The sequence below is a fragment of the Atractosteus spatula genome, chromosome 7 (assembly GCF_055471065.1).
Source record: "Atractosteus spatula isolate fAtrSpa1 chromosome 7, fAtrSpa1.hap1, whole genome shotgun sequence".
Taxonomy (NCBI): Eukaryota; Metazoa; Chordata; class Actinopteri; order Semionotiformes; family Lepisosteidae; genus Atractosteus; species Atractosteus spatula.
In genome coordinates, this window is record NC_142712.1 from 42,854,422 (window position 1) to 42,924,402 (window position 69,981).

The following is a 69,981-nucleotide window of genomic DNA, read 5'->3' on the forward strand; positions in this document are numbered from 1 at the left end:
TCTACCTGCAATAACAGAAACACACCTGTACCTGCCCCGCCCCACCTCTACCTGCAACAGCAGAAACACACCTGTACCGGCCCCGCCCCACCTCTACCTGCAACAACAGAAACACACCTGTACCTGCCCCGCCCCACCTCTACCTGCAACAACAGAAACACACCTGTACCGGCCCCGCCCCACCTCTACCTGCAACAACAGAAACACACCTGTACCGGCCCCGCCCCACCTCTACCTGCAACAACAGAAACACACCTGTACCTGCCCCGCCCCACCTCTACCTGCAACAGCAGAAACACACCTGTACCGGCCCCGCCCCACCTCTACCTGCAACAACAGAAACACACCTGTACCGGCCCCGCCCCACCTCTACCTGCAACAGCAGAAACGCACCTGTACCGGCCCCGCCCCACCTCTACCTGCAACAACAGAAACACACCTGTACCTGCCCCGCCCCACCTCTACCTGCAACAGCAGAAACACACCTGTACCTGCCCCGCCCCACCTCTACCTGCAACAACAGAAACACACCTGTACCTGCCCCGCCCCACCTCTACCTGCAACAGCAGAAACACACCTGTACCGGCCCCGCCCCACCTCTACCTGCAACAACAGAAACACACCTGTACCTGCCCCGCCCCACCTCTACCTGCAACAACAGAAACACACCTGTACCGGCCCCGCCCCACCTCTACCTGCAACAACAGAAACACACCTGTACCGGCCCCGCCCCACCTCTACCTGCAACAACAGAAACACACCTGTACCTGCCCCGCCCCACCTCTACCTTAAACAGCAGAAACACACCTGTACCTGCCCCGCCCAACCTCTACCTGCAACAACAGAAACACACCTGTACCGGCCCCGCCCCACCTCTACCTGCAACAACAGAAACACACCTGTACCGGCCCCGCCCCACCTCTACCTGCAACAACAGAAACACACCTGTACCGGCCCCGCCCCACCTCTACCTGCAACAACAGAAACACACCTGTACCTGCCCCGCCCCACCTCTACCTGCAACAGCAGAAACACACCTGTACCTGCCCCGCCCCACCTCTACCTGCAACAACAGAAACACACCTGTACCGGCCCCACCCCACCTCTACCTGCAACAACAGAAACGCACCTGTACCTGCCCCGCCCCACCTCTACCTGCAACAGCAGAAACACACCTGTACCGGCCCCGCCCCACCTCTACCTGCAACAACAGAAACACACCTGTACCTGCCCCGCCCCACCTCTACCTGCAACAACAGAAACACACCTGTACCGGCCCCACCCCACCTCTACCTGCAACAACAGAAAAGCACCTGTACCTGCCCCGCCCCACCTCTACCTGCAACAACAGAAACACACCTGTACCGGCCCCGCCCCACCTCTACCTGCAACAACAGAAACACACCTGTACCGGCCCCGCCCCACCTCTACCTGCAACAACAGAAACACACCTGTACCTGCCCCGCCCCACCTCTACCTGCAACAACAGAAACGCACCTGTACCTGCCCCGCCCCACCTCTACCTGCAGCAACAGAAACGCACCTGTACCTGCCCCGCCCCACCTCTACCTGCAGCAACAGAAACGCACCTGTACCTGCCCCGCCCAACCTCTACCTGCAACAACAGAAACGCACCTGTACCGGCCCCACCCCACCTCTACCTGCAACAACAGAAACGCACCTGTACCTGCCCCACCCCACCTCTACCTGCAACAACAGAAACGCACCTGTACCGGCCCCGCCCCACCTCTACCTGCAACAACAGAAACACACCTGTACCTGCCCCGCCCCACCTCTACCTGCAACAACAGAAACGCACCTGTACCGGCCCCGCCCCACCTCTACCTGCAACAACAGAAACGCACCTGTACCTGCCCCGCCCCACCTCTACCTGCAACAACAGAAACACACCTGTACCGGCCCCGCCCCACCTCTACCTGCAACAACAGAAACGCACCTGTACCTGCCCCGCCCAACCTCTACCTGCAACAACAGAAACACACCTGTACCGGCCCCGCCCCACCTCTACCTGCAACAGCAGAAACGCACCTGTACCGGCCCCGCCCCACCTCTACCTGCAACAACAGAAACGCACCTGTACCTGCCCCGCCCCACCTCTACCTGCAACAACAGAAACACACCTGTACCGGCCCCGCCCCACCTCTACCTGCAACAACAGAAACACACCTGTACCTGCCCCGCCCCACCTCTACCTGCAACAACAGAAACGCACCTGTACCGGCCCCGCCCCACCTCTACCTGCAACAGCAGAAACGCACCTGTACCGGCCCCGCCCCACCTCTACCTGCAACAACAGAAACACACCTGTACCTGCCCCGCCCCACCTCTACCTGCAACAACAGAAACACACCTGTACCGGCCCCGCCCCACCTCTACCTGCAACAGCAGAAACACACCTGTACCGGCCCCGCCCCACCTCTACCTGCAACAACAGAAACGCACCTGTACCTGCCCCGCCCAACCTCTACCTGCAACAACAGAAACGCACCTGTACCGGCCCCGCCCCACCTCTACCTGCAACAACAGAAACGCACCTGTACCTGCCCCGCCCCACCTCTACCTGCAACAGCAGAAACACACCTGTACCTGCCCCGCCCCACCTCTACCTGCAACAGCAGAAACACACCTGTACCTGCCCCGCCCCACCTCTACCTGCAACAACAGAAACGCACCTGTATCTGCCCCGCCCCACCTCTACCTGCAACAACAGAAACGCACAGCATTGATGCTTAAAATCGCAAGGTTGAGATATTTATTTAACATGAAGTTTGCAGAAAATATTAAATTGCACTGATCCAGGTGTAGGCAGCTGAGCGGTAGTTGTGAACATCAGACTGCACCATGCGCAGGGCAGAAGGAGATCACTCTCGACAGCCCCGTCACACAGTGGCACACAGCTGCCGCTTCCCATTCCAATCAAAAACAAGCCAGTCCATCAGTGCAGGTACACAAGGCAGGGGTGTAGGCACAGGGACTCAGAGTGGGGTAGACCCTAAAGACTCCAAACAACAGGCTTGATGCGATTGTATTTTCCTGGCTGCCCAGCTCTCTAAATGTTGCATGTCAAATCTGCAAGAATGGAACCACTTCACCTTTGCTGCACCTGGTGGAATGATCAGCTCTACTGATCTACTGTGTTGCCTTACTCTTCAGGTTGCATCAGGACTGCCAAGGGCCCTGACAACTTACATAGCCTTCTGCTGGACAGATACAGTAACTACTTTAGCTGCAATGCTTGCCTGCACAACTCCTAAATTTAATTGTGTAAAATAGAAATATACCCACACTGTTTCACACTTTCAAACAATTTAAAAAGTTGGTTTGTGTCATAACATTTATAAATAACCTTCCTACATAAGATTCATTTACTGAACTAGGCCTTAATCACTGAAAAGCTTTTTGAGCTCTGTTAATTTGACCCAGAGCTGTAGCACTTGATTGTTGGGATAATTCATTCTGGGACGGGGATAGGCAAAAGGGTAACGTAAAAACGGATGAATGTCTGTGCACCTTGTGTACTGATTAATCAGCACTTTTGGTCAGAGGAAAAGGTCACTGAGACACTGAGAAATAAGAAAGAGATACTTCGAGGTCACCCAGCTTATCAGGATTTACTTGCTGATCCTAATAAACCACAAAAACCTAATAACTAAGTACGCTTTATGGGGTTAAATAATCTGAATAAATTTATAGGTACAGTAAGAAGAAAACTCCAGGCCAATTTGGCAGACAGCTGATCACAATTAGCTCTTAAATTCAACCTTTTAGTGCTGTTGAAATCTGACAGTCTATGCTGCATTCCCTGCACTGCACCAGGCATTTCTGTGGCCACAGTGCTGAGTAGATCCTTGCCATATCAGTGACAGCACCTCAGTCCTCAGGCTGACCCTTTGCTCAGAGCTCTTATGGGGCTTGTGTTACTGCAGAGCAGGGCTTGCTACAGGCGTCCGTGCCTTCTCCTCCATTAAGTTTTACCTTATCTTGTGCATTAAAGAGTCATGCTCACAGATTGTCTCCCCTAACTATTCTGTGCTCCGAGAACTCTGCAGAGAACTCTTTACAGGATGCTGGGGTTGAGTTTGGTTATGCACAGGGTTGTAGGTTGTGTTTTAGAGGTTTAGGGCTGGTGGGGGGGGGCAGAGGAAAATTAACACAATTTCAGAAGCCTGTAGAGACAGACAGCAAATACTGAAAGATCCTTGTAAGTGTACTGCTTGGGTAAAGAAGGACAAATATGACATGCATGAATTACGTAGAAAAGGCGAACATGGATGGTTTTGGAGATGTGTATATACAAATATACACAGAGGTGCTTGTGGTCAGGAGGCCTGGTTACTGTCTTCTTATGTAAGAATCAAAATTCTTCCAGGTTACTGTAATAATAATAATAATTGCTTACACTTATATAGCGCTTTTTCTGGACACTCCACTCAAAGCGCTTTACAGGTAATGGGGACTCCCCTCCACCACCATCAATGTGCAGCATCCACCTGGATGATGCGACGGCAGCCATAGTGCGCCAGAACACTCACCACACACCAGCTATCAGTGGGGAGGAGAGCAGAGTAATGAAGCCAATTCATAGATGGGGATTATTAGGAGGCCATGACTGGTAAGGGCCAATGGGAAATTTGGCCAGGACGCCGGGGTTACACCCCTACTCTTTTCAAGAAACGCCCTAACGACCACAGAGAGTCAGGACCTCAGTTTTACGTCTCATCCGAAGGACAGCGCCTGTTTACAGTATAGTGTCCCCGTCACTATACTGGGGCATTAGGACCCACAAAGACCACAGGGTGAGCACCCCCTGCTGGCCCCACTAACACCTCTTCCAGCAGCAACCTTAGTTTTTCCCAGGAGTTCTCCCATCCAGGTACTGACCAGGCTCACACCTGCTTAACTTCAGTGGGTTGCCAGTTGTGAGTTGCAGGGTGATATGGCTACTGTACAGGAACAAGTTTCATTACTCTCAAACGTAATGCTTTTGGTAAAAGCATTTGCCTAAAGGGTGAATAATATTGAATATTAGAATTAAAGACACTGTGTCCAATAGCGCTGTGTGATGACACCCTCCCAGGCAGGCTACACAGTGACAGCAAGGCCAAACCCTGCTCAGCTCATCACCTTTACTTCTGATCGCAGGGCGTCGGGGGATGATCAGATTGTTTGTGCTTATCCTATTGAGGGCTCATCCTGCATCTGCGGATTATCACAGCCACACAGATGCCTCTGCTGAGGAATTTGCTTCATGAAGCTCTCAGAACAGAGTTTGTGAAGCACAGTGGATAGGTTCTTGCAGAGAGGAAAAACATTTCAGCACTCATGAACTGTGAATAGCAGTCCTACAGATTACAGAACCAGCTTTCAAATCAACAAATGGGCTCAGGTTCATGTGTACATTCCAGCCTGCCTTCTGCAAAGTTCACAGAACTTCCCTTTATGAATATAAATTGCTACAGGCTCTTAGCTCTTATCGTTGTATTCCTCTTGGAGAAGTCTGCACAGCCTTATAAGGAACAAGTAATAGGTTTATTCCATGCTGAAAAAAAGAAGAAAGAGAACACAACGTTTCGGCCGTGGAGCCTTCTTCATGTGTGAGAGAGACAGGGCAGTAGGCAAAGGTAAAGTAGAGGGAGAACAAAGGTTGGGAGGGAGGAGGAGTGAGAGGCGGGAGCAGGGGACACAAAGAGAGGCCAATCAAGAGGTGGGAAAACCAGTCCTCAGTCTTATAGTCAGGTTTAGATTCCTATTCTCTCACGGTTTCACCAAAATCTTTCATTAACTCCTTTTTCTTCAGGCACAGGAGTATGCTATCCAACTCTGCGTCACCCCATCAAACTTTTCTTCGTTAATCACTTTATCTCAATTAGTGCCGTCTTCCAAGAACAGGACATGCTCTTCACAAGCCAGTCTTCATTTCTAACTATACTAGCTGATTCAGTTCTTGGTCTTTATTAATCACAACCTGCAGCCTGACATAAGTTCTCACACTCCCTGCACAAAGCCACAGCGGTCTGCTGTCAGTATAGCTCAGGAGTGCTCTGAACTCTAGCTATGCCCTCTAGACTGCTCTCTCAGCTGTTACCTCGCCAGGAGCTGCCCTACTCTCACCTGCGGGCCTCTTGGGATAGCTGTCACTGCACCCCCCGCCTTTGTTAGGCTGTTTGGTTAACAACCCTCCATTCCCAAATAGTGGGCAGCCTGTCTGTCCAACATCTGTGATACCTCCCAGTACAGCCTAAACTACTTCCTTAAGCCTCTCTCTCACTGAATCCCACAGACCCGTGGGCCAGATCAGTGTCTGGCCACCGAGCCTTTCCTCTGGAAATCACACTCTCTTTCCTACCAGGCTGGAACTGCTACATAGACTGAACCCTTTTTCCTCCTGGCCATTTCTACACAGCTCTCTGTTAAGCCAGTGCTATGTCCAATTCCACACAGAGCCTATCCTATCTGCTCCTGTCCCTCATGTGGAATCTCACTCCCTCTGCACAGCAATTATTCAATCATTCAGGAGAAGGTGTGTTTTCTTATTATCTGGCTTTTGTCTCACTTGGTGTCATCTCTCTCTCCCTAACAGTGCTGTTGTAAATCACGGGGTAGGGAAGCTGAAACGAACTCCCACTACAGTTTAATTATACTGTAGGTCACACTAGCAGCATCGAGTGAGGGTAAACGCAGAAGTATTCAATATTTCAAAAACGCCTGAAATATCAAACATTTTGGGGAATCTTTTTTTTAATGTGTAGGTGGTAAAGCATCTTCAGTTTCAATTTGCAGAGCAGTTCTGAATCCAGATTAGCCTATTCCCTGCTTCGAGTGTAAAAAACACTTATTCAATCACTTTGCGGTGACTGTGGATGAAAGGGAAACTAGAGTGACGAAAAGTTAAAGAAATGTTTTTAATATGTTCCCAAATCGTAAAACATACTCCGCAAACAGCAGCGAATTTTCCGTATTATTAAAAATGAGGTAATATTGATATAAAAATATAACATTGAAAATATTTAATGTTATACTATTTTCCTGTCTTTGTCCAAAAAATAACTGCTGTGTAATTACATAATCATTTAATTGTATTCGTGTTAAATTAGCTTTTATAAAATTCAGTTTTAGTCATACTTGATTTTAAATTAGCGAGTAAAGGGATATACTTTTATAGTAATAAAAACCCAAATATCTGCTCTTAAAAAATCCGTATAAGATGAATACATCCCAAATTACATTCTTCAAAAACGTAAATTGTCTCTGGAGTACGTGGCGTGTCTCACTGAAAGCGTTCCGGCCTGAAACCCAAGGTAGGTCCATGAAGTTCCGAAAATGTCGGACATGTGGATGTAACGTAACTATATGCAGAATTATTTCAGTCTATCGTATGTGTACAACTCTATTGCTATTTTAGAAAAATGCGTCTAATTCACTAATATGTCTCGCCTAAAGCCTGTAACAATGAAAAGCCCAGAAGAACCAGAAGGTGCAGCTCTTGATGTCGGTAGCGTAAGTACTGTCTACTGTAAGTTTATATCCAATTATTGTTGTTTTTATTCAGTTATGCTTAAAGTATTTTTACGTTATACAGTATTATTCTCTGTTTCAGTTTGTAGATAAGTTTACGTTAATATTCATTTTCTTGTTTCTCATTGAGCGTAATGGATAATATGACAAGGAAAGAGAGACCAGGAAAAGCGAAAGAGAATTAAGTTAGGAGGAAATATGACTGTTTAAAATAAACTTAGAATATCCGACTGCGTCTGGTTCCCATCTTTGCGTGCAGAGTGTTCAACCACCATTCGGTTAAACCTATAGTTGCATCTACAAACTGCCACTGTTGTTTAAACCCCGTGCAATTTACCTGCATTTATTTTACTGGGGAATTATAGGTTTGCCGTTCGGGCTCTGTTTTATCTGAAACCCTGATGAACTATTGCAAATAGTTTTGAGTAAAGTTCAGTATTATAGACAGAGCCTTGCCGCTTTAAAAAACAGCCTAAAGGGGAGGCCACTAAACAGCAGAGAAAGTAGTGCTGTACTGAGTAACTTGCCTTGTTTATCATACAGGACCTGACACAGATGAATATGCACTATGGGTGATTCCTAAACCACAGGCTTCCCCACTGGCTCCAGGACAGAAGTGTTAGGGGGCAATGACTTTTGTCTTGAACTGCTTGAGGCTTTGTCCTGAAGCTTACCCTGTCTTTCTGAGAACCTCTGAGGCTAAAATGAGATATTTCTAAAATTAGAACATTCCCTGGTGGGTTGGGGGGGGTGTAGTAGTGTGAGATGTTCGTTTTAAGTTTTCAGGGTTCTATGCTCACACATTTGTCTGTCCTTACTATTGTGATCCTGGCACAGGGCCTGAAAAGAGGAACAGCCCCTGACAGACTGCTGCGTTCTCCACAGGGGGGCGCTCTGCGGTATGTCCGGGGCGACCTGTTCAGCTGCCCCGAGGAAGAGTCCCTGGCACACTGCATCAGCGAGGACTGCCGCATGGGCGCCGGCATCGCTGTGCTCTTCAAGAAGCGCTTCAGCGGCGTGGAGGAGCTGAAGGCCCAGCGTGAGTGTGGGGAGAGGGGGCCCCGGCTGGCGGCTCCTGGCCAGGGCAAAAATGCTGCAGTCCTTCAGCAGATGGTGTCGCTAAACGAAAATGTGGAATCTAAAAAGTGAACTGTTGCTCCAATAGCTGCTGTATCATGTACTACCAGCAGGATCTTGGCTTTTTATGTCTTTGTTTTTGCACAAAGAGTTGTGGGAGTCTGCAACAAGCTACTTAACCATATTTTTGAACCTGGTACCCTGATTCCTTTGAAGGAACATCTGGATGAGATTCTCAGACTGCATAACTACTAGCAACCATACAAACCAGATGGTTCTTATGTCTCCTCTGGAGAACAAAGCACAAGAAGGGTCAGTGATTTGGAGCATCAGTGGCAGAGCTGAGGTTTGAACCAGCTAGTGTGAAATTTCCTCTTGAGATTTTAGCTGAAGATATTTCTTGTTGTGGGACACAGATGCCCAGCAGTATTCCAGAATTTCACTGCAGAGCTACGGATTGCAATGTCTCAAAAATGAAACAAGCAAGAAAATTGAAGAATTGGGGTGTCTGGTGTGGGAGGAGGTGTCTGATGTGCTGGGGGAGCTCTGGGAGTGGAGGGGAGGGTCTGGTGTGCTGGGGGAGCTCTGGGAGTGGAGGGGAGGGTCTGGTGTGCTGGGGGGGCTCTGGGAGTGGAGGGGAGGGTCTGGTGTGCTGGGGGGGCTCTGGGAGTGGAGGGGAGGGTCTGGTGTGCTGGGGGAGCTCTGGGAGTGGAGGGGAGGGTCTGGTGTGCTGGGGGGGCTCTGGGAGTGGAGGGGAGGGTCTGGTGTGCTGGGGGGGCTCTGGGAGTGGAGGGGAGGGTCTGGTGTGCTGGGGGAGCTCTGGGAGTGGAGGGGAGGGTCTGGTGTGCTGGGGGAGCTCTGGGAGTGGAGGGGAGGGTCTGATGTGCTGGGGGGGCTCTGGGAGTGGAGGGGAGGGTCTAGTGTGCTGGTCGGGCTCATGTGAAGGGGTCTGTGTCCTGATGGCCTGATCTTTCCACACAGAGAAGAAGACAGGTGAGTGTGCAGTGCTGAAGAGAGGGCAGCGATTTATCTATTATCTGGTAAGCAGTATTTTCACTGATTAGGGCAGCCTAAACCATCTTTACTGTTGGTATAGCCATTTTTTATTCTGCCCCCCTCCTTCCTATGCTCACGTCTCCCTTGCCCTTCCTCTTCTTCTGTCCCAGGTAACAAAGAAGAAGGCCAGTCAGAAACCCACCTATGACAGCCTGCGGAAGAGCCTAGAGGCCATGAAGCAGCACTGCCTGGAGAACAGGGTCACACGGCTGTCCATCCCCCGGTACGCAGTGTCCTTGTGTGTAAGTGTTGTCTGTGTGTATGAGAGTCTTGCTTTGCACTGTGGACAGTCGAACTCTCTGAGACTGTGGCATTAGTGATTGTCCTGCCATATTATTCTGCTGTAACTGGAGTGTGTGAATTGATGCAGTGCTTACTCTCACCACCAATATCCTGAATCACTGGATAGCATCTCCCCAGCTGCAGTTCTTTCTGGGAGGCCCTCTGTCCTTGCAAACACGTGGCACCTACTGAGAAATGTTCCTTTTCTCCCTTTAGAATTGGCTGCGGTCTGGATTGCCTGAGCTGGAATAAAGTGTCTGTGATGATTGAAGAGGTTTTCCACAGCACTGATATTCGCATCACTGTCTATACCCTCTGAGCCCACTTGAGGGCAGTGCTGTACTGATCAAAGGGCAGTACAAGGCATAACCTGATGGCCCAGGGTTTTGCTCTCAGCTTTGACTTCAGCCAGTTTTGTGTCAGGACAACTGATTTAGTGCGTCTGCTGGTAAATGACAACAGTTGCTTGGGTTACAGAGAACAATTTTGCACGTTTCTAAAACATTTTTTGAACAGAGCAGAAATATTAGTCACCAAACAGGTGTGTTGTTTATTTTTACTTGTTTGGGAGTTAATGGCATGTTGATGGAGGGCTAATTTGCCTAACAGCCTGACACATCTGGATTACGTACAGCCAGAAACGTGGTTTCTTCTCTGGTTTGTGTTTTGAATCAGGAGCAGGGTGCTATGATCTTTGATGGGGTCGTGTTGCTTAACAAAACAATGCCCTGATACATTGGTACTGGAGGCTCTCACCTCAGGCCTGTCCTGCTCCCTGACCTTTTGAAATGGACTGTTTGAGTTTTTTGTCTGTGATGTTTCCTGAATGGCTTTACAACAGTGTATTGTGGTGTCCCCAGACAGCGTGATTCTGCAGGTTCACTGTCTAGTGTTACCATAGCCCCTCTGCCTGAGCCTGTCTGTGGGTGCACAAAGATGCTGTATTTCTATCTCATGCCTCATGTCTCAGTCATGGATTGCAGTGTCTGTACTTTTTTATTCAAAACAAAAAGGTGAAAGTGTCTTCAGTGTTAGCTGATCAATAACTCTCCCATTATTGGTGGTGTAGGGGAGGGGCCAAGCTGTGCTGAATAGATGATTCTTCTTTAAAAAAAACACAAAAATATTGTTTTTTTGGCAAGATGTTTGATGTTGGTTTGAAGGTTAGTTTTCAAAGTTGCTAAATACTGAAAAAAGTCTGAAACTGTGTAAATAAAGTCCCTTCAGTAAGAAGGTTCCTGTGTTTTTTTTAACTAATTTTCAGGAATAGCAGACAACTTGCCTGATGTCTTTTGCACACTAACACTGGTAGCTCTGTTGGTTAGGGCTCATCTTTCTGTCGAAAAGCAGAATCAGCAGCACCAGTCCGGCAGACTTCCGGTATGTTTTCTAGGTACACTTGGTCAATGAGCAGAGATGTGGGAGTCATATTACTCCTCCAGATTGGTCAGCTGAGGAATCCAATAGTCTAGTGATTCAAAGCTCATCTGTAGCACATGAACAACTAGATTCCTTGGCAGCCTAATAAAAAGACAGATGTGATCTCGTTCACAGTTGGCACTTGTGTTAAAATGTACAGAGACTCTGCCCCTGGCAGGAGCCAGGGACTGGAGTATAGCTGGGTTGAGTGGTAAAAGCACCCAAGGGAGCTGAAGTCCTATAGGACCTCAGTCACACAGGTAATGTAGTTGTGTATTAAAATACTGTCCACTTAAAACATGCAAGCAATGCTCCTGTTTATTAGTGTAGCACCACGTTCAGTCTGGCACCTGTGAGCTCAGCTGGAACAATTCCTTTGTGCCTTCAAAGACTACAGCTGACAACGCTCTTAGAGATACCTAGACTAAAATACCTGGACTGTCCAAATATAAAATCTAGCAGAGAAGAGCACAGCCTACAGTCAAGAACCAGGTTCAGTGCTGAGCCACACTGTTTGGGTTAAGGTCCAGAACTGTCAGTTCAGTTTTCAGCTGCAAAGATCCCGTTCTCCGTTACTGCACGTGGGTGTGAGTGTAATTTACAGCACTATGGATCCATTCAATAAAAAAAGCATTAGCTGTATGAAGAGAATTTGCAATAAAATTTTTAATATTTCAATAGGATTATTTCTAATGCACAGTGACTTCTAAAGTTTTAAGCTGAATTAGTACTGTATTAAGGTAAAAAAAAAAGGAAAAGCTGCAGTTTAGTACACAGCACAGAGCAAACAAAAAAACTGAGACATTACTGAACACCTGCACTGCAATATTCCTCAGTTAAACCTCCACCAGCAGATCCCACTAAGATACAGTAGTGCAACACAAGCCATTAAGAATGAAGAGAGTCTCAGTCTTCCTGTCATTTCAGACTCATTCACTTTCTCTCAGGGAGGAAGAATTCTAGTGAGCAGAGAAGAAGGATGTTTCACTCTCAGTAAGTCCAGTACAGTCCTCCTGGGCACGAAATTCCACTCACTGCCTGCAGAACAGGACTGTGAATTTCAACGGCATAAAGTGACCACACATTTCCTTCTATAAAGAAGGAAGGTTCTGTAGTCCTTCATATTTTTATAAAACCTATAAATTACTAATAAAAATACTTTGAAGGTTAAAAGAAGACTAAGCCTGTTAAAATATGTCTGTGTTTGAACATCTCTCTCTAATAAATTTGCACGCTTTCCAGGCTGAAGAGCCAGGGCGTTGCAGTGTGTAGAATGTTAGGACTTAAAATCTCTAGCTCCTGGGCTCCACCCCAGTGCAGTAACTGGGTGACAAAAAATAGGAGCAAGAAATGATTCCACGGGAATTCCAGGAGAGCGGAATGCTACTGTCTGTTCACTATGGGTCACACTCTGACAGTGTTGGGATGCACTGTGCTGTGACAGGTGCAGGTCAGAGATGCCTAATAAAGATCTATAGAGCTTCTCTGTCATCCACTGCTCTTAAAATGCCTCTGTAGAGTGCTGTTCTATAAGAGAAGCTCTGACACCTGGAGGAAGTCCAGCAAGGGTCAACAAAAAGCCATGTCTGTCGATCCTTAGTTCACCCACCTAGCATGCACTGCTTCAGCAGAGGGCAATAGCAATGTTAAGAAGGATAAGCAAGTAGCTGCTTTTTGAAACACAGCCAGTAGGTGTTGCTTTGGGAGGCAGACAATGTGTGCTCATCAAAGACCAATGTTAAAAAAATCAAAGAGGAGCCAACATTCTGCCTGACCCCGGATATCAGAAAAAAATGTGTTTTGGGGACGAGGGGGGTGTTTCGGTCAGTCCCACAAAAAAGCAAGTGCTCCTGTGACTGACGAGATCGGGGAGAGACGTGTATTTGCATCGCAGGCGGGACACTGTGGAATGAGAGCTGTCAGCGAGCTGTATTCTGGGCTCAGCTTGTGATGGCAGGTTGCATTCCTAAGCCCTGGAGGAGAGAGGGGGACAGAGAGATTCTAGTTATAGTATGGCATGACTTCTAACAAACTCTCTAGATGAAAAGCTGCACTTAAGCCAGTAACAAAAAATAAAAAGAGAACGCTTGCCCTGCAGGAAACCTGTCTTTTCCTGCAGGAACTCCACTGCCCACGCTGTGTGGTGCCTGCTCCTGTGTGCTAAACATAGACCGTGAGTGTATTTATAAGAAGAGTTTGAGCTGGGGTTTCACATCAGCGTAATTCAGCACCTCTCTGGGTTCCTGCAGGGGGGAGGGGTGGTCAGGAGGGCTGATTGGGTGCACGACTGTAAGTCTCACAGAGGGGGGTGGGGTCAAGCACAAAACACTAGAGGTGGATCAAAATTCACTGTCCCATACATCACAAAGCTCTCTCCCTGGGAGCAAGGGAGTTTTATTTTAATTACAAAGCACCATGATTCCAGTCCCCCAGCCTCTCGAATCCCTCTCCCTTCATGACAAAAAACCTGTTTAGAAAGAAACCGACTTCCTTTCTCCCTTAAGAGGCACTGGCCTGTAGGGGACCTCCGAACCCGGAGCACAGGAGCTGCCAAGAGTCCAAACCCCAGTGACCTGCCTGAACCTCAGGTGACCTCTGAACTTATGGAGTGATACCCTGGATTCGGATCAGCAACTGAGGCCCAGCACAGTCCTGATCCACAACAGCTCCCGACCTCTGGACAGGTACTGACCCACACCGGCACGCTTGAGAGTGGCCCCCAACGCGGGGCTTTTGAGAGGCCAGGGGCGGGGCAGCACTGGCAACGGCCCTACATGCACTCCGGCCTGTTCCCGAGTCAGACGGAACAGGCTGCTCACCTGCTGTCAGTCAGTGCAGGATCTCGGCCAGCCGCTCCTGGTAGTACTCGCAGTTCTCCTGCATGTCCTCCCAGGGCACGAAGGCCTGCTCCTCGGTGTCCACGAAGGTGTCCCAGACGTAGCTGAAGTCGGTCGGCTTCATGATGCGCACCTTGCAGCCGGCCGCCTGCAGCAGCCGCAGGCCCTCCTGCACCTCGGGCTCCTCCCACTGGAAGAGCCGGGCGGCCATCAGCGTGAGGCGCAGGGTCTTCCGCGCCCGCAGGATCTCCGCCAGCTTGGCGGCGCAGGCGGTGCAGGGGCTGGAGGAGACGTACCAGGTGACCTGGTAGCGCAGCTGGGGGTCGTACTCGGGCAGGATGGCCCGGAAGAAGGCCTCCTCGGCGTGGGCGGACACATGCTCGTCCTCCAGGTACCCCCGCAGGACCTCCCCCTCCCGGCCCTGCACGTCCACCAGGTAGCACAGGAAGGTCTTGTTGCGGCCGGAGGAGTACTCCACATTCTTGAACTGGAACTTGAAGAAGAAAGGGCTGATCCGCTCCCTACGGGCCGAGAGCGAGAGAGCCGGGGTCAGCCCACAGACAAGCCACCTGACGGCCACCTCAGTGTGCTCATTAGGTCACACCCCTCCCTTTTCAGGGCTATTCTGCACCTGAAGCTATTAATCTTTCTTAGCTTTGAAAAGGAGAGGCAAAGAAGCCCTAGACAGCCATTTCTTCTATATCTTTGAATCTTCATGAAACAACCAATTTTACTACAGTTAAAAAAAACATTTTGAAGCCTGACCTTTAAGAGCCTTGTTGTGGACAGGCAGGTCACTTATCCCAACAAAGCCAGGTGTTCTGGCGTCAGGTACAGTAGTTAACCGATTTGGCCCTTGGGATGTGGGGGCCTCGTGTCCCAGTGTGAGGTTGTCAGTGCTCTTTAAAGGACATGGCTATTCTCTCGTTCTATTTTACACCGTGATAAACAGCTGTAAAGGTTACTTCTCTGGGAGGTACAGGCCCAGTGTGTTTCTTGGGGCCGTTGGCATGGGAACGCTGGCAGAGTGGAGGGGCTCCTTCAGATAGGACCGCTGGAATGGAGAGGCCTGGCGACTCCAGGCTAAATCGGGCCGGGAATGCAACCTGTTTATATTTAGCCCACTGACCAAGTGTTCCCTCTCCATGGGAGCAATTGTTTCCTTTTGTTGTGACACCAAAGACATTCTGCACATTTCCTCGGGGCTGGCTACAGTAGAGGGGTCCCCCTCAGAACCCGTTCCCTCTGGGCATGTCTGACTCAGTTCTCCCAGGAAATTAGAGATCCCCTTGTGTTTTGGCAGCACAAAACATTAGAGGTGGCCCAAAATTCACTGTCCCACACATCACAAAGCTCTCCCTGGGAGCAAGAGAATTTTATTTAAATTGTAAAGCACTCTGCCACAGACTTGTCTGTGACTTCCACCATGATTCCAGTCCCCCAGCCTCCCAAATCTCTCTTCATGACAAAAACCTGTTTATAAAGAAAGAAACCGACCTCCGAACCCGGAACACAGGAGCTGCCAAGAGTTCAAACCCCAGTGACCTGCCTGTACCTCAGCTGTGGTAAAGGGGTTCAGCGACTCTGCTGGTTCGCTGTGGTGAAGGTGCTCAGTGACCCTATTGGCCTGCTGTGTTACACTTCATGTGTAACTTTCTGAAACTCTGAGCTGAAGTGCCAGTAGTACTGGAAGTGGGTTGAAGTGACCGTGGGCCAGCCTGCAGAGAGATTGCTGCCAGAGCTCAGAGCACCTCAGCTGGGGTGGATGAAGAGTTTACTGGGTTACAGAGGGGGAGGAGCTGGGGAGGCCTGTCATTAACACTGGGCCGGTGGGCAGATTGGATTCCCCCTTTGCCGACCTCAGGACAGGAGGGCGAGAGGAACTGTCCTTGGAATCTTTCTGCTGACTAACGCCCACAGAAACGGCAGCCATGTTTTCGTTGTGTCTAGCAACCAGACCTGGGCACACCAGTGTTTGCTAAACACATCCCCATCCAGCTCACCTACAGCTTCACCAGCAGCACAGAGAAAAACTCAAAGTGTTTGAAAAACAGAATTCTAACATCTGGCCAGGGCATCTTGTTCTGCAGAGTAAATGACAAGCACATGGCCTTTCACCTGTCTATGGAAAGAGTCAAAGTGAAAGACAGACCTTTATCAAAGGGTGGCAAAATAATCGGGAATAATCAAATCAACTTAAGCATCCTTTACAAACAGAGGGTGATTAAGAAAGCCAAAAGCATCAGGGAGCGTGTGTCTCACCCCCTCCATTGTGAATTCACACTTCTCCCATCTGGGAGACGCCTCTGTGCCCCCAGGTGTAAAACCAACAGACTCAGGAAATCTTTCGTCCCCACTGCAATCACACTCTTAATGTAAAGTAACTACCTTGTTTCTTGTTTCTTTCTCCTGTAACACTGCTGTATTCTCTTCCCTTTGATAATGTGTATTGCCATTGTGTTGGGTTTGTGCCGTAAAACAAATTTCCCCTAGGGGACAATAAAGCTTGAAATTGAAATTATCAGTGTGATGAGTGTTTTGCCTCAGGGCTTCCTGCACAGAATGTCCCTCAGGGCCTCAGGAGGGGACCCCCAAATGGCAAGATTATAATTAAAAGAAGGGGAGCCCTGATATGCAGTACAAGACCCTCTGAGCCTGCTGTAGCAATCAAACATTCGCTCACCCCAAATTTCCATACTGCTCTGAAACAGAGTGGTGTTGTATTGTAAATGAAGCATTACACCTGTGCTACACCTAGAGCTGTTGTTTATCCCACAGGACAGCAGTAACAGAATTTTGTTTTTACAAAATCTGTTTTAATTGTACTTGCTCATGCTTGTTATTTGTTTTGCTGCTGGTTGGTTTTCCTGCTATTCTAAATATAATAAAATGAATAAATCCTGTATCACACCTAGTTAGCAGTGACCCTCCTGAAACAATCCTCACGCTGGTCTGACCGATGGTAGAAACAGTGCTCACTGAGGTGAGGATTAATCCCCAGTATTCAACACAGCCAGGGAGCAATGCTTTTCTGATTCAGAGAAGTTTTGAAACACCATCCTGACTTGAAGTGCCCTGGTAAACAGTGTTATATAGACATGCTACTCATGAGTTGTTCATGCCCCTGAGGGTTTCTCAAACATCCCAACAGCAGCCCTGTTCCTCTCTACTGTTGAAACCACTTTATGCACTGCCAGTCTCGGGCCCTGACCAGCCTGATCACTCTCTTGGGTAGATAACTGTTTATATTGATACTTTATCACTGTTGCCAGCACTGCAATTGTCATGACTGCGGGTCATAGTCATTATCACCAACTTCTTTCAATGTTTGTAATGCTCGCAATGAACAGGTGTGTTTCAGCGCTGCTATATTAGACTGGTTACTCAGATCCTCCAGGGACTGTCTGGCTCCTCCTGCCAGCTCAGAGTTTCCACATTGCCAGACCAGGCTCATGTACTCTGTGCTACTCTGCCCAGAGGCTCTCTGGGAGTGTCCGCACACAACCCTAACCCAGCCCCAAGCACCCTCACCCTGCCTCCGGCCAGGCTTTTCAGTTACAGCATCCCAAAATAAGCAGACCCAGTAGCACTGACCTTCAACTAATCAAACTCACGTTAGAGGCACAGAACTTAGAGGTAACAGCCCAAGCCTGGACGGGTCAAGCACACATGTCAGAGGTAGGAGCCTGTCCTGGACCAGTCAGGCACACAGGTCAGAGGTAGGAGCCTGTCCTGGACCAGTCAGGCACACGGGTCAGAGGTAGGAGCCCATCTGGGTCAGGCATGCAAGTCAGAGGTAGAAGCCTGGCCCAGACGGGTCAGGAGCACAAATCAAGCCCAGCTCACCCTTCAATGATCTCGAATGGCGGCAGCTCCATGGGCTCAGGCTTCACCTCCCCGTTCTCCGCATTCGCCGCCTCTCCCTCTTTCCCCTCCTCCTTTTTGTCATTTTTCTTCTCCTCCTTCTTGTCATTTTTCTTCTCCTCCTTCTTGTCATTTTTCTTCTCCTCCTTCTTCTCCTCCTTTTTCTCCCTCTTCTCTTTCTCCTCCTTTTTCTCTTTCTTCTCTTTCTTCTCCTTCTTCTCCGGGGCTCTGGAGCTGACCTTGGTCTCCTTCCTGTCCGCCATGGTGAAGGAACGGGGGCAGCAGGGCGTCACGACCGGGGACGAGAAAGAGGAAAGTAGACACAGACGGGAGCAGAGGCAGAGAGGGGAGAGAGACAGAGAGCGAGGACAGGGGAATGGTGACTGCGATCGGCCTCTCTCACAGCTGCCTCTCCATATCTCTGCAGCGCTATAAAAAGCCAGCATGTAGACCACGGGGGGCAGGGGTGTGCAGGGTGGGGGCTGGGTCCCGGGACTTGTACTGGGCAGCTGAAACTGGGCCCCCAATCCGTTTGCTGGAAGGTGGTACCGAGAGAGCCGTCCTCCTGCTGGACACTCACAGCAACTCATCATCCAGTCTACCCCTCCGAGTCTGGGTTTCAAACCCAGCCAGAGCTGAACCATTGGTTAAAACACCAAAGCCTGTGTTATTTAGGCTTTGAGGTCAGGATGTGTATTTTTTAATGGCATCACAGAAATCATTCTGTTTTTTTGCACAAGCTGTAGCAGTGTGCAGCGAAAAGGAACAGGCTCGTCATCTACTGTCGGCTAGCCAGGTGGAACAGCAGCTGGATGTCACACCACAGCCTGTCACTGCGCTGTCTGTTATCCCGACTGTGTCCAGAGCACCCCGGGACACTGTGTCTCAATACCATCCCCCCACTCTGCCTTCTCCCTGGAGTCCCTCTTGGTGAAACCCAATACAATCTCTTGTTTTATTGCTGCTGTCCATTGGGCCTCTGGTACAGCTGGTACATCTAGGAGAAACGGAGACAAACAAGCTGCCAGGTCCCTAATCTGCAAGACGGTGCTGCTTCAGTGTCAGTGGGGGCGAACAGAAAATATTCTTATATGCATGATAAGAAATATCAAAGTTTGTGCTAAAGAAAAACGGCCAACTTGATTAAACATAGAAAGGAACACAAAAAAGAGGCCATTCATCTCTCCTCTCTTGTTGCGTTTGCTGTCTGCTACAACATCCAGGATGAAACATGCTTGAGAGCTGTTGGCCTTAACAGTACAGTAGTGTCTTACAAGCACCACAACCTCACAACTCTTTATGTAAAGATACTGTACGCTTCCTAGTCTCTATTCTGAAAACCCAAAACCCACTTTTTTTCTTTCAGTGGTAAAGTAAATCGAATTGAGTCATCTTTGTCAAAAACCCTTCTGGACATTGGTTCTTTGAATGCTTCTCACCATGATAATTTTATATAATGTATATAATATAAACACAATGAAAAAAAGATCAACACACAGGTATATATTAACTAGGGTAACAGCTTTATTCACTCATTTATCTCACGTGCTAGAACTACATGTACACAGCAGATTCTAGAACAAGCCATTACCCCAGGGCTCCTCTGGGAGGGCCGAGTGTCTTTTGCATTGTGTTCCAACCAATTAATCAAATTAAATTGATTATTTTCTTATACGAATAGATATGGGAATTTTTCAAATGTCTTTTACAGTGGAATGCTAAAAACATTCACTTTACTAAAGATACAGTTGCATGTGAAACACCTGGGTGCCAGGTGTACAATATTGCAGATGTGCAGTTCAATACCTGAAGCAGCTGTGGAACACTAACCAGAAGGCACCAAGCACTCCTGCAGGTGAGTCTCAGAGCTCTGCTCTACGCCTTCCGCAGGTTTGTCACTCATTTAAAAAATATTTCTAAAACAAATATACAGAAAGGGTGAGCTGGACTTGCTGTACAGCGCACCATACTTCAACAGTTTAATTAAATGCTCTCCAGCTCTCCATATTTGCAGCTACAGCTGTGGTCCAGAACTGGCTCCTCCACAACTTGCATGCAGTACAGACAAGCACACACACACACACATATCTGTAGAACATAGTATTAACTTTCTGTATTTTACATGGCTCAATCCACAAGAATATGTGATGAGGATTTGAAAACTGTATGTTAAATATAGTTTAACAATATACCTACTAAAAGGGTGAATAAGCAACTTTGAGTAGCAGGCATGTTGCATATTTTGTTGCATGTTGACAATTCCGTGTAGAAATGTACACGTTCACACAAGCGACCTGCCGGTTTCCCAGGACTATATGAACAACTGTGTTGCTCAATCAGTTCTTCTGTCATTTTGTTGCATAAGCTGGCTCAGAACCGTTTCACAATAGAGTGTTTCTGAAAGGACCGCACAGCAGTATCTCCCCTGGTCCTGAGACTATGAGTGTTATTGTGAAAAATTTTGCCAAGGTGGAGTCAGGGCTGTTGAATCTCTATTCCAGGCTCTGCTGGGGATACTGAACTTCACACAGCCCCTCTCACCCCTCCCTCTCCATCCAGTTCTCCCTCAGAAAAACTATAGAGATAGTATGTGGTAACTCAGTAAGTTGAATTGTAATGTAGTGAAATGGCACTCTCTGTCACACTGACACAGTGAGACAGTGGAGGTCACATCAGCCTCCATCCCCTCCTGGAAAACACCAGCTACAAAGCTGGATCACAAAAAACTTGAAAGGAAAAAAGAGAAACAAAAAGGACAATAAGGACAACAACAATAATAAAGTACAGAAGTGTACAAGGACATCAAAGCCATAGTACGTGACCAGTGTAAGAGAGACATTTTCTTCACAGTCATGAAATGCACCATGACAAACAAACATAACCAACAACACAACAAACAGATTAAAGAAGGGAGGCTGATGCAGGAGGTTCAGAGGTTTCCGGAGCACAGTGCTGGAAAAGTTTGAAGGAAGATGAGCTGACCCAGCACTGAGAAAGCCTCTGTCTTGGTGGAGTGGTCTGGCCCTGAGACCAGGTGACTGTACATGTGAGCTCTGGAAGGAACCATGTTGTCACAGCTGAGGGGGCCTGCCTTGCAAGGCATGGGACTGAGGATGGAGTGGAGCTACGTCTTGACGATCTGGTGGTTGCCTCCTGCTCCTGCTCCAGTGGGCGTGACAGATGAGGAGCCCTGCACGTCCACGAAGCCCATGCGCTGGCGCCGTTTCCTCTGCTCTGTCATCTAAGGCACAAGGAGAGGACACTCACAAGATCCCGGAAAGCATTAGGGCTGAGCAGGACACACAGTCTGAAATGAGCCTCTCCCCTAGCCCCTAAAAGATACCAGGGTCCCTGAGTGTCATTCCATCTCAGCTCTTAATGACTAACTGCATTTTTATCGACTTTATTGGGCTTAATTCAAGATTACCAGGTCTTTTTTCATTGAGGTGTTTAAATTAACTGGAGCTGGTGGGAAGATCACTCTTTGTCGATGCATCTGTGGTGAGACTTTTACGTGTTCTTTCACCTCAGACGATCTGTGGGCTCAGGTGCATTTATTACCTGTTTATTAATCATCTGTGTGGTGAGGTCAGAGTGCAGTTACCTGTACATACATCTTAAGGCAGCTGTGTATTCAGACGAGATTAGTCACCTGTTCTTTCAGTTCAGTCAGCTGTGTGGTCAGGTGAGTGACCAGCTTCATGGTGGAGTTCAGCTTGTCCTGCAAGTTCCTCATCTCGTTCTGCTCCCCATCTGTGTCGGTGACAACGAGTGACATGGCCTGCATCCGTGGGAACCAGTCCAGATTCTTGTTCTGCAGGTTGTGAAAAAAGAAGATCCCCATCACTCAGAGATACACGGCTGCATTCTGAGAACCCACCCATGCACACACAGAACCCACTCCTACTAAGGGAAAATCACAAGAATCTTATAGTTGCCAAAGAGTCAGGTGGCTCAATCAGTACATGAAGTGACACAATTTTGCTACATGAACATTCCATAGATATTGTGCTTTGATTTGCCTTTCTAACCAAAGCCAAAGGGCTTGATCAACCGCATTATTTAAATTATCTGAAAAAAACAAAACAAAAAAGGTAGATATTGGTCCAGGAAGACAATTTCCTGCCACTACAATAACAAGCGTAGTGAGGTAGTTCTGCTCGTACCTTGATCATCATGGCTACGTAGCTCTCAGGACCTGTGTAGTCTGTCTTGTTCTTCTCTCGCACCAGTACGATGAAGTAGAGGTAGTTCCATATGTTGTGTTCTATCTTGATATGCTCCTCGAACGAGACAGTCTTATTGTCAAACTTGTCCCTCTCTAGACCTGGAGAAACCAAACAGAGCCTGGAGTTACTGCTTGAAACTAGGGAGCCCTTGACACTGTCAAATCGCTCAGCCATGAGCACCTCCTCTTCAGGGTACCCCTTCTCTGAACAGGTAGAGTGTGGGCCTCCCTCTCACTCCCTGCACCCCTATCCCTCCCTCTCCCTTTAACACACCGCAAATGAAGCAGGTGGTCTTCAGAATCTCCTCTTTCTTCTGTTTCTCGCTGCGCAGATCGGCAAAGGTGTCGATGATAACCCCAAAGATGAGGTTGAGGACGATGATGATGACAATAAAGTAGAAGAGCAGATCATAGACCACACGTGCTGGAAATAGAGCCTCCTGTGAAGGAGACACACACACAGACGAGACTGTCAGATTGGGATGAGTTAGCAGCATTTCCACTGTGAGAGAATATTGACTCTTTCCCCAGTTCCATCACCATCTCCCCCTCCTCAAGACAGGCAAGTTCGCGGTGTTTACACAATGAAGGATTAGGGGTGTGCATGAGTCTTACCAAATAAGGAGCTTTAAACAGCTAATGAGTGCAGACCTGAAAAACGTGCGTGTTATTAAACTAATCTTAACATTTCACACCACGCATAGCACAGCAGGAGTAAACTGTCTTGGTAACCATTTTCTTGGCTTGGTAACCATCTTAATTGCGCAAATCCGCCCCCACTTGCAATGATTGATAACGGACAATCAAGCCGTTCCGCCGTTGTTTTTTATTACATGGAGTGTTAATATGTGTGAGATGTTCCTTTTGCGGAATAAAGTATATTTTGTAGAAAAAAAAATACTGTATGTACAGTATTGACTCTGTGTGTAATGATGCTGGGCTACAGCCCCCCAGTGGCAGGTGGTATATCTGTAAGTCCAGTATACATGTTAATGAAAAGCATGCCTTTGTGTGGCATGCCAAAAAGGGACAATCCACAAGGGCCTTGATAAGGGGAGGCATATCTGTAAGCACGAAAGTCTGCGATTGCTTTGTGAGAGGCAAGCACGTCGAGAGGGGAGGGGGCTGCTCTTACGTCCTTAGAAGGCTTGCGTAGCACATCTCCGACCCCCCCGCCGTTCCGCAGCCCATGGTTCAGCACCGTCACGATGCACATCAGCAGGGTGTCACAAGCGCGCTCCGTCCCATCGTCCTCCCCTGCACAGGGAAGAACACACCCCCCTCTTTCAGTTCCAGACTGTTTGCCTTGGCGTACAAATTATACACATAAAAAATTCTGCCTTCTTTTACCATTACAGCAATTTTGTTTTTCTTAGGTATAAGCAATTGATTCAGAACCATCATTATTTTCCTGATATTGCTTCCTATCAATGCAGTACAAGAGCTTTGAACACACGGTGATGACTGGTAGCGGCAGCGGTAGAAATGGTGCTGTTACAATTATCACTGCTCATTCTCTCACCCTCAGGGACCGCTGGCGTGTTGTCTTCGGTGGTGCAGCTCACGCCATCTCCACTGCAGGAGTTCAGGAAGTCCTTGGCAGCCTCTCCATAACCACTGGCTATGTCTGAGAGAGGGCAGTCAGAGGTCAGAGGTCTCCAGGGACATTCACCACTCCGAAAGACAGCTGTAATGTTTTCTGACTTTCTGATTGTGTGTTCCCTCTGCTCAGTTTTTCCACCATTTCCTTAATGTTGTGCGTCTCTATATTGTAACATATTATTACCACAAATTCATTTCATTGTGCTACTGGACTGTGCTGCTTTTAACATTATATAATAAACTAGGCTTCTGTAGTGGCGCTGAGCTTTCAGATTATCCTTCCCTGACCCTAGCTTTCTCCTTCATACCTGTGTCCTTGGCCTGGGACAGGTGGTCCACCTCCATGATGAAGTCATTCTTGAGGAAGAGGAAGCCCACAATGGAGAAGAGGTAGACGAGGATGAGGGCGAGCAGCGCAGTCAGCAGGATGGAGCGGCCGTTCCGTGTCACGCTCTTGATCACGTTGAACAGAGTCTCCTCCCGGTAGATCAGATCGAACAGCTGGAAGGATGCAAGGCTACGGGTAACATCTGGATCACATCTGGTACACCCTGACACTGGGGACAGTCTAAGGTTATAGTGCCCCCTTCCTCCAGTACTACAAAATGGAGCTGGCTGTTCATCGTGTAGGTTAGACTAAGAAATGAAGAGGGAGAAATCGGATTTGAGGAGGAGTGGGAGAGGGGTGTGACTTACCAGGATACTGTAGAAGAGCTCGTGGACACACAGCCCCAGGGTGCTGGTCAGCACATAGCCCACATGGTACAGGAACTCCATGTCCATGATCATGGCCTTATACCCACGGATAAAAGTCCCACGGTTGCCAACAAAGCTCACCACAAACACAATCTTATTGATGAGCTGCAGAGAGGAGAGAGGGAGGGAGAGCAGAAAAAAGGAGAGAGAGAAGGAGTGTGGAGAACAGGAGAGAGCAAGTTGGAGGAGAGAGAGACGCTGAACAAGAGTGGCCTCTGAACTTCAGCACAGAACTGTACACTCAGTCCTGAGCTGACAGTTATACACACAAACTGACACAACAGCTGCTGCTACACATTAGTTTGCTTCTCAACCATGAAATCCGGAACAGGGTTAGCTGTGTTTTGCCCTTTGATTTTACTATGTCAGTGACCTGTTCCAGTAAAAACAGTAAAATCTTTGCTGCTCTGACAAATCAGGTATTAGAAACATATGAGTTAGCTGACCTCCTCTGTGACTGTGTGAAAGTGTGACTGTCTGATGCCCTCTTGTGGACAAATCACAAATAAACTCTCCCCTTAAACACCGCATTTCCCAACTGAGCTGGTCTGCACTTTCCCACAGCAGCGCCGGCTTACGTTGAGCGTGCCCAGGAGGATCAGAGTGGGGCCGATGCCGAAGTAGTAGATGGAGCGCAGGATGAGGGCCACAGTGAGGGGCCGCAGCCCGTATCTCTGGGAGAACAACCCCATCACAGACAGCCCCGCCATCACCCAGAACAGCATGGGCACGATCGGGGACTCCACTGGCTCTGGACAGGGGGAGATGGGTGGATCAGAGGATGAAGCAGTAAGAAGGAGAAGGAGAGAGAGTTTAAAACTGAGAAAGAGGGGGCTGGGTGGCAGAACTAATTTGGCAAATAAACATCCCCTAGGCTGAGACCCCAAACCCAAAATACCCCATCCTCCCACTCTAGCTCACCTGTGCTGTAGGGGTAAAAGACAGCAATGAGGAGGTTGATGAAGACGGCCAGGTTGAAGGAAATGCTGCCCCACAACGTCATCCGGCGGGAGAACCAGTAGAGCACGGGCATGCCTGCACATGCCAAGGACACGAGATCAACACGCTACACACCTTGACATGAATGACGGGCTCAGAGCAGGGGACGGAAAAGGAGGAGAGAGGGGAGAGGGTTCCGAGGAAGACAGAAGTATGCTACATACTGCGCAGTTTCTTCTGCCACTCCATCTCGTTGTGCAGGAAGGAGGTCTGCTCGAAGAAGTCGCTGACTTTGCTGCCCTGCTCGTCCTGCTCAGTGGTGGTGAAGACACGGTGCTTGGACTCCTCCATCAGGAACTCGCAGATGCTGTGGACTGGGAACACGATCTGCTCCATGCTGCGGTCCTCTCGCACAATCTGCAGACACACAGAGGAGAAAAGGGTGAGAGAGATGAAGCGGAGACAGAGATACCCAACTGAGGTTGAGAGAGGGAGGCCTGATTACAGCAAAGCCATTAGTAACTCCTTTTTTCTCATCCAGGTGACCCCGTACCTCAATCTGCGCCGTGTGTTTTTCATAGTACTCTAGGGGGTCTTCCTTCTTTTCTCCTTCTGGAGCAGAGGACTTCAGCATTTTTGACAGTTGCCTGTTATTGAGGTTGAGCTGGAGACGGCAAGAGAGAGAATCCAGTAAACACTGCTGAATGAAGACACGCTCAGGCGATACAGATTTACTGTAATTAGAGGTGCAAGAGTCTTACCATGGATGAGATGCCCTCCTCATCTTCCTCCTGTGTGCGTTTCAGTGGCTTCAGCAGGTGTATCAGATTCTTGTTGTGTCTGGCTAGCTGCAAAGAGAGGTCAGGGCTCAGAGGTCATATGTATGAAATTTCAGGTTTACAGTTACTGTTCATATTCCAACCCTGCACAAGTGAGAGTGGAGTTTCACTGTCACAGTGACAGTGTGTGTATGTGGGTTCTGCAAAGCGATGATCACACTCTTCCAGCTAACAAGAGGCCTGCAGCATTGATAGGGATCTTTTAGCTACAGAGCTGATATAGGCCTGTAGGGGAAAATGGGTATTTTGACTAACTCAGCAAGTAGATATCCTTCCTTTTCAAGAGTGGCAATCAGATAAGAGTTTAGAGTCAGACTGATAGTCTTAATATATGTCTTATATTTCACAACTTCTACCTTATGTAAAATTCTGCTTCAGGATACATATTACCGCCCTTACTGAGGACAGTCCCAGGCATCTGCATGCGTAACACCTCCACCGTGACAAATCGAAGCAAGTGCTTGAGACTTGATTGCAAGCTTACAACCAAAAAAATGTTTAAAACAAATCCAACTACCACTAGCACCAAGCAAGCCCTTTAACAAAAATCCTCATTAAATCCATGTGAGAACAAGCACATGGATTTGTTAATCAATTATTAACAGGCTAATAATTATCAGATTATTACCCACTCTGTGCATTTACCACTATAATAGGCAATCTGGCAGCTTGTAGTGGCAGATCAGCTATAACAGCAGCCACATCTTAAGCCAACAGCCAGTGTCCTAGAGAAGGAACTGAGCTGTTAACTGTGGCTGCCCTGCTGCCTGGACTGAACATGCCACTTTTTCCAGCACTCGCAGAGGGGCGCCAGGTGCCAGGGGAGTGTGCGTGTGGGCGGTACCTGCAGTGCCAAGATGTAGATGTTGTGTCCAACTTCACGCGGCGACACCTCCCCCCCCTCGCACTCATCCTCCTGGTGGTAGGCCTTCTTTATCACCTCCACCTGTGCAGCACGGAGACACAGGCAGACATGGAGAGCTTGGTGTAGGAAAAGACAAACAGCACCTCCCACTGGCATTCTCTCCACTAGGTAACGCTTGGGTCACCAGCAGACAGGGTTTGTGAAACCCTGCACTCACCAATTTTAGTAAAATACTGAGATAAAGAATTATGTAACAGAGACAGATTATAGTTTTGAACTCTGTAGAACAACCCCAGAGGTCCCTCTCTTTAGCTGGCAAAATAATGACCTAATTGTCAGTTTGCACTGCCACCAAGTGTTGTAGGAGCTCAGCCCATAAAAATCTGTAGAAGCTTCCGATCTCATTCCAACTAAATTTTTTATTCAAGTTGCTGGGTACTTGAATAAACCTAATTTATTCAGGTTATCTGGGTTTAAGATTAAGTTTCAAGATTAAAAAGGTGCATTGAATGCAAGTTGCAGCTCTTACAGAAGTTTTCTAGGGTGTACTGTGGTTAAAATGCACTGAAATCATGACAGAAGCATGGTAAAATCTAGGAAGGCATGGACACAGCCAACAGAAACAGCAAAGGGAAATGTCTGACAAAGGCAAACTAAGAACACTCTGGGCAAACTGTCCATGTAAAACGTCCATAATTGAGGATGCATAGCAGAGCTTCACTGCGCTGGCCTGACTGTGAGCCTGGCAGTGCACAGAGACACAGAGGACTCTGTCCTACCAGCTCCTGGGGCCGCAGGTTGAATAGGATCCGTTCGGCATTCTCGCTGTCATGGCGACTCTCCATCAGGGCCAAGAGCAGCTTGGAGGCGTTGTCCTGTGTCCAGGCAAAATTAAAAACAAAACACACTGCATGAATTACCGACTTACGAAAAATGGTTGAAAAGCTTTGAAACTTTTGGTAACATTAAGGCATAGAGGAAAGAGGGAAAAACAGGAAAGAGGAGAGAGAGAGCAGGGGGTGTTTCCAACCTTCAGCTGAAGCACCATCTCCATGCGGTAGCGACACAGCGGGCTGATGTCATTGAGGATGAGCGCAGTGATGATGTCAATACCGTTGGACTCGTGGGTGACGATGCATGTCTGGAACACAGGAAGAGAAACGTGCTCTAAAGAAGCCTGGTCAGTGGAAGGTGACAGACAGCCTGGAGGACACTTCCTGCTGCAGCAGAAGCAAGCTGATGTCTTGAAAGTGATGGCAATCAACAAGTTGCTCACAACTCTAAAGAACTCATGGGGGGTTGGAGAATGGAAAGAAAAATAAGATGTACATCACTTCAACAGCTGGAGCAACATCAGCAGATGTGTAACTAGAACTCCTGCTTTTTAACTTTTTGTAGATGGGCGGTTTAATGCAGCCCTGCTGGTCTATGACCTGTTCTGACCTGGTTCTCCTGGCAGGGCCCCTGGCAGTACTCAGTCAGGGTCTCCAGTGTCTGAGTGATGAGCCCCACGTTATTCTCGTTGATGTAGAGACCCAGCAGGCCCAGCCCGCCTGTAGTGCTGCCACACATGATGTCCAGGAACTGCAGAGTCTCGCACACTAGGTTGTAGTTGGTCTTGTTGTTCTGATTGCGCAGGAAATTCTGAGAAAGATGGAGAGCAACAGTTACATTTAACTGGAATTAGAATAACAAGACGGGCAGCTGGACAGGTTTTCCTGTTGTGATAGCAGTTCCTGAGTCTATACCGAAAAAGCACATGGAGGGAAGAATCTGATCTTGAATTACATCTGGGAATGTTTAGTACTGAAGAGAGCTCTCAAGAACAGAAGCCAGTTCCACTGACTTATTTTGTACTCTTTATATGGAGAAAAATGAAGAGAAGGGTAGAAAAAAAATCAGAAGAGTAAATTTAGTTGTGTGTACAGGTGTAAATGAAAGTGTGTGATCTGTGTGCACAGGCATATAGACTGGTTTGCTCCTGACCTGCAGATCTTGGTTGTGATTCTCACACAGCAGCTGTAGGAAGCGCAGGATGGGCTTCATGATCATGACTGCAGGACCCATCTCTGCCTCAGGCTCCGGCTGCTCAGAGACAGCTGCACGGCCGGCATGAAGCTTCCCTGTGGAGTCCGCCATCGCGAAATGGGACGGCCCACCTAAAAATCATAGTTACAGCGTGTGTAAAACTAGGATCTGTTTGTAAAGTCCAGTGATCATGCAGGGGGCGGGACAGAGAGGAAAAGAGGGAGAGAGCCTAAGACTCACTGCTGTCCATCTCCTTGGAGTCTCTGGCCTTATTGCTCATCTCGCCCACATTGACTGACACGGTAGCCTTGATGTCTTGCTGCGCGCTCCTCATGCGGTCATGAAGAACCTTGAAGAACTTCTCTGACTTGTTGTCCCCCATCATCAACTTGTAGAATGAGTTCTTCGACAGGAGACAGGGTAATACTGTTAATACCGTCACTCTTCTGACAGAATAATCAGTAAGCAGTGCAGTGACAAAATGTTTTATGATGTGAGCTGACACTTATGTCTATATGTCTCTCCCACCTGGATCTCGGTGTTGCCCCCCTCCAGCAGTGAGATGGCCAGCTGGATGCTCTCAAAGAAGATCTTGTCGTTTTTGCTGCTCATGATGAGGTCAGTGACGAGCTTGGTCCCACCCTCCCTGTCCAGCCGACACTGCACTGCCGCTACTGTGGCCCAGTCCCTGTCCACCTCTAGACCTGAAGCACACAGACTAGGCTATGGTCTCATCTTCATCAAAAAGCATAACTTTTACTCTCTGCAATTACCATTTCCAAGGCTAAAAATAAGTTATGTTACAGTTTGGTGGCACGGTTGTTAGCATTGCTACCTCACAGTGGCGGGGCCATTACGTTTAATTCCTGGGGTGCTCTAAAAGGCTTATCGATAGTGCTGAACAAAATCAAGAAAGCTACCATCAAATAAAACCAACAAGTGACAGGGAAAATTCCTGAATAGCACAGGAGAACAGCTGTTGCTATAGGGAGGGATGCCAGAAATAACCAAAGCTGAAACTGCAGCACACCTTACAGAACAGCATCAATGTACTGTATTACTATGGACTAGCTTAGCAAATTCTAGGATATTTCACGAAAAGGGTTGGTTGAACAATATGGAAGTCTCCTCTGGGCTGCAAATTTTCTAAAGTTCAACATTCGTTGTAAAATAAGTAGAAAAACAATGTTTTAAACACTGCTGATACAGGCACCTGTCTCCTCTGGAACTGTTCTTACCCCCTAAGGTCAGCTCCGGCAGTTCTCCCCTTCCACCACTCTTCTTGTTGTAGAGGTAGTTCTGCAGCAGCACCTTCCTCAGAGAGATGCTCTAAAAGAGAGACCGAAGTGAGGCCATGCACACTGTCTCAGCATGGTTACACCAGCACCCTTCTTTTGGACAGGAACATAACAGCACTGTACCACATACTGTAAATATGCTCAATATCTGTTGGGAAATGGGGCTTATACATTCCTGCAAATATTCTGCAGCTGCTGTATTGTAGTGACAAACAGCAATGCGTCATGGCTCTTCAATGTAATGTAGAGAAAGGCTGTGTGTAATTCTACCTGCAGTCTTGTTAACCAACACTCCAATCCTCCAGAGTAAACAGCAATAACCACTTAACCTCCAGAACACCAGCGTTCTAGCCCAGATGCTCTCACCTTCTCGTCAAAATCATACTTTCTGATGAGCATTTCCTGCAGAGTGCGCAGCACCTTGATGCACAACTTCTCCTCCGAGGTCATCAGTGTTTTGGTGTGTTGGATCAGCCTATGGATGAGATGGCACAGAACACCACTTAATGCACAGAGCCCACAGCAAAGTGCACTGCTTCATGCAGAGCACCTCTTAATACAGAGCTGACAGCATGCAACACATTGCAGTGCTTCTTGCACAGAGCACTCCTTAATCCACAAAGACCACAGCGCACAACTTAACATACAGAGTCAAAGCAAACAACATAGTGTGTTGTCTAGTACTTGGAGCCCACATACAACTACTACAGTACAGTCCAATGCAGAAGCACCACACATAGAACAGCTTGTGCCAAACTAACTTGGAAATGAAGCCACCAGTCTCGCAGCGGGATCGGGCTTCAGTGCCCTCTATAAACAGCAGCTCTGGATGGTGTAGGACATCCACCAGCACAGAGAGCTCTGCCTCTACCAGGGGCTTCAGCCTCTCCTCCAGGGTGTTGATAATGTCCTGGGAGAGAGAGAATGGCTTACTGCACTGCATACTGTATAACTGTTCATCATGGCTGTCGATGGAAAGGGGTTAGTGTGTAAGATGGTGAGAGCTCTGACCTGCAGCTTCTCGATGATGTTCTTGTAGTCCCAGGGGTTGTTGGGGGCAGGAGGCCGGTTGGACCGGGTCAGGCTTTTGTAGTTGGGGTTGTTGCGAGAGAGAGAGCCCAGCACACTGCTGCTCAGCATGGTGCTGATCTGGGCATCTAGGTCCATTGGCAATACGATGGAGCGCCCCTTTGCTGCACAAGACAGACATGGGTAGACCTCTCATACTCCCGCTGTACATCACTGTGCCATTCTCAGACCCATAAACCCAAGATGTTTCCAGCACTCCATTCACGGCTCTGTCCCAAGTCATGCCCCTGGCTGACCCCCCTTAACACATCCACATGCTTCTTCTGTCACCCCCTACCCCCTCCTCACTGCCATGCAGCTGCCCAACTCCCTTCCCCAGTCTCACCGGTCATGGCGAGGGTGCGGATACAGGCCTCCACCAGTGCGCGGTGCTGCTGCTGCAGCCAGGGGCAATCCAGGAGCCGCACTGTGGACTGCAGGAGCTGGATCACAATGGTCTGATGGGTCTGCAGGGGGGACAGGAAACATGGGGCCCCATCACCATCACTGCACAGCACTGGTCCTGGGCAAAGGGCCATTGCAGCTGACGGCCCAATTGATCTCGTCTTTGCAAACAATCAAGACAAGATCCAGATATGTTCTGTGGGTGAAATGTCCTATACTTTTAGACTGAAAGAACAATGCCAGGTTGAAGATCTATGCCTTGGCGTCCTTCAACACTGGAAGAGATCCTTGGATAAGCAACTAACTTACAACTGTACCAGGTGGATCGAATGGCCTCCTATCATCTGTAACCTTTCTTACGTTCTTCTGACCCTGGCAGGATCACTGTGCACAGACAGTGACATCACACACTTCAGATGTCCTTTGTAGCAGGAGTACAGCAAGTGCCTCTGGTGCCGGAGACCAAAGGCATGAGTCCTCCATGGGGGTGATGACAATCAAAGCCTCTCCGAAAGGTAAACAATTCTTCCTATTTTCAGATGATAATTACAAGACATAAAAGGTACAAATGCAGCAGAAGTGGTGATCATGGTCAGCATGGAAGGGATCAAGGGCAGGTAGTGCCATTCTGGTACTCACTTGCAGCGCAGTGCTGTTCTCAGAGAAGGGTGAGCTGAAGAAAGCATTGATGGTGTCCAGGACAACTGTGATAACATAGCGCTCTAGAGTGGGGTCTTGGAACCGCTTCTCTCTCTTATTACACACCTGGAGAGGGAGGCGAAAGGTTGCAGAGAGAGAAACTGGGTGAAAATTTTAACATTTTTTTTGTTAACATAACACTGTTCCCTGTTAAATATACCCAGTATATGAGAGTGTGGTCCAGTCAAGTATCCCAGCTTCAGCAAAGGTATTAAACAGAATTTACGGTCCATACCCTGGCCATGTCCACAGTGAAGTTCTCAAACATCTTCCAGATGTGATTGCTGGTGTAGATCTCCTTCATCTCCACCTCCGTGTCCACATAGCAATGGTTCACGAAGTTGACGTAGGCAATCTTTACCTGCAGAGGGCAATAGCAACTTATACTGAAAAGTAACAGACTCTACACCTAGATATCACCATTCTTCCATTCAGGATGTTTAATCAGCTATAGCACACCCTAAGGAACTGCTGTTCATTGTTTGGTCGAAAAAAAAAACTTAGTTTCTCCGGTTCTTCTGACCTCTGCCAAGTCCCTCTATGTCAAACCCCTTTGTAGAGTGAGAGAAGCACTGTGGACAACTTTACACTTTTGAGGGACTCTTGACCCAAAGTGCCAGCTGTCCCATTGTGATACCTCAGTGATGCAGTCCTCGTGGGTGACGACGCGCACCACGTCCTCCAGGGGCAGCAGCGAAGTGCACTTGATCTCGGTGTAGACATTCTTGCCCTCGGCACAGGCGGCCAGCAGCTCCACCAGAGAGATGTGGTAGCGCAGCGGGCTATTCTCCTGGACGCCCTCCCGTGACTCCGCCATCAGCTCCAGCATTGTGGCAAAGGACGTCTTGTCATTGTAGAACACAACCACGTCTTCCCCTGCGTTTGTCAGCTGCATGTTCAAGGAGAGAGGAAAGAGAGAGTGGGGGGTGGAATTGGACATTGGACAGCTGCCTTGGGTTCAGCATAATAAACCTATTGCAATGCCATGCTCATCACAAAATTAACAAAGAGGCTCCAGAGTGGGAAACACTGGGGGCGCTCTCTTACCTCGGTCATGATCATGTCCTGGCACTTTTTGACGTATTTTCCCTCGGCCTTGATGATGGTGTGCAGGAAGTTGAGATACTGCACATGGCGGCCATGCGTGGCCAGGCAGTGGATGAAGTGCTGCAGGACCGTCTCACTGATTTCGGAGCACAGCTGGTAGTTGTTAGCAAAGATGTACTGCACTGTCTCTGCTTCCAGGAGCTGGTGTACAGAAGGGAAACAAGGACAGAGTGACAGATGTGAGAGAATACGAAAAACAACTCAATGACGTTACAAAGCATTGGGGTACCAATTTCAGAGCTCATATGGGTAGTATAAACAATTCAGTTTGATATTGATGGCTTAACATCCTCTTATACTCTAAGTGACAGAGTATCGCAAAAGAGCAGCTAAGACATCAGAGACCTGCAAATCTTAGGGATGGTTGAAAAATAGGCTGTAGATCCATTACTTACCCCTGGGTTGAGGAAGAGGCTGAGGTTTTTGTGAAGCAGGGCCTGGTTCTCAGGATTGCCCATGCAGAACTTCTGGAGGAACTGGTGAGTGTACTTGATGATTTCTTGCATTTTCATATCGCTCTGAGAAGGGGAAGAGGCAAAAAAGACCATCACAACATTCATAATCCATGCTGAATAGACTCAAACAGCCAAGACACAGCATTTTAGCAAATGCTACAATACTTGTTCACTCACATCACAGATTTGATTTGTCAGCACCTGATGTCTAGTTATAGGCAATGCCATTTAAGAAATGCCAATGTTTGCCAATGCTTATTATTATCAGTTTTAATCCTAATATGAGGGCAACTTCTAACGCCATGTCTGCGGCAGGCTGAGGTCGGACTGAACACAACTGCAGGGCACCAGAGGGAGTACTGGGTGCTAGAGGAGCCTGGACGATGACAGTGTGGTCTCCCCTTTAAGTGGGATGGATCTGACCCTGCGTGTGAAGTCCCCGTGGGGTCACAGCCCAGCACAGTGCCCAACACTCACTCACCTTGTCATAGGAGACCTGCAGCAGATCCAGCATCACCTTGTGGGCGCCCATGTTCTTCAAGAGACGCTGCTGCTTCTTCCACACCCCCGAGCTGCACATCTTATTGAGCCGCTCCAGGATCTGCCGGGGAACAGGGGTCACAGAGAGGTCTCAGACAGAGGTCAGGGGATGTCATGAAAGTTCAGGAGGAGTCAGAGGGAAATTACAGGTGAATCAAAGGTGGGATCAGGAACTGGTTAATGTATACGGAAGCTCAAGGGGTGCTTATCAAGCAGAAAAAACAAACATATATCTGAACACACAGGTCAACATAAGTTATCGTATAAATTATTGCTCAGCCCCTCTAATATAACCACTCTGCCCTGTGCAAACTCATTGGCTTCTAGACCATCCCCAGAGTATGCCAAGGCAGCACAACAACCTCCTTGACGATCTGGTAGTTCTCGTTGCTCTTCTCCGACTTCTCCTTCTTCGGCTCAGGGGCTTCAGGAACAGCCTAGGAGAGGGTAGGGACATTGGTTTCCCAGCTTGCACTGACACAGCCCTGGGGGTCTCCGATAAAACTAACCATACCTCAGTGCAGTAAGCTTTATTTCATTGGGACAGAAATATAAATTGAATTTGTTATTGAAAATATGTGATCTGCTCTCCTAAAACCAGGCTCTTCAAGAAGAATGCTGAATCAACTATGGCTCTCAGGTAGTGCATTTAATACAGTTTTTACTTGTAATGGGTACAGACATGACTTCAAATTTGAGTATTGACCTGGGAAGCCCAGGATCCGTTGTGATTCCCACTCCCTACAAATTGCCCAGCGAACCACCCCTGTGACTATGCAGCCCTAACCTCTTTCTCCTTCTTGTCCTTCTTGTCCTTCTTCCCCTCCCCTCCCCCTGCGCTGCTGCTTTTCTTGTCCACCCACAGCTCTGACTTCTCCACCATGGTGCGCAGCCGGTCCAGGTCGCTCTTGATAAGCTTGTAGTTGTCGACGTCCTGCGCCGAGATCAGCAGCTGGACCTAAGAGAGAGACAGGAAATGGAGAGAGAGAGGAAGGGAAAAAAGAGAGTAAGAGAGAGGAGAGGGAAATAGAGAAAGAGATGGAGTGAGGCTTAAACTACTACAATTCACACACAGTTACACTGGTCTTTAAACTAACATTTGATATTCTGAACATGTGTTAAACATTCAAAAGTTGAATACTGCCTGCCTGAAAGTGATAGCTTACCAGTCAGAAGGTGAGCTACCTGCCCTGAGTGTGGTCAGAAGGCCAGTTACCTGTTTGAAGGTGTGCAAGACCTCCTGTCTCTGGCTAAAGTGTTTGAAGAGCAGCTGCAATGCGCCCGATATGAGTGGGGGGTAGTCATGCATGGTGAGGTGGATCAAAACCCGCAGGAACATGCGACCCCCCTCATCGTCCACTTCCAAGATGCTGTTATTCTTCCTGGGTTGGAGAGAAGGCTGGGTCAGCACAATGCACACGTTCACAAATACATTTCTGTGAGACACCGTATGAAGTGAATTCAGCATATTATCATCATCTTCAGATAGGACTTGCAAGGTCTCTCTCCCGATAACATTGGTCTGCAAGTCTTTTGGGTTTCATCTTCAATTACATAACAGTGTAAGTTACTGGCTAAAATTGTTACAATTAGCCAGTGATTCACATCCTAAAGAACTAGAGGAACAGACCGCTGATAGAAACAATGGGCATCAAGGAACAAACATCAAAAATAGGACTTACCCAACTCCGAACATGGCTTCTGCTTGCTCTCCAATGCGCTGCAGGTTAATGGTAGCTGGTGCAGAAAATATAAAGATACAGATTATGAAGTAGAAGGAAAAGGAGAATGAATGCTTAGTTTCCTGCAGGACACATATCAGAGGGTCACCTGTATGCTCGAAGGCAGCAGTGGCATCTGCATCTTCCATGGGGTACACCTCAACAAACTCCTTCTTGAAGACGGAGAGCAGGAAGGAGATACGATAGTCCAGACGCACATTGAGAATGAACTGGGGAGGGCAAGAAGAAAGAAGAATAAGGTCAGAACAGAGAAAGACTCACAGTCCTGAAACATCAATGTCAGTAACCGCTGCGAGTTAAGAAAATTCCTTATGTAACATAGTTCTCCAGCTAGATCATCCCTAGTGGATGTTCCAATCCATCTCTCACAGCACTGTTCATCCCTGGCAAAGTCATGGAAAGACATGGAGGAGCAAAGTGCCTCCTGAGATGACAGAATGCATTGCTCAGCACTCACAGGACACTGCTTATCATAGCCTACTTTATCCCCAAGGAAAGGATTAAATTGGCTCAATTTAACAAGCAATCAATTAACTAACTGAGAGGTGGTGAGAGCCAGAAGCCTTGCAGGCCTTGAAGACTGAAAACGCACTGCATTTTCCCCAGTAAAAATAGAGCTTTCCCATTCTAAACAAGATTCCCTGTTTTTATTCAGTTGTTCATTTTGCACTTTTTCAACAGGTATCCACTGTGCACTTGCTGAAGGCAAACCTGCATGATCTCCAGAATCTTCAGCTTGGTGTCCATGACAGTCACATCCTGCTTGTCGATGCTGTCCTTGCTGCGGGCCTGAGGGTCAACGCTGACGCTGGGACGTCCTGGACCGCCAAAGATGGACTGCTTCCTGCTCAGGACCATAGTGGTCATCATGTGACCCACTCCATGGATAGAGCGCTTCAGGTTCTTCCCTGTAAGCAGGTGAGAATGTTGAAGACACTCTCTTTGTCCTTCTGTTGTCTACTCTCCATCTTTCCTGATCCTCTTATTCTTTCTTTCGGAGTCCGTAGTTTTCTCTGACTCATCTCCATCTGCGTCTTTCCTGCTCAGCCTTCTGACTCTGCTATTCCTCCTGTGATTGCTTTGCACTGCCCTCCTCTCCAGTGTCACTCTGCACTACTGCCAGCCCTTGATTCCATCCTTTTCTCCCTGGACCCACCCCATGTCTCCAGCCCCGGAGGCTCTGCTCACCAGCCACATCATCCTGGAACATGTTGTGCATGAGGGCAGGATTGGGGATGCAGTCGATAATGCCCAGCAGGGTGCGTGTCAGTCGCAGCAGCTCAAAGAAGCTGTAGAAGCCAAAGTAGATGAGGTGCCGGGCTAGGCTCACAACCTAGAGAGATGAGCACAGACCTTTTAATGAAAACACGACAGCCAACTACTGGCTACTGTCATTGTGTGTAAGTGGTCAGTGTTAAACTGATTTTATCATCTAATGATGAGTTCTAACGCAGACCTAAAAAGAAACAGCAGACAAACTTATCGTAGTTACCTTTGCAGATGTGGCTCTTACAAGGTCAGGATTTCCATTAAAAAAATCACAATCTAACCTCAAAGAGCCTGGCTTTGGGAATAAGAGTAGATCATGTGAATATGGTTGTGTATAGGGGATATGCCTGGCGAAGTTTAAAACACAGACAGCTACAGAGAAGGGGAAAGACTGCCTGTGTCTCTGTCCTGGAGGTGGGGGGACGGTACACCCACCTCATAGGTGAGTTTGTTCTTCTCATCATTGGAAAAAGGCAGGTCGTCATTCAGCACATTGTTCAGGTACTCCTCCATAAAAGCCATGGTGTTGGCAAACTTGTTCTTCTTGTTGTCCCGGGAGTCATCCATGTTGGAATCATAGCTGAGAAGCAGAAGACAGGAGCATTCCAGCACTGGATTAATATTTATGGAGAGAAGTGTTTCAACACTGGATTAGAATTTATTGCAGTCCTGTACTAAGATGCAATGTACCATGTGGTCAGTGGGATTATACAGTTCTGGTTAATACTGCACTATGCTGGGTTGTACATGCCCCTGGGGTAACAATCATACTGTAGCTCTCGGAGAACCACACTGGTTTTAAAATGGCTGAAAGTGAAAGTAAGAGAGGTAAACTGAAAACACCGCCTCAGCTTCCTCACTCTTTGATGGTGATGGCAGTGGGGATTTCAGTCCACAGGCGTGCAAACTTGACGGGTGTGACCAGCTCCTGGGGGTCGCGGTCCACATGGGTGTGCAGCATAAGGCGACAGAAGGAGGCACGCAGATCGTAGGGCAGTGCCTCATCCATCATGCACAGGAAGATCAGCTCTACATCCAGCTGCTTGGAGATCTCATCGATAGCCAGGTACTGCCGGTCCAGGCACATCCGCGCAAACAGCTTGAGCTGGTACCTAAGACATCAGGAAGGCTGGATGTGTCAACCACTCATATGGACATTAAACTAAAAGCACACCCAGGAGTTTTTGACCATTGCAACTAATGGCTTTTTAGTACTGACAGCCATCTGTCCTTGTGTAAAACCCACAGTACAGGCTGCTGAAAATGAGGTCTGAGCCACAACATATCAAGACTCTTTTTATCAAAGGGAGAGATATTAACAAGCTTTGCTCTTTGTTGTAGAGGGACCAGAGTGCACCTAGAAGAACTGAGGAGTGATGGGACAGGTGCATCTGCAGCAGAACGTTAGTCAAAGTACAGTTGCCAAGAGAGTAGCCCAGCTGTGCCATGTGATGACTGAGGCAGGTGTACGTGTTTCAGGCAAGCAGCAGGGTAGCTTTCTGTGTAGGTTAGTTATTCAATGAGCCTGAGCAACATAAGTGGTAGAACAAACTTCTCTGTACATTATCATGCACACGCATCTGTGCCAGGAATACCTGTAGTAAGTGAGCACATTCTCATCATGTGCATTCCCCTGCCGGGCCTCCTGCGCAAGTTGCCGGATGCTCTTCTCTTGCTTCTCGTTGTTCTTATCTGTCCACACCAGCCATACCTCGTCCTCATCACCATACTCCTCCAGGGATATACTGTACTCTGTGGTCTGAGGCATCTCCTTGGGCACGCGGCGCCTGCACACACATGCGTACATTGGCATGACATGTCTGCAATCACTGTTTCATGAGAAACTCCACATCTCACTGTCGCTCAAGATGTGAATATGTTCGGAGCTCCTGTGACAATTAAACAGTGAATCTCTTCACAAAAGGAAACATATTCCCAAAATAATTTGGAATGGGATGGAATATATGTACCACGTAGACATACTGCACTCCTGGACACAGAGCCCCTGCAGTACACGATCCCTGAGGAGGGAAGACATGGGGTCAAGCCTCACTCACTCTGTCTTGATGAGGATGTCCTGGTTCTTGGGGTCCAACACACACTTGCAGATCAGCTCCTGTGTGACAGGGATGGCCACATGATTGGATACACACAGGTCTGACAAGTAGTCCAGGAACCTGGCCAAAAAGGAAGGATATTCCATGAGCACTCTGGGAAACAATTCCACAGCAGTCTGATGCCCTTCCAATCAGTGCTTCCTACCTTGGCTCCCGGTTCCTGCGCACCAGACTGACGAAGGTCTCCACCTCAGTCTTGGTGATGTGCTTCTCCAGCAGCTTGCGGTTGTTGTGCAGCAGTGCGGTGATGGTGTCCTCAGCCAGAATGTCATAGCCAATCTGGGACTGCATCACGCCAAACTGCTTGGCAATGTGCTCCTGTTATGGTGATGGAAGGGGAAGGGTGGAGTCATGTCCTCAATACCTTTTCATAACACATGTTGAGCAAGGCAATTGCACCACACCCAAGTGAAGAGCTCTGCAGGCCAGTGGAGGGAAAGGTGAGACTGCGGTGCTGTCTTATGCTGCAAGAAGCTGATTAACAGCACTGTCTCATCCATATCTCTTTAGAAAAATACAATTTGGAGTGAAGGACTGACAGCTCTAAAGAAATGTCCACATGACTAAGGCACCTTTAAAGCCCCCTATTTAATTAAAGTTGATCCCCATCCATCTCATCTAGCTCCCCTATAACTAAATGGTTGCGAGATGTCAATGTGCAGCATATGAATGAAACCCTTTTTTAATTAAACATATTATGATTTCTGTCAAATTTACACAGTAGTTCAGTAAAAGAGCATGCAAAACCTGCAAACATGTCCTGGCAGAATGTTCAAGTCTCCCCAGTTGTCAGCTGGCTGTAGGAGCTGGTGCTTGGGCCTGGCAAACAAGAACCCCACCTGGTTTTTGCGATATTCCTCCTGGGAGTGGCGCAGGACACGGTAACACAGCCGGAACATGTATTGGTAGGGTGCATTTTTCTGGTCTGCCAGCTCCTCAAGGCGCAGGAGGGGACCTTCTGCACCTTTATCCTTAAAGGGAGCCTTCAGAATCCCGAATATCTGGTGCAGGAGAAGTGCACAGGGAAAGACAAAGCAGAGAAGCAGAATTGGATGAACGCTAATTTTCAACTACTGCAGAGCTTGGCTGGTGGGAGCCTAGAACTTCAGACCTTGGCCTATATGGTCTGTAGCAGACCATGTCTACCTGTCTTACTGCCCTATTAACATTTACTACACCATAGTTAGAGCAGGTTCTTCCCTGTTAGCAGGTCATACATAAGCAGTTGAGAATGCTGAGCAGGACACTCTCTTTGTCCCTGATCCTCTTAATTCTTTCTTTCTGACTGTAGTTTTCTCTAAGCAAAGAAAACCTGTAGTTTTTTTTCCAAGCAAAGAAAAAAAAAATCAGGAAGCTTCAAGGGAAACAGGGTAAACCTGGAAATATATGTTTAAGCATAGAACATCAATCCAGAAATTTGGTAAAACAAAGTAAATTCATGAGACAAACATGGGGAAACTATGGGAAAATTACAAAACCAAAGGACAAATCGACTGTGGCAAACTATACTTAAGATGGCATTGTTGCTTGAAACTGAGTTTCATAAGATCTGTGTGCTCAAGAGACAGGGGATATGACAACACACTGGGGAAACTGAGACCAAAGACAAGACATTGTCAGACCCTTACTGTCCTGCCCTGCAGAAGCACCCCTACCTGTTTGAGGATGTTCTGCTCCCTCATGAGTTTCTGTCTCTCTCGGTTGGGTTTGGTCATCACCACATCCAGCACGGACTGGCCAGTGTTGGGTGTGTCCACCACGAAGAATACCAGGTCCTCCAAAAGCTTGATGGCAAATCTGAGGGACAACAGGTAGATGACTAAGTGGAGGAAGAGAGACCAGGAAAACGAGAGAAAGGATGACAATGGAGTGAGAGATGGAGAGGGGTGTGAGAGAGAGTGTCAGGAGTTCTGCAGGAGAAGGAATGAGAGGCCAGGGTGTGCAGTGAAAAAGTTCAAACTACAAGTTCAGAGTGAATACTGACAATTAAATACCACTACACCAACCAGCTCTGTCTGCTGTTATAGCACAGAAATGTTTTAATACAGCATGTTAAAGACAAATGGAAGTGCTGTGGTCAGTCATGCTGTCAACCAGATGGAGAGGAGAGCAGGACAGTAGTGCTTTGTGGGACATAACCCTCTGTGTCTCACCTGGCGTAGGTGCTGCTTGGACAGCATGAAATTAGAAGTGTCTCTGGTTATTAACACACTTGCACTGTCAATATACACAGACTCACAACACGCCCCTCTTACAAGATCACACCACATGCAGTCGTCAGATAATGCCTTTTAAGTGTGGCAGTGCACATCAGCTCAGCATCCAGCATATTTCCTCTGATGGGCTCCATGAACTGGGTCTAAATCCACAGATGTTTGTTAGCGCCTTGAGGTGAGTTTCAATCAATGGAAAAACAATTAGATCTGCACTAAAGACGCAATATCAATTTTCAATACAAATTCACTTTTTCAGAATACATATTCAGCTACACCGGACAGAAGTTTTTATGGTGATACAGAATGTTATGATTTTTCTAGTTTTTAATCTCATTAGGTAGAGCGAAACCAAGCTCAAATGTTATGATTTTTCTAGTTTTTAATCTCATTAGGTAGAACAAAACCAAGCTCAACTCTAACCCCTCCCTGTGTTTCACAAAAGGAATAAGAGTTAGAGGTCGCCTTGCCCATCTCTGTACCTCCTGTCATTCTGGCTGATGAAGCCCTCATTCAGCTTGTCCACTACAGTGGCCAACATGAAGCTGGCATCATTGGCGAAGTCCAGGTCCCGGATCTCGGACACGGGCACAGACACAATGGCGAACGCCTCTTTATCCTCCTTAGTGGGACACGTTCCCAGCTGGGTGAGAGGAGACAGAGAGAAACTTTCTACACCAATCTGTGGAAACAAGTGTTCAACTACAGCACTAAAATGCAGCAAAGACGTGCAAGAATGATAGCTGGCACGACTGAATAAGCCTCAGTTTACTAATTTAATGCTGGGACGGCGGTTGCGACTGTGGCTAGGTTTGTAAAAAGGCTTCAGAGTCGTAGTTTAAGAACTGGTCCTCTTACCATGAGCCTAATGGGACGCTCCTCGTCAATGTCAATGGGCACATTGGTGCTCTGAATCCAGGTGTTGGTGCAGAGGTGACGCAGTCGGACATACGAGTTCCTTAGGTTAAAGAATTTCAACTTTTATTTTGATGCACAATTAAAAAAAAATCTAAATAAACTGATTCCCTCCTATCCCCCACAGTCTTGGATGCAGACAGATTTGTTTTCTGATTTTATCCTTACAAAATGTATGTAACATTTTAAATCTAATACCAGGACCATAAAAAAGAATGAAGAGTAGTGCTGTGTTCTATGGCAAGATTTACAGCTCACTACACTGTGTCCTAGAACAAAGCACTACCTCTACCTTGCTGCAGTAATCAAGAGTGCCATCTCAGAATTGCTGCAGCGTGTTCAGGAGGCAAGTCTGTACCTTGGCACAAAGGAGTCGGTTTTCTGCAGGGTGGTAGGATCCAGCTCAAACAGAGAGGCGATGTCGTTCCCATGAGGCACAGCAACCAGCTTGTACTTCACCTTCTCGCCCATGTTCCTCTTGCTGCTGCGACCTGTGTCTGACTGATGCCGAGGTGGAAAATTCATCAGTGTTCAGCAAGAGTGACCACAGCTCTGGCCACTGAACTGGACAAGCTGTCCTGCATCCCTCAGCCTCTGCCCAACTACCAACCATGGCAGCTCCAGTGCCCAGTCACTCAAGAGGATGATCGAGAGTCTACATTCATAATGTATTTTCTTTATAGTGCCTCACATACTGTACCTATCTACAAAAAGTACTGTGCTTACATCCACTTAAAAAAGATCCTATATTTATTTTATCAATCATTATACACATCACAATATATACTGTAGATACTATCCTTATTATTTCTTTCACGTTTCAATTGATTTTAAATTTATGTTAGTATAGCCAGATTTTTAAAAATGTTTTTATTGCTGTCCCACAGGTGAGTCTGCTCATTCCCTTAGACACCTCACTAATCCCTCGCCCTACAGCCTGATGAAAACATACTCACCACTGATCTGGTCTCCCCATTGTCTCCCTTGTAAGATGGGTTTTCCTGCAATTCAAGCACAAACTGTCACAGTGCTGAACACACTGCAGCTTTGTCCTGTACTGCTGGGCTGTTTTATGATATAAATTTATCATACAGCATGATGTGACTTTACATGCATTATAGCATATATATATATGCGCATCACAAGCTGTTTCATCTTATTTTGTTTGCAATCAAAAACAAAATAAGATAAATCCATGATTAAAAAAATTAATATGTAAAGTATGACAATGACTGTTTGGTTATCAAATCCATACATCATGCTTCAGACATCAGTAGGTAATCAATTTAAAAAACTAAATTTATGGAAGGAGAATGTGCCATGTCATTTGCCAAAACGCTTTATACCATATGGTGTCATGGGAAGCTGGAGCCTACCTGGCAAGCAACGAGCACAAGGCAGGGTACACCCTGGACAGGACACCAATGGCAGGACAAGTGCAAGCCAATCAGACATGGGGACAATTTGGAGGCCACGGTAAAGGCCAAGGGGGGCAATTTGGCCCCGACACTGGAATAACTCCCTACTCTTATCGAGAAATGCCCGGGGATCTTTAATAACCACTGAGAGTCAGGACCTCAGTTTAACGTCCCATCCAAAAGACAGCGCCCACTACAGTATAGTGTCCCCGTCACTATACTGGGGCATTAGGACCCACACAGACCGCAGGGTGGGCGCCCCCCGCTGGTCCCCACTAACACCACTTCCAGCAGCAACCATAGCTTCCCGGGAAGTCTCCCATCCAGGTACTGACCAGGCTCAACCCTGCTTAGCTTCAGTGGGTAGCCAGTTGAGAGCTGCAGGGTGATATAGCTGCTGGCTGGAAGCAGAATATGAAAAACAGAAATCGTTTTATTATGTTTTCATCAAGAGTTGGGTCCCGTTCAAAGACACCCCAAGCCTCCTGTACCACCTAAATAAGTATTAAACTGGCAGAATCAAATCTGAAGGCTCAGTGGCTGAAAGACCAGATTCTTACTGAAGAAAATGGAGAATTTGGATTTTATGAACAAGTATTCTAGCCCCTCGCAGTGATTGATTTGAATAAACATATTAAATCACCCTGTTTTGATTGTGAGACAGAACACCGGATGCCCTTCGCAGCCTGGGCGTTAGCAGAGAATAGCTTGCGCAGGCTGGCACAGGGCACAGGCCAAGAGAGGAAGAAACAGACAGAGACCATGAAATCACGACCAGAGAGAGCCTGAGGATGATTGTGGAGAAACAAAACGCAATGGGAGTGCTGACTGGTTTTCAGAACATACAGGGAGCACAATGGCTGGGCATGGGCACCGCAGAAACTCCTCCGGACGGCCACAGCCTAAGAAGATCGAAAGCTCGGGTTCGAGTGCTGCTGCCGATTCTGCCCATGCATACTTCGTAGTTTCGATTCCCTATCTCAATGTTCCTTAAGCAAGCTGACCACCGCACATCTGGGGTGTGATACTGCAGCTTTTAATCATGCATGTACTTTGTCATGGTTTTCCAAATGTGGAATTACGTTTCACCATGCTTTTCTCTTGTGTGCATCAGAGATATCACCACAGAAATTAATAAGAGCTGGCCATCACTAACTCAGCAGGTCCAGCGGAGATCCGGATCTTTTTATTTAGGGATGTGCAGGAGGTGCACAGTAAACAGAGTGTGCCCAAAAATATACAGCGAGATTTCCAGAGAACCAGCAAAGAAGTGCACACAGTTTAGACAGAAAGGACTGCAGTTTCTGGTGTCGTCAAAAAGTGATGCATGGCTGGACATTTATATCGAAGGCCCCAGCTCCCTCTCCGTTTGATGAAGGATAATCTCTGCGGTACCCGCGCTTACAGGAGTGCCCTCGCCTGCCCGTAGAGCCCTGGGAGGAGTGCATGTGCTAACCTGCGTCTCAGGCAGTCTGGACTCCAGTGCTGTTCCTCTTACCTCAGCCGCCAGGTAGTTCCCCGTGGCCAGATGCTTGAACCGGTACAGGCTGTTCCAGTGGCCTGCCCCACCACGGCATGGGTCGTGATGAACCACCTGCCGAAAAACCCAGAGCCTCTTAGTCACGGCCACGCACTCCACACAGCACAGAGGGACAACCAGCACGCCGACTCGGTCACTGGGGTGTGAGCCGTTGTCCAGTCAGCTCTGGACAAAGATGATGCCGGAGCATATCGTTGCTGCACAGGTGCGAGCATGCAGTAGGACCCACCTCAACCTCCCAGAGGGCATTGGAGCTGGTGGCGGAGGTGGCGGACTGGCGCAGTGTGGTGCGCAGAAATACATGCAGCTTGCCCTTGTACTCGTCGCATGTCAGGAACTTCTCTTGCTCTGCGTGGAACAGACGCACCACGTCCCCCTGGTACATGGGAGACAACAAACAGAAACACAGCCACTAAGCCACCAACATCCTGCACACGGGGGACCCCACATTGACCTGGATCCTTCCTTTTCTCCACGTCCACCTATTCTTGATTTCTGTATTTTAAACTCCTTCACTTAAATAACATAACTTTGGCCTTTCTTATACTTTCTTTCTAAAGACTGGACAATATGCTAATGTAGAACAATTGCACTAACCAGATGACAGTGAAGAGCCATAGGCTTGTGTCTTGAAGGATTCAGGGCTCCTGCCCTATTACAGCTACATCACTCACCCCTTTCAGCACCTCGTCTTTGTGGTCACTGAACATCATGAACAGGTTGATCTTCCAGCTGGTGTTGCAGTTCACGGAGTTCACCTGCAGGGGGTGAGGCACACTCAAATGCATTATTTTGCATTAAGGGGAAAAAACACAAATGCAGGGGGATCTTTCATCAGGGGTCACGCAGATCTCCTTCAGCAGAGACCATATTTCTTCACCACCCTGCATGAAAGTTTATGACGGTACATCTGCATGATAATTTCACCATTTCAATTTGTCTGTATTAAACATTTACGCTGTACTGCAAGGATTTCTCACTCTGTGCATTACCATGTACTTTACTGTACTCTCTTTTTAACATGGTGCAGAGCAGTAAATTTTTATGAGGGTGGTGGCACCATCATATAAGGGTGATGCTTTTCATTGTTCAAGGCTTATTTCACCCAGAAGCTTTCCTGGGAAATGTCTTGGAGTCTGGAAGTGTTCAAAACTGCTCTGTGGGTGTGAACTACTGTTCCTTTTTGCTGCCGAACAAGCTGGTCTGTCCAGTGTGAAATGGGGGATTTGAGACTCTCACCTCTTTAGAGCCAGGATGGTCAGAAAGCTCATAGTTGCTGGCGTGGAGTGGCTGTCCTGCATTCGCTGGGTTTAAGATCACCTTGTCTCCAACCACCACCTGGAATGCAAACAGCCACACCACTGACACGCCTGTCAAGAACAGTCCAAGCACACGAGGATCATTCTTACACGCTGAGCACTGTGCAGAAGAGTGTGTCTGTGTGCATGCGGTGGGCTTGCAGGGGTTTTGACACATTCAGTGATAGAGGTAGTGGGTTAAGTATTTCAGGTGTCTCTGTTTTTGTAATGAACGTGTGTATGCAGCCTGTGTTCTTAAAGTATTAGTCCAGTTGCTCTCTATCTTTGAGCTGAATATAGGTGTGAGTGCGTGTGGTATTATTCCAGGTGTATTAGTCTTTGTGTTGAAGGTGTGTAGATGCACAGCACAACTGTGGGCGTGTATAGGGTGTGTTAATCTGAGACGGGACTCTCACCCACATTCACTGTGTGCTTGTGTACTGGTACAAAGTTAATTCAGAAAGCTCTGAGCCTCATGCAAAAGAAGAAAACTGACTGATGACATGCTAGACTCAGAGGGAAAACTAAAAGAAGTGTTTAACTAAAAGAGCAAGTGTTTTTTTATCTAGAATCTCCAGTTTTGATTTCATGTCCAAACATCACATACACTTTCTATGAAATGGACTCATTTTAAATTCTTCAGTCCACTTTCATCAATCTGACCAACTTCAGTGTAACAAGTGTGTGCACATGCGAGTGCCAAGGGTCTCTCACGTTGTCCCCGTTGGCGCGCAGCTTCCAGAAGGGCTGGATGAAGAGCCAGGAGCCCTCGTTGCCCGTGCTGTCCAGCGTCACCCTCATGGCGTTCTTCTCCAGCAGCGCCGGCAGCCTCTTGTTCACCGTCAGGTACTTGTTGCTCTTCATGTGCAGGAGCTGCAGAGGCAGAATAGGAGCCTGTGCTTGGAGAAGATATCCCAACAGAGTAGCAGTACAGCGCAGCGGGAACAGGAGCTCATCCAGTCACACTGAAAGGCTGCCAAGTGAGTCATTTATTGATCCCCTCCATCTCCCCAACACACACCACACAACAGAGCAGAGGCATTGTCAGCTAAACAACCACCCTGGTCTCCCCACCATCCCATCCCCACCCCATCTTGCTAAATAAACCTGAGTGTTAAAAATGGGCCATCTCTAACCACAAGGTCACCCTGCCTCCTGTAAAGCAGCTCAGCACAACTGGGTCACGGTTTTTCCCATGTGTCTCCCAAACCCCAGACCATGCATCCTTCTGAGCCATTGAAGAACACATTCAATGGGCCTCAGGGCTTAACACTGCAGCCCCTCAGCGAGGACCTCATTCTTTGTAACTGTTCTTAAAGCTATGACCAGGATATAACTCACCCTAAACAAATTACTCAGGCATTGTTTTTTCAAGGTATAACATGAATGTCTTGACCTGATGGGGTATAAAGCTGTCAGTGACTCATGTGCCACACCTTGCAGAGCAGGTCTGGCTCTAATACCCAGTCAAAATCTCCTGTCTAACATGTCTGGCTCTCATTCCCTGCTTGACCCGTGTTTGCTTTCAGATTAAGAAGGTTAGCAAATATTTGACACGGAAGTCGAACCTGGAGTTTCGGAGTTCTTAGAAACACGCTATTCTCCAGTGTTCCGTAGTCTAAACACAAATATAATTAATATAATTATTATTATTTAGTTTTCCTCCCGTATTCATGTGTGGATTGTGAACAATTCAGAGAAAAATTACTTGTCAACATTTTCCCCACTTTGGAAAATCCATGTTCAAGAACGTACATGCATTTCAGCTCCAGGGGGTCCTCAGGTGAGCCCATACCTGCTGACTCCCGCTCTCACCTGAATGACACTCCCGTATTTCACCACCTCTCCGAGGACCTTCCTGTTCTCCGTCTCGTTCTGCTTCTGCTCCAGGTTGGCCGCATGCTGCGGGAGGGCAAAGGTGAGAGCAACACGTCAGCCGGGAGCATCCTCGTACCCCCATCTTCACTGCACTCCGCTCTGCTTTTCCCAGGCAGCCAGAGCGTTCTCAGAATGCTGTGTTTTCAAGCGACTCACCTGTAGTTTCTGTAGGAGCACGACATCTGCGATCTTGTCTTTCTCGTGCTTGGCCTGCTTGGCTTTCCAGAACTGTTTCTGAGCAGAGTAGCGGTTCATTGGATACACCTTGAAGAGGCAATCTGGAGATGGGGAGTAAAGGAGGGGTTGTACAGCGGAGCATCACAGAAACAAAGAGTTTTCCTGATAGCTCAGCAGACGCAGCAGAATTTAACCTACAGGATTTGTGTAGGAACGGTCAGAAAGGGTCCAGGTGACAGGAGCTCCACCAGGCACATCCTTACTTGCTCGGTTCCTCAGCATCTAATCTGTCCAGAATCTCTCCCAGACTTTTCCTGAGGCACCTCATGAGCAGCAATTGGACAGTTTGTTCCAGACAACCACAATTCCTTGCGGAAAGAAATACCTCTTCTTTTCAGCTCTGATTACACTCTACAGTTGTGACCATCTCTCCATCCCCAAACATCTGTCCTATCATGTTAGTGTCCTGTCCCAGTTTTTTTATTTTATTTTTTATTGAATAAACACTGCTCAGAACATTTTGAAGAAAAAGACTAACTAGGAGTCCTGTGAAAAGAATAGTCTGTGGGTGGCACCAGCCCACAGAGGGCTGGACACCTGTCCTACACAGTCAATTCATGATTCTCAGCGTTTTCCAATCAGGGACGGAGTCAATATTGACTCAGTACTCTCCCTCTGGGAGCTATGGTTTCCCGTTTGATCCCTCTTATCTGAAGTGACTACAGACCCCGTAATCAGAGCCATTATCAGGGAGAAAGTCAATAAAGGCCATTTACTTTGAAAGATCCCCTGTACTCTTTAAAAAAAGAAGCAGGATGGAAAGTCTCAAAGAAACTGACGTGACTCAGATTTCCAGGCTATTATGCAAAACGGAGGTGCACAAAGGTTAAGAAACTCTGTTTCTGTTGTGATTATGTTATGGGTAAAATGCTCATTCCACAAGAAATAAACTAATAGCTCAGTTTGTTCATGGGTGAAAACAAGCTCATTAAGGCCCTGCTTGCATCATTACTGAAATGTACACTGTATTGTACTAATTTGAGATTAATATCACCATCGCAGACCACCTGTTTCCTCTGCCACACCACTGACTCCCTAGGCTTCACCACGCCTCTTTATTGTACCATGATTACATCCCAGTTCATTGTTTTGCCTTCACCCCAGGCATCCCAAAGGCAGTCCCTGAAGAAGAGTGACAGAGGATTCCTTGCTCACCCCGGAATTTCTTTGGAGGGTTGTCCAGGTCCCCAGCAACAGGCTCCACCACACATCGGTCATCCACAAGCCTGAGACAAAACACAGGACACAATCTGTTTGCTCAAGGTTTTATCAGGGAGGCAAAGGTTGTGTGAGGGGCTCTCTTCCCTTCCCACAGAAACAGGCCTTGCAGCTGTTCCAGTCTGGGGGTGGGTACATAAGGGTATATCTGTGTGCTCCCATAAGAAATTATTTGGGGTAACCTAAAATAATAAAGTGTCTTCCGCTTCCAAAAATACTTGCAAACACAAGTGGCTTGGGCAGGAGAGAGCCCCCCTTAACTTCCCCTGATATGACTCCTTTCTCATAAGCCAGGAATGGTTCTCTTTGCTTTACCACACCTTCCCACAGTTTTGTACCACACTTCATGCTTCTCCCACAACTTCACTGTGTTTTTTTTTACTGTGCTCCTCTTTGCTTTCAGCACAGTATGCCACAACAGTGGGTAGCCTCTGTAACCTACCCACATCAGCCTCTCTACCTTTGCACCCACACTGCACGGAACCCCATGCTCTCACAAGTCCTACCACCCTCAGTGAACAGCACAGCATCATGCAAAGGCTCTGCAGCACTTTCACGGTCTGGACAAAGAGTAAAAGGTGACGAAAGAGCACTTATTTCCCAGCATGCACTACACTTGAAAAACAGGGTATTTCAGACCTGACATACTGACCAGGATGTGTGAATTGACAAAGGGCATCTGTTCAATTCCAAAGCTGCTGAAGTGTATTTTACTTTCACTTTCGCAACGTTTTCTCAGATCACAAGCTAACATTCCCCTGCAAAACTGTACTATAGAACCCACGTGGAGAAGTCTCCTTTCTTAAAGAAAAGTAAAAACACACAGACAAAGCCCGAAGAAGCACAAGAATCCCGCCTGACAGACTGAGCGGCCGATGAACAGGCTTAAGTAGCCGCAGGCGGGAGCCCGTGGAGTGTTGTCACACAGCCAGGATGTTCCTGCTGCTGTCCAAACACAGGCTGCCAGAGCAGGATCTCTGCAGCACTGCTCACACCCCAGGGCCAGGGGGCTCTCCAAACACAGCAGCTGCCTCCAACTCCACCTGCAGGACTGGACACTTCACCACACGTCAGCCCAGCTGAGATGTTCTCCATAGCGACAACACTCAGAACAAGCCGAGTCAAATTATGGTTTAAGAACAGATGAGCTTGTGGGCAACTAATACCATCCACACGCCCGGGCAAGAGGACTAAAACACTGGGCATCTCACACAAACAGTGTAAAACCACACATTATCACACTCTGACATCACCCTGCCAGATCTGCAGGGTCACACCACACGTCCTGGTTTCGCTTATGGATTGCTTGTCCTGGCCATCCTGATGTTTTTTTATTAGGACATTTGGCCCTTTTTCAAGGATGTACAAAGGCCAGGTGACCCACTTTCCAATTGGAGAAATATTGCATATACTCTTCGCGAACACTACCTTCAGCTAGGGCAACCACAATTTTTCAAAACAGACACCTGCCATGGAAAACATTGAAAGAAGCACGAAGAGAGTCATTCCCAGTCTGAAAGGAAGTGCCCCACACACAAATTAAAATAACTAGACTTCTCTAATATAGAACAGAGGAAATCTGATTTAAGGCAGAAATGCTCAACTCCAGTCCCGGAGGGCCACAGTTCTCTGCAGATCTCCAGCAGTTACGGGCATTAAGCCAGTAATTACATTGATCAGGCAGATAAGAGCTCAGGTGCAATGACACCTGCTGATGCTGTGACCCTCCACGACTGGACTGATTTAATGCACCCCTGATTTAATGTTTCATAATACTAAATGGCAACTAGTGATATCCCAAGCAGGTACTGAAAATTTCAGAGCAGGAGCACCAGGATCTGTAAGCAGGAGGAGGAGGCAGTCCTTTGCACAGAGAGTTTTGGGTGTCTGGAATACAGTATAGTGCACAGTTGTAGTTTAGGTGCTGACTCTCTGGGGTCTCTAAAGAAACAGCTGGAAGAGATTTTGGGATTGAGCACCCATCAGCGGGCAAACTGGCAGGGTGGACAAAATGGTATTCTTCCTGCGTTTACATACCTGTCTCACATTCTCAAATTCACGATTAGGGTGCATGGGATGGGCTTCCAGGAAGAATCCAGTAACATGCCCTGGGTCTCTCTCTATTAATCCTGTATTTGGCGTGAGAGCACGAAACTACTGAACTGCTTCAGAAATGGGAGAGGGCTGCATTGATGCTAACAAATGCCACTGAGATTCACTGCACAGATTTTCCATAAATGACACATTACTAAATTTACACATTAGTAAAAAATTTTAAAGCAGTTGGCAACACTGTAAAAAATGTTCCATTGTTTCTGTTGCTAAGTGGCAAAATTGTTCTATTTCTGTTTTTCCACAACAGCTTCGCTTTTTGCTCTGCTGTACTTTTTGTAATGGTGACAACTTACTTACTAGTGGAAAATCACTCAACTGGGTCATTTTATAGGAGTAAACAATTACAGTAGATTCCTACATAAGTGGGTGAGGGATGGAGTCCACTGCTCTTCTTGACGATACAATGAATCTGCCAAAACGTTAGTACTTTTTAACTTGAAACCATGTGTACAGGGCTTGTGGATGTCTCAGGCAGTGAAGGCACTGGCCCATTGAGCTCTCTTGCTAGCTAGGCCATGTCAAAAGCCTCCCAACTAGTGACACTAGACACTAGTACTCCCATATATAATATAACCCGATCATGGCCATCAAGAAAGTTGACAACAGTACACACATTGGTGCTTTAATTACATAAGAACATCAGAAAGGTTGCAACGCTTTCGTTGGCTATGACTCACTATGATTTTGAGTGAATACCTCATAACTCAGCACAGCACCTAAAGGCATGCTCAAAGTGTAGGAAACAATAGTAAAGGTACAATAATACCATGATAAAGTCACCAGTGCCAGACTGGTCATTAGTGTCAGCTGGAGTGCCAGTGAGTTCTGATGGGCGACAGCGAAGGGTTAACAGCTCAAGTGCTGCCCGGGGATGTGGCTGCTGTGAAAGATCCCTGGCGGCAGCTCTGCACTCCCCCAGACCAAGTCACTTTGCTCTCCATTTGAATATTGTGCTGGATCCATGCAAACAAGCTCAGACAGCTGATCCGAGGCAGCAGGCAGGCGACCACAGTTCATGAAGAACTGCCTCCCCCCGGGACACGGGTCTCTCCTGGTGCTCCTACCAACACGGGCAACACTCAGCGCTCTGGGCACTGCAGTACAGAGAGCGAGTGCTGGGTTACCAACAAACCACCTCAACCTGCCAGGTAACGTACCCTTAAACGCCCATCTCATTGTATCCTTGGCGCAGACAAAAGAACAACGGAAAATGAAAGGCACTTTCTTCTCAGCCCTGGGTCTGTTCTACGTTGACCCGGGCTGAATGCTGAGCGGGATCAAGTCACAGTTGACTGCACAGCTGCAGAGCAGTGCTGATGCTCCGCACGAGGGTTGCTTACAAACCCTCAGCTATCTTCCTGCAGTGTATCTGCATGCTGATTTAGCTATTTGTCTATTTCACATTTATGCCATGTCCTCTGTAGCCGTTTTGTAAAACTTGGGTAGCCTTGATCTTTTACCATGTGCCTTAGTGCCTTACAATGCTGCTACTTTTACGTTTCTGCGAGTGTGGTGGTATTAGGCCTTTCACTTTCAGCGCCGGACCGTGCTTCAGCTACTGCCAGTGCCCAGACTCTTCCTTGCTCGGGTTCTGAGACCTTTTCAGCAGTCTGTGTAGGAGTGTTTTAGTCAAGCTGATACTTCTGAAGCTTGAAAGGGGATACTGATGCACAACAGAGATGCAGAAAGGTAAAGACGACTGCACAGAGTGTCTTGCGACACAGCTCTTTAAACAGTATGACACAACGCCAGGAAGGCAATGCAAAGTGTCAATGCTGTGACCCATCAAGAGGTCACTTTCTGACTAGTAGGCTGAACAAGAATAGTGACTCTGCAGCTCTGCCGGAACTCTAAATAGAAAAACATAAAAATGGTTACTGCACGTCTCAGTCCGCTGTGGCTTATTAAAACCAGCAGCTGCAGCACGAGCAGTCTGGCCGCAGCTCTGGATGGTCGTGCACAGCAACATCTGCAGGCAAGAGGAGGCCAGACAGCCCATCTGGCTTGTGTGGCTCATCGATCTGACTGGGTACCGAAAGTATTGGTCAGCGTCCACAGGAACTGCAGGAAGCTTTGATTTACAGAATGAGGTGATTGATGCACCAGAGCAAAAAAATAAAACAGCTGCCAGCTTTTGACCACATGGACATAAACAAAACACAGTGACCCTCCTCTTAGGAGGGGAGCAGAATTGATTTATATTCCTTTACTTTCAGGGTTTAATTGTCACTGCAAATTTTGAGTCATTTTTAAATATTTTCACCGGTGTGTGTAACATCTAGCTGAGCTCCAGGCTCCCCAGGATTGCAGCGAATTGTTCCAAACTTCCACAACCCTTTGTGTAAAGAGGTGTCACCTGCTCTCAGCTTTAAAAGCTATTCCCTTTAGTTTCCACTAGTGTCTGACTCATGACTCAAAATGAGGCTGAATCTTTCTATGAAGTGATCAATATCTTTTAACCCCTTCCGAGCACACCAAGCCTGAATAACTGACTTCCCATTCCCATGCAGCTGTAGCAAGAGGAGTGATGTTTGTCATGAGTCTGGCTGGCATACTGGGAGCTCCCAGTAACAGCATGGACCCTATGCCATTGTCTCCTCCTCACTACTGCAGGTGGCCACACTAGGAGCCAAGCACACTGCTCAAGAGTACAACAGCACTGACCCACTCAGGATTCAAATGCATGACCCTGGAGTCCAGAGCCCTGACCACTCCTCCACACTGCCGACCTGCATGTAAGGGGTTTTTCTAATTCTTCCTAATCAGATCTATGAAATTGTTTCTTTTAGTTCCTTTTGGCTACATGCATGACTCTTATCAGTCATTCTGCGGGCACTCAGAAAGCTGATATCAATAGCTATTAAATGCTCGTTTGCTTTTCCTGAAAAAAAAACATCAAGCCCTTTGTAGAATATAACTGTCATCCTGTGTGATTCTTAAGAATCTCCCCTCTCCACCCAATGGCATGAAATGAGCTGATGTTGTGTAAAAAAAAAGAAAAAGAGTTCAAATCTGAAGATGATAATGAGAATAACCTGGGTAACGATGTTGTTACCAAGCCATTTTTTCTTCAAATAACATATTTGTGTATCAGTGTGTATGAATGAAACACAGGCTGATTCCCATTTTTATTCTGCTATACCGCCACCATTGACATGGAAGATCATTAATGTCCTGTCCTATTAGATGGCACTATAATGGACTGCATTACACAGTATTAAATGAGGCTGCGGCAGTGCTGTATCTGGGCTACCCCAGTTTGCTTTACATCAATGAGTCACATCAGTCCTAGCCCATTCTCATCACTTCCCTGGAACCCTCTCGCTGGTAGCAATGTAAATAAACAGTCAATACTTAATTCGCTGTCTCAACACAATATCTCTTTCTTTTCATTTCTTCTGGGCACTACAGACAAATACAGACATCTGGAGATGTGGGAATGCATCCTAACTTTAGCTTACCGTGTGACGATGAGAGCAAACCGTGTCTTGGATGTCAAGAATTTCATGGATATGTACAGTAGTAAGTCACCTGCATAAAGGTGTCTATTTGCTAAGCATATACACGGAAATTCTAAAACGATATACTTGTTGGTCTTGCCACAATAACACTGGAATGCTGCATAAACATTGTTACCCAAACAGTGGCCACCTCGCTGTGCAGAGAGCCGCACGCTGGAACCTGAACTTCCACCAGCTCAGTCACACGTTCTGAACTCAGAAATACAGAAGGGCTAGTAGAAGATAAAGATATCCCACCGCAAATATTTTAAAACCTGACAACGCATCTTCTGTGTTGGCGCAAAGTCGGGCCAAATGAAGCCCTATAACATTCTTCGCACAAACAGGACTGCTCTGTCCCTCCTCAGGAGCCTGTTGGCCTCTGCGCAGCACCCCCGTGACTCACAAGGCTGCTGAAGTCACTGAAGACTCTGGGGGCACAGAGGCCAGCGCGCCCAGCTGTGCCAGGCGTCCCAGAGGGCAGATGGGGTGGGTCCCCTGCAGTGGGGGGAGCACTAAGAGGTCCTTCGGGCAAATGCAAGTAATCAACATTATTACAGACTCGCGGTAGGATCAATAGTGATCATACCTGAGATATATGCCTTGGATAGTTATCAATTGAAATTAGGGAGGAGCCAAATCATATTTTGCAGTGTTAACATGCTTTCTGATTTGAAGGAGTTTCTCTGCGAACCTACCATCAGTTTGCAGAGAGGGGGGTAACACATCACAACACTGTTACTGCTTCCACCCGTTTTCTAACCCCTTTATCCAGAACAAAGACACAGAGGAGCCGGAACCTATCCCAGCGAGCAATGGACACAAGGCAGGATACATCCTGGATGGGACGCCAGTCCATCAGAGGGCAGACATTAACACAAACACCAATGCACACTCTCATCAGGGCCAGTTTTCCCACTAGACAAATAATCTACCAGCATGTCTTTGGACTGTGGGTGGTAACCGGAGCACCCAGAGCAAACCCACATGAACATACAAATTCCATGCAGATATCACCACAGGAATTGAACCCAGGGCCCAGAGCTGCAAGGCAGTAATGCTAACCACTGCTAAACACAACTTACAATCCCCGTTACTGCATTTTTAATGAAATTATATGTAACTTACATTATAAACCTGCATAATTACATGTAATTATATAATCAGCACTTTATATCACACAGAGTATTCTCCAGTACATTATAGTGTTCGAAATACTGTTAAACCATGGTCATTTGGCAGTGATAATTACTTAAAGTCTTCCTAGTGAAGTGGCAGCACATGCTGACAGACTTCTGCCTGATCAATGGAAAGAACGCAGCTAAAACTGAGGCCATCAAATCTGCATTCGATTTGCCTGTGTTTGAAGGTCCCGAATAACAACTGTCAATACATAATAATCCGATTGCAGACGCAATCGTTTGTAAGGGCAGGAAATTTAAATTGGCGAGCTGAACTGTTTCACTTACAAAAGCGAGCTAAAAATACAATATCCTAAACGCTAAGCCAAGTTGATGGTAAAGTTATATTGTGAGGTGACTGCTTCTCACTGCCTCTGGAAGAAAAAAAAAACACGTTGAATTGCTGTTTTATTCTAAGCACCACAGTACTGTCAGAAGAGCATCCCAGAGCAGTGACCAGTCCGCCGCTCGGATTCGGCTTGGCTTGGCTCGGCTCGCGTCCAGACCGGTCTCGGAACGGGCCCTGCAGAGCCACGGTCGTCAGCCTTCTTCCCAAACCAGGAGACTGCCAGTCCAGTTTGTGGTTAACCATTCGAGTGCTCCTACAAGGATACCTCAGCAGTGTATTTCTCTTCCTTCACCTCCCAGCTGAATCCGACCGTGTCGCACACCACCAAGCACAAGCAGCTGCAGAAACTTTCCAGGGTGCGAACCAGCGAGGCAAATAAACTTGTGAAGCACCTTGTTACAATTACAACAACGTGACTGCACACATGCAAGCCACTTACTCACCCCAGTGTGCTGATGAAGCCGTTGACAGACCCCTCTGCGTACAGGGACACTATGTCCCCAATGTGCAGAAAGCTGGACATTTCCGACATCTTCGGATCCTTGTGCTTCGAAGACACGCAGAGCAAAGAGCTAAGTTTTTTTTTAATAAAGAAAAGTCTTCCCCTTCAGCTCAGTTCATGTAAGTTGGGTTGTTGTGATAGCAGCCGCTTCCACATAGCAACTTCTGAGGCTCCAGAGTCCTTCCTGGCAGCTGTGCGCTCGAGCCCCCGAACAAACCTCTGCGCGCTGGGCGTGTTGGTGCGTCTTCATGCAGCTCAAGCAGACAGGAAAATAACTTTCGCTTTTGTCTTGGGTGTTCAAAAATACACGCTTTCTTGAAAGGGGGGGGGGCGAAAACAGAACAGCAGCAGCTCTAGAGTCGTAGATGGGACACGGCGTGAAGAGAGCTCTTACTCTGGGCGAAACACAGACAGCAGGTCCTGCCACAGGTTGTGTAGCGAGCACCTGGACCAATGGCAAGCGATGCCGGAAGTGTGCAGTCGAAAAAACTCCATGCAAATTCTTACACAGCGCTGACTGCCACACGGAGCTTTGATGTCTTTAGAGAACTGTCTGTCGAGAACGTCTGCGCTCGCACCTAGAGTGGATGTAAACAGAAAAGGAAGTGAAGTGGCGCGCTGTTCGAGCTCAGGCGAGCCGATCTTGCAGTTCGCGAGCGGAGGGGGGGAATGCTCCTGTCACGTGCCTCACTCCCTCCTGGCACCCCGAAACGATGGTATAGTTTATCACGTCCTTTTCTGGCTCCCCGATTGGTAGGCTTTTAAGTTTCTAAGTAGCAATCTTAGCGATTTAATGTTATGATAATAATTCCTTACACTATATGGCGCTTTTCTGGACACTCCACTCAAAGCACTCTACAGTAAATGGGGACTCCCCTCCACCACCAACGTGCAGCCCCACCTGGATGATGTGACAGCAGCCATAGTGCGCCAGAACGCTCCCCACACACCAGCTCTCAGTGGGGAGGAGAACAGAGTGATGAAGCCAGTTCATAGATGGGGATTATTAGGAGGCCAAGATTGGTAAAGGCGCCAGGGTAATACCCCTACTCTTTTTGGGAAATACCCTGGGATTTTTATTAACCACAGAGAGTCAGGACCTCAGTTTAACGTCTCATCTGACGTCACTATACTGTGGCATTAGGACCCACACAGACCACAGGGTGAGTGCCCCCTACTGGCTCCACTAACACCTCTTCCAGCAGTTTTTCCCAGGAGGTCTCCCATGCAGGTACTGGCCGGGCTCACACCTCCTGAGCTTCAGTGGGCTGCCAGTTGCGAGTTGCAGGGTGATATGGCTTCTGGCTTTAGGGTTGCTGAACAATTAATGGAAAGGTGATTAACTCTGGGAGCTGGTAGACCTGAAGATACCAGAGACATGAGGCTGGAAAGAGCTGATCTGTAAGCAGTGCCTCAGTGACCAGGAATACCACCAGCCAGAATCCCAACAGCTTGCAGACTGGGATTGCTTTTCCTTCAGTCACTGTGTCCGGTAGTCAAGGAAGAGTGAAGAAAAGTCCTGGTTGACAACCATCATTCAGGACTGCAGCTCTGCACAGCACCAGCCATAGAGACTGAAGACCCAGGGTGCAGCTGTGTCTCCTGTGAGCCAAAATATTTCCTTGAAAAAGACGTCATGAGCCCCAATGACTGACCTGTGGGAATGGTTTAAATTATATACAGTAAATCCCACATTATATACAAACCCTTGGTAGATGCAGATGATCTTGGTAGAGCAAGAAATCAAATATTTCATAGCCCACCTCACTTGAGTCACTTTACAGCAGACTTGCTTCAATTTTGCTGTAGATCTGTGATGTAGATTTTGCTGCAGATTCAATTTTGTGATCCAGGACAGCTGTTTCTACCACAGAATATGTGTTTATGTGGTTGTAATTCTGAAAGTGTTTTGTGAAAGTGTGTACAATATGAGCTTGCAAATGTCATGCAGAGAAACTTTCATGAGCTTATCTGGGCCTGCTGAGGATTAAGGCATTGACTGGTTTGTGCACAGTTCTCAGATCAATTATACATAAAGAGCGCATAGCTGTTTACTGAGGGCTGTCATGTGCAAAATGATTAACTAAAATTGGGCTCTGCTATTCTGGAGCTCGGAGAGGCAGCTGTAAGTGTGTCAGCACTGCCTTTAATTCCAAAATCCAGTGTTGGCAGCTGGCTAATCATCAGGTTTGTTGTTCATTCCCACCAAGAGAAGAGGGTGATTCTCAGATCCGATCCCACAGACGTGCAGCTTAGACAAGCACCTCCAGTGTGTGTGAGGCTCTGGGAGGAGGGAGGACTGAAGAGCACAGCCAGGCCTGCCACCTCTACTAGACTGGTGTTGGGCATGGAGAGAGGTCACAACGTGGTCGGCTTTCACAGATCAGAAATGACATCCCTCTGATTTCTCTTCTGCACATAAACTGCATGTTGCGTCTGACTACATCTGAATGTGCTGCACTTTTAAAAAATCTAGAGCAAACATTTACTCTGGAGAACAAAAAAAAGGGCTAAGAAAAAGTTTTTCTGTGACACTTTCAGAGCAATCTGTCAGCCCAGGCACATCCAGCTGGGTTTTGAATTATTGAGTGGGGCAGAGGCTGAAATTTCCCACATCCAGATTCCTCTGTACTGCTGCCAGAGTAAAGAAGAAGGTGCCCTGCATGGCTGGCCTGGAGTGCGGCAGGGAGAGAGAGAGGCCCGGCCTGGCCTGCTCTGTCCACAGCAGCTGCTCTTGAGGGTTGGAGCTCCGGCAGCCTGGAATTCCTGCTCCTGGCACAGGAGGGGGCAGGAGGCCAGGCTCTTTAACAGCAGAATCTACTGTAAGTGCGCCGAGTCAGGAAACAAAGAAAGAAAAGATAGGCAGCAGAGGAAAACATCAGCAAGGATGTTTGTAGATTGCAAAGTGGAAATACAATATATACTGAGGAGGAGGCCCAGAATGTCTCTGTAACTCATACTCACTCTCTGGGCCGTGCAAGAACACCGATCTGGACTGGCTACGCTGCGAGCTCTTCCCAGGCACAGCACAATTCCAGCAGGGTACTGGGAGGTTTTGTCTGGCTATTCTTTTGCTCTGCTCCAGAGGCATCTTCAGACCTCCACCCTGGGGCAGGCATGGTGCCCACCCTGCACAAGCACGCACCGTGCCCGGGTGAGAACCCCTGGCATCGCCTGCCCAGATCTGTGCTCCTCGGTGTGCCTCAGCTCTGAGGTAGCGAGCGTGACGCTCTGTCTGAGTGCATGAGAGTGTGAGAAGAGAGCAAAGCAGTGTTGCCAGAGCCTGCCCACCTCAGGGAACAGGAAGACTGCGTGTCTCTGTGGTTTCTGTGGGCCTTCTGAGCTTCTCTGCTAAAATACTGTAAGGTGCTAAATTTATCTACTAGTACTCTCACTGCAGTTGAAGACATCTGGATACTTTCCCTAGCTCTGTGCGTGATTTGACATGAATGTGGACACACACACACATGCCATCAGTGTATAAGAAAGCAGGAGATGCAGGCTGCATGTACTGCCTGTGTTCTGTCATCCCTTAAGAGAGTGCAGTGATGCAGTCAAGGTGCATGGTGTCTCTGCCATTGTCCCCTGTATTTGATTGTTTCTTCCTTGGTTCCTCATGGTCTGTAGCAGGCTTTTCTGTACCTCCATGTGTTTTACAAGAGTTTGAACAAAATTCCTCTGTGCAGTGTGCAGTGTTACATTTGCTCTAATTTTGCTGTGGTGTGCTTTTATAGAGGGTGTCCATGTCTTCACAGGAATGAAGAAATTTTAACTGGTTTCCAAACGCTGCTGTGTTAGTGGGTGCTTCTGTCTGTTAAATCTGTTGTGGAAACCCGCTCCTACAGTCATTAAAAGACCTAACAGAAATAACCTGCAGGAATGCACACACAAGATAACTTCACAAGGATTATGGTTAGAAATTCAGTGCATTATTAATATTCCTGAAAATCACACACATCGTGAGCACGAGTGCTTCCTTGTTTTTTCTGCAAACCACATGTCTTAAATGAAACCCTAGCTGAGGTCACATGAAGTGTTTAGTTCACACTGCCTTTTCCAGACAGCAGGGCTCAGGTTTGTCACAGGAACAATGCAGATGTTTAAGAAGTTATCCCGTTTTTTAATAAGCTGCAGTCAGATGCCTGGATCCGCTGTCTCCTCCTCCCAGGCTGTCCAGCCCAGAGAGGACAGTAAGAGCCAAGCACAGAGGTGCAGCCCGTACTGCGCTGGACAGCCTGTCTATGTCATGAAAGGGACAAATGTAAACGAGATTACACTGCTCCTGAGCCACAGCTTTTTATCTGTGGAAGGAAATAGTCATTGGTGTGTGAGGAGCTGCTGGTGTTGTTGTAATGTCAGTTTCTCAATTTGTAATCTGGATCCCTGCTGCCTTGAGTTTTCTGGGAGGGAAAAATCCATTCTCATATGGAAAAAATGACATTTTGCCCTGCATCTGCCTCATGTCACCAGAGAAACAAATTACATGATGCTTTGGCAAAATAATCAAGTATGGCTTTTGTTCTGTTTTTCATTGACCTAAAAAAAACTGCTGATGCTATATTAGAGCTAATTTATTTCAGTGCTATAACACCCAAAGATGACGATGACTGAGCTGTATTCCACCATCCAGGTGCAATCAGACACAATCAATCACACTTCTGAAATGTTCAAGTATTCAAGATCTTCCCAAGCTTTTGCAAGCTGTGATATTCATGCATCTATGCTATGAATAAGCAGAGTTGTGCTACATACAGAAATTCCTCTGGAGCGAGCTGTAATGGAACAGAGATAAAGGGCTGTGACACACAAATGTACAAGTACGAACACATCTGACAGGTTGGCCTTATGCATCATGCAGGGCTGTACCCAGACGAGCTCACAACAGGCTGCTCTTTCTTATCATCAGGGTGTGAGGGTGCCTGGGATGAGCTGAGAGTTTTGCTGTTTTTGGTGATGTTCTTCTTTCTTTAGTCCCCAAATTAGAGAGTGTAACATATTTAAACATACTTCAGGGCTAGAAAGAATTAGCAATTCAAACCACTATGAAAGTAAAATGTACACGGTAACAACATGTAAAACCTCCCATTTACAGTCACAAAATAAACTACATTTCCAGGTATTCACAGAGCCGTATTGCCATCATTGTCTGTGAACAAGGTAACAAAACTTGTGGTGATGTGAAGCAGCCCTCTGATATTGTAAACAAACAGGCTTGTGAATACATCTCTTTTAATCCAATATACTTTAAATATTGCTCTCAGTTTTATGTAGTTGAATCTCTTTGTTCTGGGCTGAAGAGATCAAGCTCGCTTAAAATGTCATTATATGATAATCCCATCAGAATAAGAATCATTGGTGCTGCCTTTTGAACTCTTTATGAATGAGGCTATGAATGAGACAGGAACTCACTCTATAGTGCAGAAGGAAAAAGCATGTTAATGACGTGACAAATGTTTTTAATTATATTGCATATTGGAAAGCCTGGTTTCTAGGGACTGAAGGAATCAACAGAAACATATGTATGTAAATGAGTGATAAGCTAGAGCTCTTTATTAGTCTGCGGTCACTTTAAATGCCTAACAGGCTTGTAGGCAGAGAGGGGTGTGTTAGTGCTACAGGCAGGAATAAAGTGCACAGAAGCTGGAAGCTCCCAGGCCTTACAAAGGGTTAGGACCCAGGCCTTATCTGCTGTCAGCCTCTGGCCAGCCGCTATAATGGGATTTCCTTTTCCCTTCACTGGCTGTCCCAGGGGCCCAGGCAGGGCCTGAAGCCTGAGCCGAGCGCCTGCCTTGTGCATTCATGTCAGAGTAGCAGGGAGGTCTCCTCAGCGCCGGCCGGGGGCGCCTCATGCTAGCACCCGATTCAGGTCTACAGGTGTTTCCTCTGTCAGGGAGGCGTGACGGTTGCAGCAGCGGCAGCACTGTGCGGCTTCCTGTGCTAGAGCACCAGGTCTTTGGAGCTGTCGAGCGATGCAGATCCAGCCTGGGTCACCACACATGACCAGAATTCTCCAGGTGACAAAGCTCAATAGCCCCAGCACCAACACAGGGGTCAGGCCAGGGATTACACATGGCTGCACCTAGGTACTCAGCCACACCTGACAACAGCAGCAGGGAAAGCACCTCTCCCCCAGGTGGCGCGAAACCTCGTGCATCATTGCAGATCTTTTGATCTGTCAGAAGATGAGTGGCTCAGCAGCAGACAGGCCAGGAGTCTTCACTTCCTCATTCTGCTTGCATGGATACAAGAGCTTCTGCGGCGAGCCGAGGGACTGGGAGGGTACATCACAGTGACAGGGGGTGATTTCTAGAAACAGGACTGGCCAAAATAACTGGGAAGCTTTAAGTTCGCCTTCAATAATATATCTCCTGTAAGGAACAGCTCACTGCAGAGGCGAAGGGCTCCAGCCGCAAGGCCGTACTGAGGGCGTGGAACAGGCCTGGCCAGTCTTCCCAGTGCCCACTGTGGAGAGCTAACAGGAGAGATAACAGGAACGCCAGGCTGAGATAAGCTCCCTGAAAGTGCAGCGAGTGAGAGAGATAGGGTGCTGAGGCGTGAAAGGAGAGATCGCTAATCACCGAGTTAATCTGGGAAAGAGCAGAACTTGGCTGCAGAGGAACCCACTGTGGGGGCCGAGGTGCAAAGAGCTGATGAGGAATCAGTCCGATTTCACTGTCTTGGCAGTGGGCTTGTTACACCAGAGCAGATACCCACTCACAGTTTCAATAGCTAAAGCATGTGGTAGCAAAAAGTCTGTCATGGAGGCAGCCACTTGGAGTTAGTAGAAGTACTTCTTTTAGCTCAGAGTTTAATAAAAGTGTACCAGGCTGTGCTGTACCATAGCAAGAGCAGAGCAAAGCGCAATAGAACTGTGAAAGCTCAGCAAAATCACAGCACAATGCCAGCATTGCACAGGCCTGGCAAAACTAGCAGATCTGAGAGAGTGAGAGTTGGAGGCTGGACAGACCTAAGCAGATCTCATTCCTCTATGGCATCTGTCATGAGCATGAACAGACATGTAATTATGCGTCACATTTCCTCACTGTCTCACTGTACGTGAAAGTACTTTTGTCTATCAATATTTTACTTTACTGTATTTGTTTACAAAGTGGAGCAACGCCCCCAGCTGGCAACAGGAGTGTGTTCACTGCTGAACGGAAGCTTAATTTAGAGGAATCTTTCGGGATAACGTCATTCTTTACCAGGTGTGTAGTGCAAGAATTTCCACCATTGACTGTATGTCGAGGGGGCACTGCCCAGAAAAAAAATGACAAGGTACCTTGTGAAAGCATGTCCAGGCAAGGCAACCTCACAGTCCCTCTAGTTGCATGTTCACTTGACAATACACTATTGAGCTGGTGCCCTGCATTTTTGATGTTTATATTAACTGTTGTGAAAATGTGAGCAATGCTCAAGCACCATTGAGAAACTGCAGTGTAATGGAAAGAGCACAGACCGAGAGCACAGGGAGCTGGGGACAGCTAAGGATACGGCCCGCAATGTATCTCACAGAGATCCAGCAGAAAGGGCAGTACGAGCCGCAGTACCCCCACAGCACAGGGCCTCCTGCTTCAGCTGCGCAGCTCATTGGAGTGTTTTGTCAGGTGCTCCAGATTTCCAGTTACACAATTACTCCCTCGTCTGTTTCTGATCACTGGTCTGCTCCACTCAGGGGGAATTAATGAGGTCGGGAGGGTGCGGGGTCACAGCAGCTACCCCTCCACCCCCTGCCTTCAACCAGAACATTTTGGTGGAGGCACCAAAAAAGGCGATTTGGCTCAGTGTCAGTGTTGAAGTACTCTGCAGCTGTGACCGCTGAAGACGCCGTAAAAGGGACTTCAGTGGAGCACAGAGCTTGAACCTGCTGTGGAAAGGGAATCCTCCTGGTGTGAGTGGGCTCACCCCATCCCATTCTGACACAATGTCACTGTTCGCCACTGCTTGGCACCGCATCCCAGCTTTGCTATATGTAAGGGCATTTTATATCAGTGTTCAGTTTTCCTCTTGGAGCCCTTTCTTTCCCACAAGGTATCCTATATAACCCCTCTTACTGCTCATCTCTTCCTTTGTAGTTCAGGTGGGTAGCTGCGTCAGCATGCGTAGGCTGCAAAGGAACAAGTAATAGGTTTATCCCATGCTGAAAAAAAGAAGAGAGAAAAAACACAACATTTCGGCCGTGGAGCCTTCTCCACGGCCGAAATGTTGTGTTTTTTCTCTCTTCTTTTTTTCAGCATGGAATAAACCTATTACTTATCCCTTCCTTTGGCTTGCCTTGTCTTTGTAACCCGCCTTTCTTCTCTCACACAGCCGCAGGCAGGCCTGCTGGACAGAGGTGCCCCTTGTGTGGGACTCAGATCAGTGTGTTTACTCACCACCTTGTGTTCCAAAGTCTCACTGCTGCCGGCCTGGATTGTGAAAGACAGTCAGGCCAAGGAGCCCATCAGGAGTTTATTGACTTGATAAGAAGCAAATTCCTGAAACTTCCCACTTTGTAAACAAAGATTTCTCCCTGAAGCAGAGGGTAGTGTCTGTGGGGGTATGAGCAATGATTAGCCTGAGCACAGTCACTGCTCTCACGTGCTGCTCTTGACATGACTGCTGTTTAGATATTGATGACAGGAAAAGGAAGTCCCCAGGCTCTCGCAGATACAGGACTCATAAAGCCATTACCTTACCAACACCTTTGGCTGGTTGCATGAAAACTGTTTTCACTCATACAGTGGCATCAATCTATTTGATAGCTGAAGACAATGGGAAAGATCTAAACACGTCAATAATCAGTTCAATTACGTACTAGAGAATGCAGTCAGAACAAAGTCCAGAAGGATCCATCAGGACAGGGGTTTGGGAATTATCGGACAGGGATCTGTCTGGGACACTCTGGAGTTTGCCCCTGTGCTGTGGGGCTGATGCCAAGGGTGATTGAGCTCCAAGTACCAGGATAAAGCACTGGGCCTCCCCAGGAATCACAAGGTGACAGGGCGAGGGGAATCAATTTCTGGACCCAGGGCCCAGGGTGAGTCCCTATCAGGGCTCTATACCCACCCTCTGCCCTTACAAATACCCACCAGACCCCTCTCCTACTGTCCCCTTAGATAGATAGATACTTTATTGATCCCGTGAGGGAAATTGCAGAAAGTACCGCCTGACCTCGACGTGATTTGAACACGCAACCTTCTGATCTGGAGTGAGACGCGCTACCGTTGTGCCACGAAGTCCTGCTAGTCCTGCTTACAACACCTACCCACCAGACCCCACTCCCACTCTCCCCTTACAACACCTACCCACCAGACCCCACTCCCACTCTCCCCTTACAACACCTACCCACCAGACCCCACTCCTACTGTCCCCTTACAAATACGCACCAGACCCCACTCCTACTCCGCCCTTTCAAATATCCCCCAACTCCACTGCCACTCTCCCCTTACAAATACCCACCAGACCCCACTCCTACTCTCCCCTTACAAATACCCACCAGACCCCACTTCTACTCCCGCTCCACCCTTGCTCTCAGATGCCCGGCCTGTGATTATGTAGGTGTGCTGTCTCCTACTCCTCTAGTGAAAACTCACAGCTCATCCAGGTGCCTGGCAGGACTCTCACCCTGCTGCGCGGGGGGACACTTCCTCCTACTCAGCCCAGCCCGACGCGGCCCGCTCCAGTCTGGCGGAGCGAGCCGTTATCAGACAGGGCACACGAGCTCGTCAGGAAGGCCGCGCTCCTTATCGTCTTCCAGAGCCTGCTCTATTTTTAAAGACTGGACGGCTGCCTGTTCTGTTTTGTTAGAAATAGAGGTTCCTGTCTGAGTCGGTTTCCTCCTCTCCTCGCTGGCTGACTAGAGCTATTGCAGCTCGAAGGCTGTCAGGACGCGAGGTGGGTCTCCAGCCACCCCCGGCCCAGGTCGCAAGCTCAGAATGCCACATGGACACACAGCAGGCACCCTACTCCAATTCACAAGCAGCTGAATTATGCCTGTGGTGAATTCAATCTTTTTTTTCTACCACATCAAAACCACATTGATAATCAGACCTCTTCTTCCCCCTGATGGGACTCTCTCATCTCCACCTACGCCTGCTTCAGCACTGGGCTGTTTTTCACCAAAAAACAAAACGGCTCTTGTGGGGAGAGTGCAAATAAAACATTCCAGGAAAACACATGTTCTGTCCGCTTGTGCATGTGTCAAAACTTCAGCAGAAAGTCCGTCTCATTTGAAATTGAAATAAATCTCCCTTCCCCTTCTGAAATTCAAAGTGCAGCTCTGCCCCTTAGTGGTATAAAGGGATTGCTGCAGGGAGCATGTGTTGGCTGAAGTAGGGTCACTTCAAAGACGCCTGACTCAGGCTGAGTGACCACAAGGTGGCGATGCGGTAACTTTGTGTTTGCATGTCATACAGAATTCTTCTGTTGATCTGATCAGACTTATTTTAAACCACTTCAATTATTGAGATTCAGCAGTGCTGCACTGCACGTGGTCTAAATGACATCGGTTTATTAATTAATATAGATTTTAACAAATCATAGTTATGCACAATTAGTAGCCTAATCAGTGTTACTTGGAACATCTCTATTACAATAGGGGCTACAGTCACAGTACATTAGAGCAGTCCTGTTACAATAGGAACTACAATCCCAGTGCAGTAGAACAGTCTTGTTATTAATAGGAGCTACAGTCCCAGTAGCGTAGAACAGTCCTGTTACAATAGGAGCTATAGTCCCAGAACAGTAGAACAGTCTGTATTTGGTTAAATAGTCACTTCACTGCGCCACTGTCCCTACAGTTACCACACAAGGTTCTTCAGCTTCCGCTGTGGGCAAACTGAACACATAACCTGGCCACAGAGAGGGCACTTTGCTCACTGTGGAAAATACGTGGGTGTGAGATTGGGTGGTGAGATGGCTTAGTGCTATAAACTCCTAATTTAAAGCAGCGTTGGGTCTGTGTATGACGCATAATCATGTAAGCCATAATTTATTCCGTAAAACAAGGTCAGACTGAGATATTTAAATATTAACTGCTTTCAGCAAGCGTTAGACACACTCCTCTGCTGGGTGATGTCAGAGCAATCAACGTGCATGAAGCCGTCACTAGTTCTGTTTGCATTCAGACCAGAGGGTCAAGAACGTGCAGGAGGTGAACCAGGAAGAGCATCTTCAGGAAAGCACTGGCTGACCTCACAGACAGCGGGGTGACAGAGCCTGTCCCACACCTGGGACACACAGAGAGCTCTGCACAAAGACACACCCTTTGTTCACAGCGAATGTTAAAGATTACTGTCGGTTAAACACTATTTTTATAGATATTACTGCAAATTATGGATGTAGGTGCTTTTTAGTTAGTAGAAACTCTGCCTCTCCTATTATTTAAATACCACAAACATATTCTTCCCTCCACTTTCTTCTATTCTATGGTATGTAACAGCTAGTTATCATTTATTATCTTAATGCTCATAGTTTTGGTCATACTCATGAAAGCCATGACTGAAAGGCACAGCTTTGGAACTACAGTCTGAGGGAGGAGGGATGGCCTGATTGCTCTTTTTTACGTTTGCTTACTCACTCAGCAGGACGTGCCTGCTATTTTCAGACCGT

At 47.6% G+C, this 69,981-nt stretch overlaps 3 protein-coding genes and 1 non-coding gene across 7 annotated transcripts; 1 reads left to right on the forward strand and 3 right to left on the reverse strand.

The window, feature by feature from the left end:
* The first annotated feature begins 7,351 nt into the window (after positions 1 to 7,351).
* oard1 (O-acyl-ADP-ribose deacylase 1) lies at positions 7,352 to 11,181 on the forward strand. 3 transcript variants are annotated; one of them, XM_088920437.1, is made up of 5 exons: positions 7,352 to 7,518; positions 8,374 to 8,575; positions 9,595 to 9,653; positions 9,780 to 9,892; positions 10,168 to 11,181. In XM_088920437.1, exons 1-5 carry the CDS (start codon positions 7,447 to 7,449, stop codon positions 10,268 to 10,270), a joined length of 549 nt encoding a protein of 182 aa, XP_088776563.1. In that variant the 5' UTR covers positions 7,352 to 7,446; the 3' UTR covers positions 10,271 to 11,181. The 3 variants fall into 3 exon arrangements, with proteins under 3 accessions (XP_088776563.1, XP_088776565.1, XP_088776564.1); XM_088920439.1 differs by having other exon boundaries at positions 8,422 to 8,575; XM_088920438.1 differs by lacking the exon at positions 7,352 to 7,518 and having other exon boundaries at positions 8,329 to 8,575.
* An 837-nt stretch (positions 11,182 to 12,018) lies between these two features.
* LOC148831061 (C->U-editing enzyme APOBEC-2-like) lies at positions 12,019 to 18,498 on the reverse strand. The gene is made up of 3 exons (XM_088920436.1): positions 18,054 to 18,498; positions 14,190 to 14,728; positions 12,019 to 13,343 (listed from the first exon to the last, which is right to left on the reverse strand). Exons 1-2 carry the CDS (start codon positions 18,332 to 18,334, stop codon positions 14,200 to 14,202), a joined length of 810 nt encoding a protein of 269 aa, XP_088776562.1. The 5' UTR covers positions 18,335 to 18,498; the 3' UTR covers positions 12,019 to 13,343; positions 14,190 to 14,199.
* A 1,075-nt stretch (positions 18,499 to 19,573) lies between these two features.
* Positions 19,574 to 58,773, reverse strand: itpr3 (inositol 1,4,5-trisphosphate receptor, type 3). Of its 2 annotated transcripts, XM_088920441.1 has the most exons (58): positions 58,334 to 58,773; positions 50,683 to 50,753; positions 49,447 to 49,568; positions 49,228 to 49,314; positions 48,127 to 48,285; positions 47,354 to 47,452; positions 46,789 to 46,872; positions 46,344 to 46,490; positions 46,073 to 46,168; positions 44,113 to 44,157; positions 43,515 to 43,657; positions 43,100 to 43,199; positions 42,724 to 42,884; positions 41,684 to 41,825; positions 40,868 to 41,029; positions 40,174 to 40,346; positions 39,969 to 40,088; positions 39,507 to 39,698; positions 38,772 to 39,023; positions 38,347 to 38,491; positions 37,831 to 37,975; positions 37,354 to 37,550; positions 36,731 to 36,851; positions 36,583 to 36,637; positions 36,117 to 36,282; positions 35,688 to 35,858; positions 35,263 to 35,337; positions 34,842 to 34,961; positions 34,301 to 34,423; positions 33,846 to 34,046; positions 33,436 to 33,687; positions 33,034 to 33,159; positions 32,739 to 32,864; positions 32,041 to 32,161; positions 31,638 to 31,819; positions 31,388 to 31,536; positions 30,993 to 31,101; positions 30,567 to 30,657; positions 29,857 to 30,032; positions 29,569 to 29,731; positions 29,287 to 29,459; positions 28,744 to 28,944; positions 28,331 to 28,441; positions 28,080 to 28,175; positions 27,280 to 27,381; positions 26,358 to 26,444; positions 26,150 to 26,260; positions 25,821 to 26,013; positions 25,579 to 25,692; positions 25,236 to 25,408; positions 24,598 to 24,762; positions 24,210 to 24,402; positions 23,822 to 23,926; positions 23,435 to 23,556; positions 22,574 to 22,739; positions 22,238 to 22,398; positions 21,724 to 21,885; positions 19,574 to 21,312 (listed from the first exon to the last, which is right to left on the reverse strand). In XM_088920441.1, the coding sequence occupies exons 1-58, from the start codon at positions 58,420 to 58,422 to the stop codon at positions 21,196 to 21,198; spliced, it is 8,010 nt and encodes a 2,669-aa protein (XP_088776567.1). In that variant the 5' UTR covers positions 58,423 to 58,773; the 3' UTR covers positions 19,574 to 21,195. The 2 variants fall into 2 exon arrangements, with proteins under 2 accessions (XP_088776567.1, XP_088776566.1); XM_088920440.1 differs by having other exon boundaries at positions 36,583 to 36,851.
* Positions 58,774 to 67,538: 8,765 nt separating this feature from the next.
* trnaw-cca (transfer RNA tryptophan (anticodon CCA)) lies at positions 67,539 to 67,610 on the reverse strand. The gene has a single exon. It is a non-coding gene; the product is annotated as a tRNA-Trp (tRNA).
* Between the last annotated feature and the right edge of the window lie 2,371 nt (positions 67,611 to 69,981).

Excerpts from the sequence above, each read along its gene's own strand:
- oard1 (XM_088920437.1), top strand. The coding sequence starts at position 7,447 with ATGTCTCGCCTAAAGCCTGTAACAATGAAAAGCCCAGAAGAACCAGAA. Across the intron at positions 7,519-8,373 it reads CAGCTCTTGATGTCGGTAGC|GGCCTGAAAAGAGGAACAGC; the intron begins GTAAGTACTGTC and ends ATCCTGGCACAG. Across the intron at positions 9,654-9,779 it reads AGCGATTTATCTATTATCTG|GTAACAAAGAAGAAGGCCAG; the intron begins GTAAGCAGTATT and ends CTTCTGTCCCAG.
- LOC148831061 (XM_088920436.1), bottom strand. The coding sequence starts at position 18,334 with ATGGCGGACAGGAAGGAGACCAAGGTCAGCTCCAGAGCCCCGGAGAAG. Across the intron at positions 14,729-18,053 it reads CCATTCGAGATCATTGAAGG|GGAGCGGATCAGCCCTTTCT; the intron begins GTGAGCTGGGCT and ends CTCGGCCCGTAG.
- itpr3 (XM_088920440.1), bottom strand. The coding sequence starts at position 58,422 with ATGTCGGAAATGTCCAGCTTTCTGCACATTGGGGACATAGTGTCCCTG. Across the intron at positions 36,283-36,582 it reads GAAGCCATGTTCGGAGTTGG|GAAGAATAACAGCATCTTGG; the intron begins GTAAGTCCTATT and ends TCTCCAACCCAG. Across the intron at positions 26,261-26,357 it reads AGGAGGGCATCTCATCCATG|CTCAACCTCAATAACAGGCA; the intron begins GTAAGACTCTTG and ends TGCCGTCTCCAG.